General features: G+C 48.5%; 3 protein-coding genes across 7 annotated transcripts; 2 read left to right on the top strand and 1 right to left on the bottom strand.

The window, feature by feature from the left end:
• On the top strand, positions 26,335–36,370 carry PRELID3B (PRELI domain containing 3B). Of its 2 annotated transcripts, none has more exons than NM_001113697.1 (6): positions 26,335–26,564; positions 30,933–31,101; positions 32,212–32,301; positions 32,674–32,744; positions 32,864–32,966; positions 34,330–36,370. In NM_001113697.1, the coding sequence occupies exons 1-6, from the start codon at positions 26,533–26,535 to the stop codon at positions 34,447–34,449; spliced, it is 585 nt and encodes a 194-aa protein (NP_001107169.1). In that variant the 5' UTR covers positions 26,335–26,532; the 3' UTR covers positions 34,450–36,370. The 2 variants fall into 2 exon arrangements, with proteins under 2 accessions (NP_001107169.1, XP_013840970.1); XM_013985516.2 differs by having other exon boundaries at positions 26,430–26,564; positions 30,906–31,101; positions 34,330–36,366.
• On the top strand, positions 36,925–48,328 carry ATP5E (ATP synthase, H+ transporting, mitochondrial F1 complex, epsilon subunit). 4 transcript variants are annotated; one of them, XR_002339823.1, is made up of 4 exons: positions 36,925–37,079; positions 38,854–38,980; positions 43,407–43,521; positions 47,145–48,328. XR_002339823.1 is itself a non-coding variant. In XM_005673060.3 (3 exons), the coding sequence occupies exons 1-2, from the start codon at positions 37,048–37,050 to the stop codon at positions 38,975–38,977; spliced, it is 156 nt and encodes a 51-aa protein (XP_005673117.1). In that variant the 5' UTR covers positions 36,926–37,047; the 3' UTR covers positions 38,978–38,980; positions 40,622–40,773. The 4 variants fall into 4 exon arrangements, 2 of the variants coding, with proteins under 2 accessions (XP_005673117.1, NP_001106919.1); XR_308912.3 differs by lacking the exons at positions 43,407–43,521; positions 47,145–48,328 and adding exons at positions 39,743–39,876; positions 40,622–40,773; XM_005673060.3 differs by lacking the exons at positions 43,407–43,521; positions 47,145–48,328 and adding an exon at positions 40,622–40,773 and having other exon boundaries at positions 36,926–37,079.
• TUBB1 (tubulin beta 1 class VI) lies at positions 43,028–49,993 on the bottom strand. Its single transcript, NM_001113696.1, has 4 exons — positions 49,750–49,993; positions 46,332–46,440; positions 45,915–46,025; positions 43,028–45,804 (listed from the first exon to the last, which is right to left on the bottom strand). The coding sequence occupies exons 1-4, from the start codon at positions 49,804–49,806 to the stop codon at positions 44,732–44,734; spliced, it is 1,350 nt and encodes a 449-aa protein (NP_001107168.1). The 5' UTR covers positions 49,807–49,993; the 3' UTR covers positions 43,028–44,731.

Here is a 59,464-nt window from a genome sequence, read left to right as displayed (position 1 = left end):
GTGCTCCTTGCTCCACACAACATAGGCTGTGAATTACTAGCTCCCCCTCTTTCCCCCTGTGGACCCTGCTTCCTCCCCGACCCAGCGCTGTGCTTCCTAAGCTCCTCTCTCCTGCCCTTCCTTCTCCCACCCCCCTTCCCAAGAAAGAGACTTAGGAACTCCTAAGAGCAATTCCATGTACTCCAAAGATTGCTGTGAAATTCCATTTATGCCCTTGTTTCTTCAAGGCAGCAACATAAAGCAGGGGGGACAGTCAGGCTCCCTGCAACCAAACAATAGGACAGTCCTCAAAGCCGGAAACATCCTGTTTGGAAGAAGCTACTAAGTGAAATCAGAGGAGAAGACAGCATTCTTCATTTGGCCAGGAAGCACTTGGGAAGCATTGCTCTGGATCAGGAAGTGTGATGGCTTTGCCACTCCTGGACCAGTGAGGAGGCCTGTGCTGTCAGGAAAGAAGAGTGGGCTCTGGAGCCCTCGGGCTCTCCAACAACGAGCCAGCTGTGTGACCTTGGCTACATTGTTGTTAAAGTGGCTGCACTTGGACAGTGGCTGCAGCAGGGATGGTACTTGGATGTCAGAGTTTTGAACGGACCCGATGAAAGCGGGGGAAGGTGAGGGAGAGGAGGGCTCACGGGAACCCATGTCTCCAGTCTGGGTAACTGAGGGCAGGGTGGTTTGCAGGAGGAACAGCAGGACTTACCACCTTGGTTAGAAACCTAGGGCAAAGTAAAAGGTAACTTCAGAGCTGCACTTTGAATCAGTGCTTTGCATTGCCACCCCCGCCCCCCACACATGCCACCCATGGCCATCCTCCAGGCTGCTCCAGTCCCTGTTACCTGCCCTCTGCTTTATTCCGAAACTACCCCCAGGCAGTTCTTCTTGCTCAGTGGCACATGGCAGCCAGTCAAGAGAGGTGGTGTCTCTTGCTTTCACAGTGGAGGGGATCGAGTAGAAGCCCTGCCAGATCTTCATCTCACACCTCTAGCCTCCATGAGCACGAGCAGAGTTTCTGCTGTTTAAGCCACTCAGTAGGGGTACTTTCTCCGGGCAGCCCTAGCAAACTAAAACCCTCGCTCGCGGTCTGAGGACCCAACGTCATCCCCTGAAAGGTGCTCTGAAAAGGTTCTTGAGTGTCTGACTTCAGCAGTGCCACTGAGGCTGACCGAGCCTCCGTCTTGGTCCCGGGGCTCCTCGGGAGCCCTGCTCCCCTCCCCTCCGTGCACTCTCAAACTCCCCACATGTGACATACACCTGATTTTTCCCAATAACAAATGAATCAAGAACTGTCAGTTAAACTCCCACCTGAACCAACTTCTCCTAGCCTCCTATTCAAAAATTAAAATTTTTACAAAGAGGCTTTCTTTTAAAAGATAAAACAAAGATGACTGCATGTGATGTTCTTTCTGCCAGTATCTTCGAGAACATTCACCAGTGGAAGTGCCCCGTAGCATCCCAGGGCATTGGGAAACTTTCAGCTTTTCATCTTAACACCCCAGATAACAAAACGAGGAAATAAATGTTTGGGGCTCCTTTTAAAAACATTTTAAGGAACCATACCTGCTTTCAGAAGAGGTTTCAGTTAAAATACTTGATGACCACAAAACTACCATTGAGAATCAGTAATAAATTCTCCCCATCTATGTTCTACAATTAGTTACGGTTTTTTAAAATGTTTAAATCATTTTTGGAAGTCTTTCCACTACAGATATAAGCTGTTAGGGTAATACAGTATGAACCCTGAGATGTATGAAACAGATAAACTATTATTCATTTTAACCACAGGGCTTTAAGATTCTTTTGTAAATGATTTAGTTTATAAATGTTTGGTTTTACATTATTTTACAGCTCATCTATTGCAAAAAAAGAACTAAATCTCCAGTTCCTAATCAAACAAAAGGTTTACTGAGAAGGTTCTAGATGCCCAGTTCTAAATTTGGTGCTGGGGGGGTGGAATATACTGAGACATAAACTTTGACCTCAGTAAATTTGTGGAATTCCCCTTTAGTCTGCTTGTAAAGATTAGAAAATCTGTACAGTTCAAAGCTAAATAGATAGAAAGATTCCTACACGCAGTCGCTGATCCAAGAGGACCGAAGTCCTGGCAGCTGTGGCGAAACCACGGGGGAGGGAGGACGTGGACCTTTCTTTCAGCCGCACCTGGAGGGAGTGTGGTCTGGATTCCGGGAAGGCTCTTCTCTCCTCCGGCTGCCTGGGCTTCGCTGCCCCCTTTGGCTTCTTCAGCCCGAAGAAGCACTGCCCCTCCCCTGCCTTCCTCCTCACGTGGCCTTTTCCCCGTGTGTGGCTGTGTCTGGATCCAAATGCCCCGCTTTTATAAGGACACACTGGCCATCGGGCTCACCCTGATGACCTCGTCTTAACCTGGTCGTCTACAAAAATTCTGTTTCCGCAGAAGGTCTCCCTACGGATGGGGTTAGGGCTTCGGCATCCTTGGGAGTTGGGGGCATGATCTCATCTGTAACAGTGGTCGGTCTTTTCTGTAAGGGCCAAATAGTAGATACTTGAGGCCTTGCTGGCTGTGAGGCCTCTGCAGCACCTACTTCAGTCCGTGGCTTTGGCCTCACATGTGGGGTTGGCAGTATGCAAACGTGTGGGGGTGGCACCATTCCAGTAGAACTTTATCTGTGGACAGTGAAATTTGAATCTCATCATTTTTGTGTGTCACAAAGTACTATTTTAATTTTTTCCCCCAACCATTTTACAAATACAGTGATCTTTCGTTCCTGGGCTGTACAAAAGCAGGCGGCTAGCTAGATCTGACCCTCAGGCTGTGCTTTGTCCTCTCAGGCTTAAGATCATCTGCATACGTTCTTCCCCAGGATTTCTGTACCTGGAGGCATCCTGACTGCAGAATATGCCTGTGGCAAATCGGAAAGCAGTCATCTCATCCCTGTCTGTTGGGAGAAAGCAAATCAGTTTACAGAGAGTCAGTGTCCTAGAGCCGCAGCAGCCCTGACAGTCTTTTAAAAGGGAGGATCAGTAGACGCCTCAGACAACTGAAATGCTGGAGACTGCACTGAAAACGAGGAAATCTGCGCCCTGCTCGTGTTAAAACAACAGGCCATCAGGTTTCCCATCGGGTAGCTGAAAACGTTTGGGGCTGGGGGAGATGCCGCTCCCAGACAGCAGTGCTGGGACCAACAGGAAAGTGAAACAAGTGATGAAACGGCCATCAGGCATCTTTTACGTGAAATTTTTTGCCAAGTTTGACATCCTGTGTTTGAGTCTCTAATGAAAGCATAAGCAAAGAGTTTCATTGCTTCTTGGGTGACAAGGGTGAGAGATGAAGACACCCCTGTCAGGATTTGGGGCCATTTTTCTTCCCACGAGGTCAGGTTTGGGCCGAGAAAGAGAATGGAGATGGAGTCGGAGTGTCACTGAATGACACGGATAACACACTGAATGGTTAACTCTTACAGGGATTTGGCATCACAGTGAGACCCAAAATCAACTGCCAAATCTTGAAACAATAACACTGCAGTAAAAATATGTTGATCAGAATAACTTTACATCAGTTTTGAGGTTTCCAAGCAACTGTTTCCTGTATTATTTACAGCATGATGTCCCTGATCGTGTAACGGAAGAGAGACTAGATTAAGCATGTTCGTATTTTTAAATAAAAGGTAGAGGATATTTATTTTCCTTTTCTTTTTCATTGCGGGATAACTTAGAGACAGCACAGTGCCCAGATCTTAAGGGCGCTGCGTACGAAAGCTCTTCCGCTGCCATCACGCTCAAGGTCAGGAGCAAGAGCCAGATGGCAGTTATGACCCCGGCCAGTTGACATTGTGTGGGAGATCATAGCCAGTCTGGAAGCGTTTGGATATATTCTAATTCGTCTTAAAATACTTCACCTTCTCATCCGTCCACATTTGTCTCTAGTTGCTTTAGCATGTTCATAATTGTTAAGTACTTTTTTACTCACTCCAACATCTGGATAACCTCTGGGTCTGCTTCTGTTGATTCTTTGAGCTTCTTGTTTAACAGCCACCTCTCTTGTCTATTCCTAAATCAGCTAATTTCTTATTATATGCCAGACCTTGTGGACAATGCTTTGCATCCCTGGATTATGTTATATTCTTTGAAAAGGTGCCTTTTAAAATATTTGTGATCAGTATGTTGTGATCATGAAAGTAAAAGCATTCCTCTGTCATGAGGGAGAATATTTGTTATTTATTCTGAGCCAATATCCTTGTTATTTATCCTTCGGCAATATTAAAGGCTGAAAATTTTTATCCAATCTATAGAATCAATTGTTCAGAATAGCTTGGAAAAATGCAAGAGTGTTCTGAAACGTATTTCTTTTCTAAACCATTCTAAATCATTGCAGACTCCAAATTCTTTCAATATAATAGCTGCCTACTTATCATAAATGTGTTTCATGCTTCTGAATCCTTTTAGAAAAAAAAAAAAGCAACGACTGTCTCTTCTACAGTGTGACAGAGAATGTGGCTTCCCTCTGAAAAGTCCCAGGATTTCGTGTGAAGAAACAACTACCTTTATCACTTCCCTGGATCGTGATCCATTGTCTTGGTGGCAACTGGAGAATGAGAGTCATAGTGTCCAGTTCTGTAGTCAGGATCTTTGCCTTTCTTGGTATCCGTGTAATTTTCTTTAAACCTCTAATGCAGCCTGAAGGTTTTCGTTTTATACTCTTTTCATTTTGTAATCCCAGCTCAGGTTTCCATGGTGTATTTCTGCCTCTCTATAGATGTCCCTAGAGCTCGCTGCGCCATTTGTCGCTGGCCCCTATTGAGATAAATTATTAGAACCCTGCCCAGCAGCTCAAACGGATACTTGTAACAACTCATTGATGGTACTAAGTGCAAGAGGAGGGAGGGAAAGGTAAAATAAAACACCTTTACTTTCTGTCTTCTTTACTAGTATAATATTTAATTTTGCATTGATGTTTTATCATATGGATAAAATTACACAAAGCAGGAAAAATCCAGTGTGCCTCATTAAAACCACCGTTTCCCTCATTTCACAATTTATGGCAACAGCCTGATGGTCTATAAAGAGTAAACACAGAAACTGAAATTAGCATGTTTGTATTCCTTCCTAAATTGCTTCAGATGATTTAAGAATATTTAAGAAGGAGTTCCCGTTGTGGCGCAGTGGTTAACGAATCCGACTAGAAACCATGAGGTTGCGGGTTCGGTCCCTGCCCTTGCTCAGTGGGTTAAGGACCCGGCGTTGCCCTGGGCTGTGGTGTAGGTTGCAGACGCGGCTCGGATCCCGTGTTGCTGTGGCTCTCGTGTAGGCCAGTGGCTACAGCTCCAATTCGACCCCTAGCCTGGGAACCTCCATATGCTGTAGGAGCGGCCCAAGAAAAGGCAAAAAGACAAAAAAAAAAAAAAATTTAAGAAAAAGAAATATACTTTCTAGTCTCCTGTACTGTTCATTATTTTAAAAATTAGAACTAATTTTATAAAAAGACTGAAATTTTAAACTATACTTTAAACAACTACAGTGTTTAATTATCGGCCTTGGTCGGTTCTTATAAATAGAGCATTTTTTATTCGGTAGGTAAATCCTATTTTTGCACTTATTACCACAGGCTTGTGAATCACTAAAGGAAAACAAAAAAAATCTAATTCCCACAGGTGATTGTTTTTATTATTAATGTCACAGAATTGATTTTTAAATTTAGAACTATTGCTGTCGTCTGACTAGCCGTTTGGTATTTATTAAATGCCAGCTGTGTGTCAGGAATACTATTTTTGTGATGATATGCTTGTATAGCATTGTTCACTAAGGGATTGAACCACCCTGTCTTACCGAATTCACAAAGACTTTGCAGGCAGAGGGGCAATTTGGAATAGTTACTAATATATTTCTATTTTCCATTGAAAGAAGAAGATCAATACATTAATTACACTTGGCCCTGCCGAAGTCTGGTTGAATGTGGCATGCTAAGCATATACCAGTAAACAACCTGGGCTATTCAAGTCGGGGCAGGTTATGCAACCCTGAAACATACCTGGGGCCTTTCTGCCTTGGGGTTGTCTTGGGCAATGCAGGCTCTGTCACCCACGCCCATTGACACCCCGACCCTGAACTCTCTAGGGACCCACTGGAGACGTGTTATTGGTCCTAAAGGAGAAGCCAGTGGTCTCCCCTGCGCAGGTGACTGCAAGGGGAGAGGGCCAGCTCGTCAATGTTCCCGCATCCTGCGTTACTGCTGAGAACTTTCTGAGTGACTCCGACTCTGATCGAAGTTTCTGAACACTTAAAGCACGTGGGAGTCTCTTTTGATGTGTAACTTTTGCTTGTCCTGAGGTCGAGCGTAAATTACTTTTACGAAGCAGTAGAACCTTCCATCCCGCTTCGTTTCCTCCGCATGGAATCATTTTGATTCACAGGGCACTTTCCCTATTTTTAAAGCCCGGCTTCGGGCCTGACGTCACGGTGCCTGACCTGCGAGCATCTCCCGCGGCGCCAGAGCCTCTTCATTTGCACCCTCCTCCGCACTCTCCCCCTCACTCCCGGTGACTCACTCTGCCGTCACCTTCGTTCCGCGCCCACACGGACGCGGGGCCCTGCTCCGGCCGGCACAGAGCCCCGGGCCGGCTCCGCCTCCAGAGGGGTCAGGAGCTACCGGGGCACTTCGAGAAGGCGGCCCGGGGAGGGGCGGGCAGCAGAGCGCGGCCGGCGGCCCCGCAGATGCCTCGCCCCCCGCCCCCGGGGAAGAGCCTGCGATGCGGCGGGAGGCGTCCGTGTGCGGGGAGGGGGATGCGGCCACGAGCCCGCGTGTGGAAGGGCCGCAGGGGAAGGACGCGGGCGGAGAAAGGGAGCGGCCCGGGCTCCCGTCCCCGTCCCGAACTGGGGGGAGCGTTTGAAAGGCATACTTCCAGTCGGATTTTTCTCTGTGGCTCTGTTTATCCTGCTGGAAAGGAACACCGAGGTTATGCATCCTATTTTGGTGGTGTCGGATTTGTACTTATGCATATTATATGCAATCATTCTAAAGTGATTTTCCTCCATTTGGGCCTTTTAGTGCAAAAGGAAAGTCTGCTCCCATTGTTTGCCTCGGAAAATCTGTCAGCTTCTGAACGTCATCGAAAAACGGGCTTTGACTCTCCGCTGATTTTCACATTCTAACATTTTATCTTCTCATTAGTGACACAGCGATATCTTTGTGCAAAATAATACCGTCCCTTAGTTTTCTGTCCACCCCCACAGTATACACAAAAACTGTTTTCCCCTTTTAAAATCGGCCGCTTTTAATGTTCTGTAAACGACCTGGTTGGAGGTTAAGCAAGTGTATACGTATGTAAAAAAATATGTACATAAAAATACTTAAGGGTTCCCGGTGTGGCTCAGCGGATTAAGAACCCAACAGAGTGTCCATGAGGCTATGGGTTTGATCCCTGGCCTTGCTCAGGGGGTTAAAGATCTGGCATTGCCATAGGCCGTGGTAGGATGCAGGTGCTTCTTGGATCCTCTGTGGCCTAAGCCAGCAGTTGCAGCTCCAGTCTTACTCCCAGCCGGGCAATTTCCATATGCCTTAGGTGCAGCCATAAAAAGAACAAACAAACAAACAAAAAACGCTTAAATGCACTCTACTCTGTTGTCATACTTCAAAAACAAATAAAATCACCTATTTTTCTCTCTTCACGGCAGCCATTTTCTTTCTTGTTATTGTGCTGCTAAGATACTATTTTCATCTAATTAATGGAATTTAAAAAATTCACCGCAAATCTCCCTACTGTGATAACACTGTCTGTCTTTCAGTATCTGCTCTCGCTTTGGCCCTGTAGCTGTGACTGGGAAATGGCTGCCATTTTGTATTCTGCTTTTGTTCCCCTGTGATATTGTACCAGCTACTTTCCGGTCTTTCGTGATCCTCATAATTTTCCATTTTAATGGCTTCAAAGTCTTCTGCTAAGTGATTACGGCACCGCTTGCTTATCCACTCCTCTTGTATTGGACATTGAGGTGACTTCAGCTTATTCATTAAAATAAATTACCCTCCTGTAAACATTTATGCATGCATGCATGCATCCACCCAACGGATGGAATATTAATCTAAGCCCCTGTGCTATGCAGAGGGCACAAAAAATAAATGCAAATGTGCGGTCTCTCCTGAGGACCAGTGAGCGTGGTCTGCACGGCGCCATTGGACGGCTCCTTAATCATAGAGAGCTCACGTCTGTTGAGGCCTGCAGCATGATGGCCATAGACAGGCCCATCCCTGGACGCAGCTGCAGCTGGACACGGAATGGCCAGTGGGGCTTGCCTGCTTCACCCAGTGTGGCCAGCACTGGTCAGCACCCTGTAACTACTCAAGCATCATCTGATTTCACTGTCCCAACAAGCTTGTGAGACAGGCATTATCCCCAAGTTGCAGATAAGGAAACTAAGGCTCATGGACAAGGGTACAAAGTGTCACGGAAACACAGGGGCTTTTCCGTTGGCGTGCACAGTTGCATCTAACCCTTACCCAAACCCTCTGATGTACAAATGATAATCCCAACTTTGCCGATGGGGAAACTGAGGGTCAGAGAGGAATTAGACAGCTTTCCCAGGATCACTCAGGTTGGAAGTATTAGAACCAGTATTAAATCTAGACTCTCCAGATCCAAATTCCATATTCTCTTCGTATATTATGCTTTTTCTCAGGTGTGGGATTATGGAATAAAAAGGCAGAAACGTTTCTTAATTCTATTTTCAACATCGCCACTGTTCTTTTCATTTCTGTTATTACAAAATTATTACCTGTAACACACACAGTTATCAGTGTAACTACAGCTATGGTAGCTGTAGGTGTGTCTTTTAAAACCGTTTTTGCCCATGTAAACTCTTTGAGTGGTAGCTCTTGCCCGTTATTTAGCCTTTCTTTCATTCGCATGCAGCCCAGCACTTTTGCCTGTTAGGTTACTCTCTGTGTTTGCGTACACTGTCTAATTATTACCTTCGTCTCTTGCTTCATTGGACTCTTCATTTTACTGGTGTATACTGAAGTGGCATCTGTAGATATTAACCATTTGTGGTGTTTGATTCCCACATTTTTTCCCCAAATAGTTGTTTGTTGTTGTTGTCATTGTTGTTGATTTTCACTTTATAAGAGTGGTCCCCAGTCTTCATTGCCAAAGGCTTGGTTTCCTCTATTGCTTTATTCCTTAGAACGTTGTGTCACTCTTCCGACTATCTGCTGAGCATCAAATATATTTAATGTGCTGATTCATCTGGAGTTCAATATAGTATAGAACATGGATCTAAAGTGTATTTCCCAATTTCCTAATTTAAGCCAGGGCTGAGTTAAGTTCGCACCTACCTGCACTGCAGCACCTGGTGGGATGGCCAACATCTCTTCTCATACCTGTTCCATACTGTTGTTAATATTTTGAACATCACCTGGATTATTACCCAGTACCATATATTAAATTATTCATTCTTTTATCACTTTTTTGTGACATTTCTCATGTTGTTACATTTTACATATCAATGGATTTTTTTTTTCTGTTCTTATGATTTATTTTTCTACACCATTTGGGTATCCTGTTAATCATTGTAGATTTATAACATAATTTTGCATCTGGCATGGGAGAATCAAACACTGTGGTATCTGGAGCTTAAACAATTTTGGAGCAGGGGCTCATAAAGAAAATATATTTGTGGGTGTTCCCTTTGTGGCACAGCAGAAATGAATCTGAATCTGACTAGTATCCATGAGGATGCAGGTTTGATCCCCAGCCTTGCTCAGTGAATTGAGGATCCAACGTTGCCATGAGCTGCGTGTAGGTTGCAGATGTGGCTCAGATCAGGTGTTGCTGTGGGTGTGGTGTAGGCTGGCAGCTACAGCTCTGATTCCACCCCTAGCTTGGGAACTTCCATATGCCGCAGGTATGGCCCTGAAAAAAAGAAAAGAAAAAAAATATATTTTGGAGTTCCCATTGTGGCGCAGTGGTTAATGAATCCAACTAGGAACCATGAGGTTGTGGGTTCGATCCTTGGCCTTGCCATGAGCTGTGGTGTAGGTTGCAGATGCGGCTCGGATCCTGCATTGCTGTGGCTCTGGCATAGGCCAGCAGCTAGAGCTCCGATTGGAACCCTAGCCTGGGAACCTCCATATGCTGCAGGAGCAGCTCAAGAAATGCCAAAAAAGACCAAAAAAAAAAAAAAAAGAAAAAAAGAAAAAGAAAAATATATTTACTTTTTATGAAAGTAATAAAAGCAAATGACCATGAGACCACATTGCTAGAACACCTCCCGGGACACTGGGAAGGTCTGCACAGAGGAGGCGTAGGAGCTTAGGCTTCATTAGCCTCATGGTAAATCCACCTCTACCATCTGGGCTATGCTTCACTTATTGAAATTATTTATATTTTCTTATGGGCATTTTTTTCCTAATAAATTTTGTAATTATTCAGTTGTTTTCATTTGTTCTATTTAACATCTCCTAGGGATTTTAATTAGACTTGCAAAGAATTAGTCTTAATAAATGAATTTCTTTTCAAGAACACATTGCTCTAAATTCCATCATTTCCCTTTGGACCTAGTAAATTTTTCATTGTTTCCATACATCTATCACTTGTCAAGTTTATTCCTAAGTAATCAACATAATTAATTTTCTTGTTATAATTTATTTCTTATAGTTAAAGAGATGTTAATACTGGTACATAAGAATATTATTGATTTTACACATTTCTTCTATTTCTGGCACATTTTTGCAGGTTTATTTATACTTCCCATCACCTGAAATTGAATATTTTGTCTCTGTGGGTCCAAACTGTATTCTTCTCGTGTCTTAATTTTGGCTTCTAACTTACTGAAGCAAATACAACAATATTAAACTAGGCCAGCACCTTAATTTCATTCTGCTTTTAAAGAAATGTCTTTAAGATTGTCCATTGGTATAATTTTGTTACAATGTTATAATGTGTTGTTCTTTTAATAAAAATGTAGTTGGAATGTGTGTTGATTTTTTTAAATTACTTTTTAGCATCTGTGGAAATGACCATATGTGAACACTCATTTAACTCATTGATGTCCTAGAAGACTTTGCAATTGAACCATCCTTGAATTCCAGGGGTACATTTTACTTTCTGAGTAGGGCCCTTTTGAAGGGTTTTATTTACGATTTCTCCATCTGTAGTTAGAACATTGACTTTTTTTTTTTTTTTTTTTTGGAGTGCTTATATTATTCAGTACTGTATTAAGTGTTTCTAGTCAGGAACACTCTTTGTAACTTAGTATCATCTATTTCTTAATATACTTTTTAAAAGTATTTTAAAAGGCTCGTATTCAGAGCTTTTTTCTTGGAATCATAATAGTTCCTTGATGACTTTCTAATTTTTTTCTTCTCTTATCAATCTGTAGATATTATCTTTGTCTTGCACCAACTTAAAATTTTCTTATTTTGTATGACACACCATTGAGAATTACAAATACAGTAACGTATTTATAGGTATTTATTATAGTTTTTATTTCAATAGTGTTTCTGTTTCCTTTCTGATTTCTACTTTTAACTACTTTTTGTTTTTCTTGATTAGACTTATCAGAAGTTTTTTTCTATATTGTTAAAGTTTCAGGGAATCATCTCTTGCTTTTGTTGACTTTATTTTTTGCTTCTTTGCTTTCCAGTTTATGACTTTATCTTTTATTTCTTTCATTGTGTTTTTCTTCTCTGAGATATTAGGTTGAATGAATAAATTATACTTTCTCTTTTTTAATTTTAGCAATAAAACATTTATAACTCTTATTAATGTTTTCTCTAAGCACTGATTTTAGTATATAGGACAGTGTTGTTATTTTCTAAGTTGTCTTTTATTAAGTTCTTGATTTTCCCATTGTCCCCACTGCTGTTTAGGAGATTAGTTTCAAAATATCAGAGTAACTTGCAATTTTGTTTCTTTATTCTTAGGGATTCTAATTTTAAGTCTTAGTTGTATTTTGGTTAGACTATAGCCTATAACACCTCTGACGAAGTTTATTCATTTAATTTTATGTAAACTAGCAACAGATAAGATTGATAAGTGTTTTTTGAGTAATTCTAAAAAAATCAGATCTCATTTATAGGCTACAGAATTTTGCCTACTTGCTATGGTTTTGACTATAAAGAATTTAATTCTCCCCTAAATTGAATTTTTGTTTGTTTCTACATGAAATTCTTATATTTTTTGCTTTGTGTGTTTTGTTGCCATGTTATTTGGTGCATATGACTTCACAGTTATTATATCTTGCATAAGTACTACATTTATTTCATTTAATATGTTTTATCTTGAATTATTTGAACTTATTTCAACCTTTTCTTTCCTGAATTTATTATCATCGCTAGTTTCTTTGTAGAAACTTTTAATCTTAGGTTGTCTGTATGACTTTTTATAAGTATGTTATTCATGAGCAGCACAATGCTGAAATATTTTTTAGAACCCCTTTTGAGAATCTTTGCCTTTTACTGATGTTTTTATTTTTACTTTAGTCTCATTCTTTTTCCTTCTACAAAGTTTTAAAACTTTTGATTGAATTGGATTCGCCTGAGTGATCATTTTCATAGCTGACAGTTTCTTTTCTTTTAAGCCACTTTGTAAACACTTAGAGAAATTGATGGGGAGAAGATTTCCAAAGAGCACAGCATTGTCTCATGAAATGTAGGCATGTTCAACTTTCCAAACTGCCCACCTCCACAAATAGTTCTCTTTTCCTATTCAGGCTATGCTTTCTTGAATTCTGTAATTGTTCATTTGTCTTCCATCAAGTGCTGATTCCAGTTTCTTATGTTTTGATCCCAAGACTTAACTATTCTGGTTTAATAATCTTAGCTATAGTCTTCAAATTTTAAATATGCCATCCAGGTTCCTTTTTGTGCCAAAAATATAATATACAAACCTCACTATACTTTCTTCTCAATTCTTCTACACAACTCCACAGTTTCCTTTTTTCTGAAATTTAAGTAAATCATATATATCATTTTATTAATTCTGTTTCATGAAGAACGTTGAGAAGGTAATGTTTCAAAAGCCAATTCCTTCTTTTTAATGAACACTTTATGTAATATTCTTTCTCTAAAGGTCACTATTATTCTTGTTCCAATTATAGGATTAGTGTTCACATGGACTATTAAAATATCACCTTCATTTTTTCGTAGTGCTTTCTTACCTATTCTGATGGAAAAATGATAAGCATAGTTTAAACTCTTCTCCTTATAGCACTGGGTTTTTTTGCAAAGTCACATTTGCCTGTTATAATAAATAGCAGTATCAAATTAACTTTTTAAAACCCAGTTTTGTAACTGGTGGTTTTGAGGCATTATTATCTACTAGTAGTATGTGTGTGGTAGTGAGAAAAATTATGAGGGTAGAGAGTGGGAGAGGGGCACAGAGGAGACAGAGAGTAACCAGGCTAAAGAACCTTAGGATTAATACGTAAGCATTATTCTATATTAATATTAGAATTTCCAGATTTGGTGCACCCCCTACTGACTGAAGTCCAAATAAATTCATTTTAAAATATTGTTCAATGCATGTCATAAAAATGAATCAATAGAGTTTCTTCCTAAGAAACGTTATGAATTTTCTCCCTAAGAAACTTCACCGGAGAAAGAGTAACATCATAGCTCAACAACACAGAACTTAAAGTAGTCATGCATCATTTGAAAGAAATCTGCTTATTTATTAACCAACAAACGTTTACTAAGCACCTAATAGGAATCTGGGGGGCGATAAAGATGACCTACACAGACTCCCTACCTCTCGAATCTCGAGGGCAGCAGATGACTCCACTGGAGCTTCTGAGCCTCACCTCTTCCTACTCCCGCTAACCGCCCCACATCAGCCATGACAAGGCGCGTGACAGTCCCCAAGCCGGCCATGCAGGGAGCTTTCTCAGACCCTAAAACCGCCACGCTCTTCCGTTCCCCCTAGAATCCCCTCCTGCCTCTTCTCTCCCCTTGAAAGACTTCTGTTCCTTCCTGACCCAACCCGGGAATAATTTTTTGAACATTTGAAATTTTCCAGTTTCACGTTATTGCAAATAATTCTGTGATCTAGATCTTTGTCTAATTTCAGATTATTTCATTACAGTAGATTCCTGCACTAGGAATCTCTCTCTCACACACACACCACACACACACACACACACACACACACACACACACACACACACACACACACACACGGGTGGGGGTGGGGCACCCATAGAGAGTGTTTAAGGCTCTGAAGAGATGTGGCCAAATTGCTCTCCAGAAAGATAGTACCAATTTAAACTTTCAACAGAAATGTATAAAAGTGCCTATTTTACTTCACACTCACGAATTCTGACTAAGAGCTACAGTTTAATCATTGCTAATTTAGTAGGTCAAAAAATTGTATATTGTTTTAATTTCTATTTCTTGGTTCACCAGTATGATTGAGCATTTTTTCATATCTATAACCGTTTTCACTTTGTCCACCAATTGTCTGTCCGTGGCATTTTTATTTTCTAAAAGATTTTCATGGACTTTAATAGTTTATATGAGGGTTTTGTTTTTTTTTTGTTGTTGTTACGCTTTTTTAGGGCCACACCCATGTGGCATATGGAGGGTCCCAGGTTAGGGGTTGAATCAGAGCTGTAGCCACTGGCCTACCCCACAGCAACGCCAGCTCCTTAACCCACTGAGCGAGGCCAGGGATCAAACCTGCCACCGCATAGTTCCTAGTCAGATTCGTTTCCACCGCACCATGAAGGGAACTCCTATATGAGTTTTTTATGGATGGATGGATGTATTACATACGTATTATGATGTGGCACAGCGGGTTAAGGATCCGGCACTGCTCTGCAGCTGTGGCATAGGTCGCATCTGTGGCTCAGATTCAATCCCTAGCCTGGGAACTTCCAGAAAGAAAGCAAGAAAGAAAGGGGGGGTAGGGGGGGAGAGGAAGGAAGGAAGTTAACACTTAACCCACCGTATTTGTGGTAAATATTTTCATGTGGTATTTTCCCTTTAAGTTTGTTTTTTGATGGTTTTATTTTTGTGAGCCAGTCCTATTAGTGCAGTTGGATAATTAGATTTTTAATATTTATCTCTTTAGTTAATCTAGAATTGATTTAGATGTATAGCCTGAGATTATATAACTTACTGTTTTTTCCAGATACTAAATGGACGGTCCCAGCACCATTTTATTGACTAATCTATTTTTTCCCCAAGATTTGAAGTGCTGATTTAAATCAAATGCTAAAATGTCATACATACTAAGGTTAATTTTAGGCTATCCATTCCTTTTCACTAATTTCTGCCCAGCTGCACACTATTTTGGCTACTGTAAGTAGATAGTATATTGCAATACCTGGTACATCAAATTTTCCTATTTGCCTTTTCAAAACTTCCTTGGCAATTCTTACCTCTTTATTCTTCTAAATGAACATTAGAATCATTCTGTCAGTTTCCAAAAGCATACTGTTGGGGTTTTGACTGGAATTTCATTAAACTAGTTTGGAAAGAAATGACAACATCAAAACATTCAATCTTCCTTCCCAGAAGCATGGAAGCTCTTCCTTTATTCAAGTTTTTGCTTATATTCTAATGAAAAATGTTATGATTCTTTGTATGGGTCCTATACACCTCTTGTTAGGATCTCCTCCTGGGTATTTCATTTGGGGGATTATTTTTAATGGAAATTTTTCATTATTGCATATGGCTGATCATTGCTGGTATGAAAGAAAGCTATGGATTTGTGTATTAAAATTAATTTAAAATTAAAAATTTTTATATTAGCTTTTCAAATAAATCACAATTATGCAATGTATAATTTTAATAGATCTACAACCAGTTCTGTGTGCTGATTGATTCTGTTAAAAACATAAACATCCAGGAGTTCCCTTTGCACCTCAGCAGTAATGAACCTGACTATTGTCCTTGAAGACATGGGTTCAATCCCTGGCCCCCCTCAGTGAGTTAAGGATCTGAGGTTGCTGTGGGCTTTGGTGTAGGTTGCAGACGTGGCTCAAATCTGGCATTGCTGTGGCTCTGGTGTGAGCCAGCAGCTATAGCTCCCATTCAGCCCTAGTCTGGGAACTTCCACATGTCACAGATACAGCCCTAAAATAAATAAATAAATAAATATCCAGAGTTCCCTGGTGGCCCAGCAGGTTGGGGATCTGGCATTGTCGCTGCTGTGGCACAGGTTCCATCCCTAGCCTGGGAACTTCCACATGCCATGGGCATGGCCGGGGGGGGGGGGCGCGGGGGGGAACATGTCAATATCTGACGTGTGCGTGCTGAGCACCAGTTGGCTGATGGAAATAACTAAAGCTATGTGAGGCTTTCGTCTTATTCAGTCGATGCCATTTGAAGACCTGAGAAACCACTGAAATTCCTTCTTACGGCAGGCTTGTTACATGATTTAGTGAACAGACAAGGCAGAAGAGGACAAGGCGTGGGCGTGCCAGCACGGTCTTACTCCACTGCCTTCCAGGAGTCTCTGCCCAGGGTTCCGGTGCTCCTGTTTCCCCATCTGCCAGGTGTCTGAGGTTTTTGGAAGGAAGGTCTATGTGAATTTTAACTTCCATCACGACATAACAGCCTGCAAGAATTCATAAACATTTTCATCTTGTTTAATGTAACACAATCCATAAAAGGGCATGTTTCCTGTTAGAGCTGATGCTTTGCTTTGCCATCCTAACCCTTAAGAAAGTGCCTTACTCTCCTCTCTCCTCCAGTGGTTATAGTACATGCATTTGTCCAGTGTTTCTTTGTTGAAAAATGGAAGTGCACAGGGCCGGAGATTTTGATACATTTTGACGCTAAGCAAACTTGCAGCACAAAAGTAAAGCAATATGCAGGGCTGGCTGATTATTTTCTAATCAATCATTCAGGCACTTTTTCTAATAGGGCTTCGCACTAATTTCCTCAGGCCATCTGGCTCAGCATTTTTTTTAACCAACCTTAAGGCCCAAGCAAACAGCTGTTGTCTTCAGCGAAGGCAATTTGGGCTATGGGCACTTTCTTTGCTCCAGGCCTGCCCTGAGCCACCAGCCAGAGTCCTGGCCCCATCCCTGCTTCTCTCTGCCCTGGCCTCCAAGATCAGTCTCCCTAGGCTGACCCGTAGAGCTGTTGGGGGCACCACTCAGACTCAGGCACCTGCCAGTTCTCTCCCAGTTTCCTTGGGTTCTTTCTGGCTTCGAGACCTTCATGTTGTGCCTTGCAAGTTCCCAATTCTGATAATTATCCAGCTTCATAAATCTGTCCACACCGTTACTGACCCCCATCGACACCTGAAGCACAGTGTGGTCTAAGGCTCGCTTGGCCTGCTTTCCATTCGTTCTTGTATGCACTCAACAAACGCTCATTGGGCAGCTCCTATGTGCCTGGCACTGTGCTAGGTCACGGGTAGGCACTTGGGGCACAGCTGTGACCGAGACAGACCACCTCTCTGGACCGTTCCCTCTGTCCAGGTGGGGCACTCAGAACAGAAGATGAAAAGCCTGGTTTCTCACAGGCCTCCCCACTCCTCCAGCCTAAGTGCCGGGGTTTAGGTCTGCTTCGTGGTCTAGAGTGGTCTGAGTTTATACTTCATGGAAAAATCTCTTGGCAAGTCCCCCGCATTGCGTCGGAGCACTCAGAGGTGAATGGAGCTGTTTTCTCAGCCAAGAAGCTCGCACGAAGATAGAAAGGACGGGAGCTCCCGTCGTGGCTCAGCGGTAACGAACCCAACTGGTACCCGTGAGGACACGGTTTTGATCCCTGGCCTCGTCCAGTGGGTTAAGGATCCAGCATTGCCATGAGCTATAGGGTAGGTCGCAGATGCAGCTCGGATCCCCCGTGGCTGTGGCAGTGGTGTAGCTGGCAGCTGCAGCTCTGATTCGACCCCTAGCCTGGGAACTTCCTACGCCATGGGTGCAGGCCTAAAACGCAAAAAAAAATAAAAAAATAAGGACACGGTTACGTCTTGTTTTGTCTTGTTTGGGAAAGGGCCCAAGACCACACACTGGGAATGGAAGCTGACGTCTCTGTGTCACCTTTTGGCACATGTTTTCCAGCCTGACGGTCAAGTCATCAGGCTGAGCCCACACATTACCAACGAGGCTGGCCACCCAGTGTTCTGGTTTCCGTCTTGGATGCCAGTAATCCAGTGGAGTTTTTCTTTCATGAACTGATTGAATCACCTAGTTTAGGCATCATGGCCACATGAAAAGCAGCAGACTCCCAGGGAAGGGCTACCTGCCAGAGCCGCAGTCACCTGTTGTCAGTGTTCTTGAGTCCCTGGGCTTTGGAAACGAACCCGCAAATACTTCTCGTGGATCCACACTCAAGAACCTTCTACCCACAGCCTGTGAAGCTCCCCTGTGTGCTCCCCAGGATCAAGCCATCCTTCTGTGCTGTGGACAGAGACGATGAAATCACGCATCTTTTTAAAAATGATCCAGGTCTGTCACTACAAGACGTTTATGGCAAAACACTGACTTTCCTTCCACTCTTCCAACCTTTTGTGCTCGTTTTTAAGGCAATCTCTCGACTGTACATACAGTGTCCCCCTTCTGCAGAAGGGACCTCTTAAGAAGACATAATAAAGCAAACAGCTGACTCTACCCCAAATTCTGTGCAGAGAATGCAGCAAGTATTTCCTGGACTTTCACTCACGTTCAGAACATTGTAACATGCCCCCTTCTTGCGGAATGAGTGAGGGTAACCGGGCACATCAGACTCTGACTTCAAACATCCTAGCTCTGCTGTGGCCTGGCCACCTACAACCTGCCAGACGAGGCAAGTACACGATACAAGTTTTGCGTGGCTGTGTCGCGCCCCCTGCCCTGCTCTGGTACCCACACCATCTAGTGACGACAGAATAAGGCTGGGAAGTGAAGGCACCTGTGACAGCAGAGGCACAGCCATGTCTTTGCCTGCATTTTTTGGCTGTAAAGTAGGAATAACAGTCCCTTCCTCCTTTGTTTACAAATGTCACTCTGGACAATGAGAGGACGGTCTGATGTGCTCTGAGGGGGGCCGTGGAGAAGACAAGACATTGCTTAACCCCAGAATACCACCCGGGCATTATTTATTATTGAATTATTTGTTATTGAATGGGTTGGACCGCAGGAGGTTGAAAGAGGTGTGGGTTTGATCCTTTGAAGCCACAGTCAGCAGAAGTGCTTTCAGAAAGTGGATGGAGGCTGTAATTGTTCCCTCCCTCTGCATTCCCGCGGTCGGCCCCTGAGATGTTATATCCGAAAGGTCATCTAGACAAAGGCTGCGCACAAAGGACTGTCTGACTCCGTCTGAGGCCAGTGTGCGGCTGCATTTGTAATTCCCTCCTTCCAAGGTGCCCTGTGGGTCAGGCCCTTGGGAGGGGGCCCCATGCAGGGCCTGGCCTGCTGCTGGATCGGCCCATCCGCCTCCAGCGAATTGGAGAAGATGGCCAACCTCCACAGACAGCGAAGAGCCAGGCTCCGTGGGTCCTCTGTGTAAACCGAGTTCCACCTCTCACGAAGAGGGTGGGTCTCAGCCCCTCCGTCCACGGCACAGACCCCAGCCATGCTGGCCTTGGTCTTCCTGTGGAGGCCGGGCCTAGGCTGGATGACTTCGAATGAGAAATGTCCATGGAGGGCGTTCCCATCGTGGCTCAGCAGAAACGAACTTGGCTAGCATCCATGAGGACACAGGTTCGACCCCTGGCCTCCCTCACTGGGCTAAGGGTCTGGCATTGCCGTGAGCTCTGGTATAGGTCACAGACACGGCTCCAACCCAGCATTGCTGTGGCTGTGGGGTGTTGGTCAGCAGCTACAGGTCTGATTCGCCCCCTAGCCTGGGAACCTCCATATGCCACAGGTATGGCCCTAAAAAAAAAAGCAAAAAAAAACAAAAAACAAAAAAAAAAAAAATGTCCTTTACAAGACAAAAGAAAAAAGGACAATGCAGGTGAGGGCTGCCCTGAGCTTTCTCTGGTCTTCAGATGCTTGGTGGTTGGCCAGGTGCCTCCCTCCACCTTTTCACCTCCTAACAGGGTTGCAGGGGCCAAACAAAGTGCTCTAAATGGCACGGAGGAAAGGACTGCTGGGACGGTTCATCTCAGTGACGCAGGCAGCGATGACCTCAGCATCCCAGGCAGGAGCCCCGGCCAGGTCTGAGCCCCTCGTGTGAGGGAGGGTCCCCACGGTAGACACTCAGCCAGGATGGCAGTGACGCTCCCTTCAACGTGGACCGGCTGGTTATGGGAGGACGGCGCGTAAGACAAACGGATCTGGCTTCAAGAAATTATCCCTGATTTCTCAGGATGCGGAACGACTGGAAAAGTCAGAGTCCTCCCCGGGGAAGGGATTCATGTCTCAGGATGGGAACTGACGGGTGACTTGGTTAGACGCTTTGGCGAACAGCGAGCAGGGCGGGGAATCATGTAGATAGGAAGCTCTGGGCCATTACCCCAAGCCTTCCATCCCTAATGGGAACAAAATTGAATCTGACTCAAGATACTTGTTGAATCAGAAGTAATGTGAGACTCCTGAGATGGGGACACCCCCCTTTGTAGAGACAAGAGAGTGGGCCCAGGCAGGGCCCTGCAGGGCTCTGAGCCCCTCCTGCTTTCTGGTCTCCTTGCAGGCCACAGAAATTCCTTGGGGAGGCCAGGCCACAGGAGGCTGCAGTCTGGAGCTTGGCATGCAGGTCACTTCTCTCTGGCTCATCCCATGGCCACACAGATCCTGGCCCTCCATTTACAAAAGGGCCTTTACAAAGGCGAGTGGTAAAAATGCCCCCAGCACGCCCTCCCCTCCTTCCACCTCTGTCCTTGCCATTTCTCACCCTAAGCTGTACTTATTTGTGCATCTTCCTCCCAGGTGGTCTCCCTGGGTAGTCCCAGCACTTGGAGTTTAAGAAAGCCCCCACTGCCACTCCCTGGGGGCCCTGGCGAATTAAGGATCCAGTATTATTACTGCTGTGACTTGGGTCGCTGGTGTGGTGTGAGTTCCATCCTTGGCAAGAAAGAAGGGAAAAAGGAAGGAAGGAAGGAGGGAGGGAAGCCTTCATTTTCGTGTAGAGTTGATGCCCAATAAACTCACAGAATCTACTTACGACCAATACCAAAAATTCATAGTAAAATAGCAAAAAAAAAAAAAAAAAAAAAAGTGTAGCTAGAACTTTAGCCTGGCAAATGAAATACAAAATGACAATGGTAAGTTTATATGTACCCACAGGTGCATATACGCATATGCATGTGAGTTAGGAGACACCCCCCCACACACACACACACAATTTTGCAGGTCAAAATTGTAACTCTGGCAAATTATTTTACATAGGATGAAACAAGCCCTGGGTTTTGCCGTCATTTTCCCTACCAGCTGGAAAACGCACTACACAATATGTTGGAATTCCGCAGCCCAATCACCGCGATGGACATCTCTGCAGAAACAGTCAAGGCCTTGGCTAGCGTTCCCCGGGCCCGCCCACGCTTAGCGACTCAGGGCCCTGCCTCCTGACAGGCCTTCACCGTGGAAGCCATCTCTTGCCGATTTTCCCTTCTCGGTTGTCAGCGGCCTTCGCTGCACAGGAAGTCATCTCCTGGTGGCTTCCTGTGTGACGGAGGAGGACTCGAGGGTCCCCTGCTCAGCCAGACGAGATCCTGCGTCTTCTCCCGGTTTCCATTTCCCTTTCCAGCCCCTGGTGGTGTATCTCAGCCGCGGACAGCAAACGAGAGGCTAACTGGGAGACACCCGGGCTCAAGAGGTGAGAGGGCCAAGCAGAGAGTCTCCAGCAGGTGCCCAGTTTCTAAGCGTTTGGCTCCGTCGTAAGCATTTTCATGGTTTGATGATTCTCAGCATGGCCGCAATTACAGCAAGGACTCGAAAAAACTGGATCCTCTATCACAGAGGTTGCTATGGACTTAATGTGGTGTCGCCACGAAATTCATGAGATCCTAATGCCCAGTGTGACGCTATTAGAAGGAGGGGCCTTTGGGAGGCCCCCAAATGAATGACGTCAATGCTTCTTTTATAGACGAGGTCCCAGAGCACTCCCCTGTCCCTTCCACCACCAGAGGATGCAGCCAGAAGTCAGCAACCCAGCCATGTTGCACCCTGATCCTGGGCTTCCAGCCTCCAGAAATGTGAGAAATACATTTCTGTTGTTGACAAGCCACCCGGTCAGCGGCACTTTGTTATAGCAGTCCCGACAGACAAGACAGTCGTCGTCACTTTGTGCCTTGCACCGCAGTGTGGACACACACACTATGACCCAGGAGTCTATATAAAATGCCCACGGCCGAGGGCAGTAACGAAGCCTTGTGCCATGCTGGGGAGGCACTCGGGGGCAGGGAGTGTTTGCAGCCTCAAGATGTGAGCCCTTGACCTAAGTCTCTTTAGGGCAAATAAGGGGAGAGTGCTTTCTGGGCAGAGAACACTGTGTACCAAGTTCAAGGGTGTGGGACATGTGGCCTGTGAAGGGACAGCTAGCAATCCGTGTAGCTCGCTTGGCTCAGGCGAGCTAATGATGGAAGGTGGAAAAAGATGGGGTCCAGACAGAGACCCGTCTGACATAAGTCCGAATTATAGGAGCCTATCAGCCAAAGCCCAGTGTTTCTACACTGTGACACTGCTGACCCTTGGGGTCAGGCACGTTTTTTGATGTGGGGGGGACTGTCCCGCTCCTGTGCACTGCATCCTGGCCTCTGTCTGCCCCGTAGATGCCAGGAGCACCCCGCTCCCCAGCTGTGACCATCAAAAAGGTCTCCAGACACTGTCACATGTCCCCTGGAGGAAATCGCCCCTAATCGTGAACCGCTCGTGTAGTGCAAACTCCATGAGCGGCAGGGGGGCGGGGGGGGGGCGTTAAGAACAGGTGATCTGCGGCTACCTGGTGCATGAATGAATGAGAAGAGCGAAGGCCAAAGACCAGAAAGAGGAAAAAGTCTGTCCTCTGAGCCCAGAGGAGCGATGAGATCGCAAGACATTTTGAGGGAAGTTGAAGCAGCTCACAGTAAATTCAGAGACAAAGGTCACGGCCAGGAGGTTCAGAGGAAAAGGCGGCTTTGTGCTTTGAAGGGAATGAATAAGCCCAAAGAGCAGTTAGGAAGCTTGGAAACTGACTGCCCCCCAACCAGAGACACACCCCCTACTGGAGTCTAGGAACAGTGCTGGGGGGCCCACAGGCTCACTGTTTTGCTTTAATAGTAATGTAGTCAGTGAAATTCATGGGGGGAAATATCAAATTTTCTATTGACAGTAGTACCATAAAGTGTCATTTAAAGTTTGTTTGTAGGGAGTTCCCGTTGTGGCTCAGCAGTAATGAACCCAACTAGTTTCCACGAGGACGCGGGTTCAATCTCTGGCCTTGCTCAGTGGGTTAAGGAACGAGCCTTGCTGTGAGCTGCAGTGTAAGTCACAGACAAGGCTCGAACCTAGCATTGCTGTGGCTGAGTCCATAGGCCGGCAGCTGTGGCTCCAATTCGACCCCTAGCCTGGGAATTTCCATATGCCGAGGGTGCAGCCCTAAAAAGACAATAAATAAATAAATAAAATAAATAAAGTGTATTCATAGGTGTTCCTTGGTGACTCAGCAGGTTAAGGATCCAGCCTTGTCACTGCTGTGGCACAGGTTCAATCCCCAGCCCAGGAACTTCCGCATGCTAGGGGCGTGGCCACAAAAAATGTGTTTGCACAAAAGCTGATGTAAGAAACTTAAGTAATACGGAGCCGATGGTATGAAGATAGGGCAAACTGTGCGGACTGCAATAGAATAACTGAAGCTTGGGACTGGGAGGAGCTGGCGCCCCGCTGAAGTTGGGGCACCTGATGTCCACCGGCCAGGCCTGTCCGCGTGCCCACAGAACGAGGGCCGCCACAGGTGCTGCTGGCCTGCCTCTCCAGTGCCAACGAAGCCCGCCCTTCCACCAACCCTCCTCCGTAGTCTGAGAGGAGACCCGCCCACCAGCCCCGGGAAGGCGCTGCTTCTACGGGCCTGGGGACCTTCTGCTCTGAACACCTAACTGCTGCTCTAAACACCGTCTAGTTATTTCTGGACTTGTTTTGGATTCCGCAGCCAGAAGTGACGTTTCTCGCTGGGTAGGAATCCTATCTGTATACTCCGCCCCGCCCCCCTCCGCCGCCCCCAAGCACAGGGAAGGGCGCACTGGTGTGGGGGTTGTGTGTGTCACCCTGTACGTGCCAGGAGAACCAGTCGCCTACTTAATTTCAAGTCCAATTAATGACCTGCTAATAACTTCCCTGTTTCTGTGAGAAGCACAGTCAGTTACTGTTCAGGTATCTAAAACAGTTTAGCCTGTTTATTTAAGACTATTTAAGGCTTAGGTATCTAAAAACCATTCATTTGTTTCCTCTGTGTGTTTCTGAGTCTCCAGGAGATAATGGATATAAAGGTCCCGCTCTCCAAATCCAAGTATAAGGTCATACTACTTCCACACCGGAAAGATACTGCGGCCTGGGAGTTCCCGGCATGACTCAGTGGTGAACCAACCCGACCAGTATCCATCAGAATGCGGGTTTGGTCCCTGGCCCTGCTCAGTGGGTTGCTGTGAGCTGTGGTGTCTGTTGGTCCAAGACACGGCTGGGATCTGGCGTTGCTGTGCGTAGGCCGGCAGCTACAACTCTAACTGGACTCCTAGCCTGGGAACCTCCATGTGCCGCAGGTGCAGCGCTAAGAAGGCAAAAAAACAAAACAAAACAAAACAAAAAAAAAACCCCTCGGGCCTAGATCTCAGGCGTCCGTGCTCCCATTCCCAGCACTCAAGGTATAGGGAGTTAAGTCGATAGGCTGATGCAGTATGGTGGGGGTAGGTGTCATTCCGTTTTCACAACTTTACAAAACAGAAATCTTGAACTAGGGGGCAGAAAAACGTTCTCTAAAAGAAACAGAATAGAAATCCTGGGTGGCGAACAGCTTCAGGGTGCTCCAGGAATAGCAGGGACAGGCTGTTCCCTGCTGATGGTTCCTGAACCAGTGTTTTTAACAACCAGCAACATTAAATTCGCACCTTAATCACGGCTGAAGCACTCAGCAGCCCTTAAAGCATTAACTCCCCAAGAATTCACTCTAACTACTGTAGGATTTGGGTTTTTTTCAGTCCTAGGTACCACAAATTGCACTTAGCAACTACCTAACCATATTATTTCCTTCCTGTCTAATGTAATTTTTGTTTCTTTTTATAAAGGGCTTCGGCTATTTAAAAAAATTATCCTCCCTCCTAAATTAACCTGGCTTTTATTTGTTTTTAACAATCAAAGGAGCTAAGAACAAGAATGAGGCAATGCTTCTAACTAGCTTCTAAGTAGCCAAATGTAAAAATCTTCCTCCATAGCCATCGTTCAAAACAGCAAATTGTTTTCTTAGGGGGTACCGACCGTTTGTGGATTGTGGTGGGGACCGGGGGAGGGAGGGCTTATCCTGAAAGCTAGGCCGGTTTGTCCACTGATCAAGGCTCATTTGTGGATGAAGCCACGTGCCGTTCCTTCCTGCCCCTCACACCTTAGTCATTCACTCATTTATGCAACAAACATTATGTAGGTGCAGGGGATGGTTGGACAGGTCTGGCAGGGGCCTCAGCCTCAGGAGCTTACAGTCTAGTGGAAGCCAGACAGATAAAGAAGGTGACTCCATTAGTTCGTTCACTCTGCAAATAATTATTATTGCCTTTTTCAACAAATAGCCATTGAGCCCTTCCTGAGCATCATCTTTGACCACGACAGGCAAGATCCTTGTCCTCAAGGGCTTACATTTGAGTGGAAGTTAAACAAGGTGATCTCAGGGAGTGAGAAGTGCTAAGAAAAATGCAACAGGATGTTGTGACGGAGGCACTAAAGGCTGGGGGCGCTGCCGAGGAAGGGGACACCGAGCTGAGACCCATCCCCTAAACCCAGCGCCAGGGAGCTTTCCATCTGCACTGCTGAGCAACTGCTGAGCACTCGTGCTTCCTAACCACACCTCTGCCGGGCGCTAACCGCCGAGGGGCAACATCTGTGGGAGGATGGGTGAAAGGAGCAGAGGGCTGACCGCCTGGATGGTGGTTTGACTGGTTAGCTGATGAACTGGTTGACTCTGGTCCCTCCACTGCCTGGGTTGAGACAGGAGGTAGGAGGAATTTTCTAATGGGGCCCCGTGGACATCTGCTCAAAGGAACACCGAACACCGCAGGGACTGTCAGAGTAAGCGGGGCCGATTGGACCCGTCCACAGACCTCGCAACACAAGGCAAGCACCGGCCGGCCGAGCGAGGAGGTAGAGGCCAGCCGGGCCGGGACCAACTCCGCCCAGAGTTCAGCGCTCCCGCCGACGCCCGCGAGGGGGCGGGCCGCGCCTGCGCAGCACGGCGCCCGCGCTGGCGGCCCCGGACCCTGCCCTCGGAACTGCGCCGGCGCGGTGCGCCTGGCGCTAAGGGGCGGGGTTCCGTTGCGCCGCGCGCAAGGCTGGGGCAAAACCCGGGCCGGGATAGGGCGTGGGGCCGCGCGTCGGGACGTCCCTCGCGTCGGGCCCGAGGGCGCGTGCGCACTGGGCGGCCGGCGGGGCGGCTGAGGGGCGGGGCGGGGGCAAGAGTGGCCTCCTTGCCTCTTTGTGCCCTATCGCCGCCCGGACACCGCGCAGGCCGCCGGCACCATGAAGATCTGGACTTCCGAGCACGTCTTCGAGTAAGTTTGGGGCGGGAGTGGGTCGGCGAGGGCCACGGGGCCACTGCGGGGGGCAGGGCGGGGCGGGCCTGGAGCCGCAGCGGGGCCGGGGCGCCCCTCAGGAAGCTTCCCGGCGTCGGGCCCTCGGGGGGAGCTGGGCCCGAGCCTCGGAACCCTGGGGGGCGCGGGCTCAAGGTCACGTCTCCGGCGACGCCCGGGGCACGGCCCGCAGAGGAGACGGCCTGGGACAGGCTCCACTCCGGTGACGGGGGCGTCGCCGGGCACGAGGTCCTTACCTGCGCTCGGGGTGGGCGAGCCCCCTCGTCGTCGCCCCAGGCCTTCTTGCACAGCCCCGTGGGACGCGACCCCGAGGATCCCCGAGGAAGGCGTGGAGTGTCGAGGTCTGGCCGCCAGGTTTGGGTGGAGTTGCTCACCCGGAAAGTGGATCTAGGGTGAGCCCGGGCGACCAGGAAGCAGAACTTTTCCGGCAGCTCCTTGACCTGAGGATTGGAATTTGTGGCCTTGGAATTTGAGTCCAGGGTCCAGATTGGGCTCCAACAAGCTGTGTGACCTTGGGTTACCCGGTTTCGTCCGAGACGTGGAAGGTGGTGGTGTCCTCAGGGCCTGCCAGCGCTGAGATGCCTGCGAAGCCACGTTCGTTATCATCTTTTGGTTTCGGAGAAATACTTAGGAATGAAAGTAGGCCCTAAATCGGTCGAATGTTGGGAATTAAATTCCCTTCCAGGTCTCTGATGCTCCCTGCAGCAGAACCACACATTTAGATGGCTGGATCCTTTTCTGCCTAAGCACATGGTTGGTAATCTCACTACTTTTTATTGCCTAGTCTTTTTTCTTCTTGATTTGAAATGCCGCCTTTGTCCTAAACACTGTTGTGATTTATGTTTTAATTCATTTCTGAGCTAACTGCTCTATTCCACTGATGTTGCTATTGTTGCCACACTGTTCTAATTTTTATAGCTTGGTAGTTTGTTTTAGCTTAACCATTTGATTTTGTTTTAAACAGTGTTTCCAAGGACAGTTTTTCAACGAAGCTGTAGACTTTTTACATACTCAGTGACTCAGGCACAGGCCAGAGGTCACTGGGTCCTGGAAAGTATAGAATGTTGGAATCAGAGGGAAGAGTCCTTTTCTCCCTCATGTTTACAGGCTTTCTAGCGGGGAAGACCCTAAATTTGTAGTCTTTCTGATGTTCTTTGATGGGGTCACATTCTTCACTGCTGCAGTTCAGCCCTTGGGATCACGAGGGGTTTCTTCTTTACACGTCTCATCTGGGTTTAAATGCTTAGGAGTTTTTGGCACTGTGTCTCCTTAGGCTTTTCTTCCTTAGCACTTCTTCCCTTCTTGTTCCCCATCCTCTTCCCAAGCATTCTGCCCTTCTCTTGAATGCGTCCCTCTTTTCTTCACTTTCCTTATAAATGCTCAATGAGGAGAGTTCCCGTTGTAGCTCAGTGGTTAGTGAGTCCGACTAGGAACCGTGAGGTGGTGGGTTCGGTCCCTGGCCTTGCTCAGTGGGTTAAGGATCCGGCGTTGCCGTGAGCTGTGGTGTAGGTTCTGATTAGACCCCTAGCCTGGGAACCCCCATATGCTGTGGGAGCAGCCCTAGAAATGGCAAAAAGACCAAAAAAACTTTTTTTCAATGAAATTCTCTTGTTGGCCTTCTTTTTTTTGCATCTCATCAGGGATTCTTAATCTTCTTTTTCTCTTTCTGTCACAAACCTCTCTGAAATTGGATGAAAGCTCTGGGACTCCTCCCAAAAGATGGGCCGTATTCCTGTAACTGCTGTACATGTCCTGGAAGAAGAAGCCCTGATCCTGACTCTCCCCAGATAATCTAGGCTTTTGGATCAGAATCCCAGCCTATACACATTTATGACACCCAGATCTGTTGCTTGGGCTCCAGCCTCTCTTGAACTTCAGGTTTTTGTTGCCAGTGCTTAGCAGGTGTCTCTACTCATGTTCCTGCAGGTTCTTCAAACTCAGCTTACCTCTCTCCTCACAAATCTCACAGTTTCCTATGTTTCCCTTCTTCTGTGTCTTTCCATCTTTGATTTTTCCAACAGTTCCCTCTGAAGTGTAACGTGTAGCTGGTATCCAGTCAAAGTCATTCATTGATTTCTTCAGTAAGTGTGAAAGCCCCCTGTGTGCCAGGCACTGTTCTTTGGGTTGGTTACACTTTGGTCAATAAATCAAGACACCGTTGCTGCCTTGATGAGTTAGCAGCATTCCCCCATCTTGTTTTGTAGGTGGAAAAAACTGGGCAGCTCTCTAAGCCACCACAGGGTTCTACTGACGCCCCCTTTGCATGTCTTCCAGTGTGAAGTCTTTTCACATAACTCATGAATTCCATTAACATGAATCACCGGAAGATTGTTAATTGTCTGTGTGCATCCTTTGTAATTTTCGAGCTGGTTATGTTTTCATCCGTCTGTCTTGTCCAAGCTAGGTCAACAGCAGCATTTTCAGGTTGGCCCAGAGAGGAGAGGACTAAATTACAAATACCGCATAAGCACCCTGCAGTTAGGAATTTTTTCGAGGAGGTGGGGAAGAGCTAGGTGCGAGGAAGCCAGCTGCCATGGTGCATGGCTGGATGGAGACGGGGAGGGCTCCTCTGATTTTCCTTTTAGATCGTTTCCTTGGTAACAGTCAGAGTGCTTGGCCTGTATCACCTCTGTGGGGACAGTTGATGAAGTAGCTCTGCTTATACACCTGCACTGATTGCTGATGGGGCTTGAGACTAAAATTGAATGGGGTTCATTTGCATATAACATTATAGCAAAAATGAAACACTGCAGAGAACAATACTGGTAGTCCAGGGTTTTGCTACATGAGTGGGATTTAGATTTTCCTTCTGTCCACAAAAAAATTGTCAGGCTGAATTCTCTGGAAAGTTGAAATAGATTACTGCCTACCTGTTGTGCTTTTAGAAGAATAAAAGGTAGTGCCGTGGGGTTTATCAGTGTCGTTTGAACCAGTACCTCCAGATCTTGTCTTTCATGTAGAGGAGACCTGTAGAATCGGGCTGCAGGTGGACTAAATCACTTTTACTATTCACTGTCGTCAATTAGAGGCTCTTTCGAAAAGGAAAAGGATTATCTTTTACAAGCATCTTACTCAGATAAGTGGTGACGAGAACACGTGTACATCACATCTTGCATCACCCAAGTACGTGTGCTTTTTCACGACCGTAAAGATGCTGCAAGTTCCGTGATCTCGTTAGCATTTCAGTCCTAGGCAAGAAGCACAAGCTTGTCCCGGGGAATGTTAGAAAAGAGCACATTAGGAGCACCCTAAAAACACTGTGTTGTATTGAGTGACCTTCAAAACACATCAGAATCACTCCTCTTAGGAAAGCAGTGGTTGAGGACTGACTAGGGGGCCGCTGTTATTTAGTACATTAACAGAGGAAAATACTTTTTTAATATGGCTTTTAAGTCAGTCATGCTTTGGATCTTTTTGTAACCCCTCTAAAAATCTACGTGCCTATAATTTATTTTCCTCTAATTACTTCGTTATAGCTTCCCAGAATTGGGGTTAGACAGAAGAATAGATAGTATAATGGTAACATTTTTTACTGTTTGTTTCTGTAGAACATCTGTTTTTTAAGTATTGTTGATCCACAGTGCTGTGCCCGTGTCTGCTGTGCAGCAGAGTGACCCAGTCATACATAAATACACGTTCCCTTTCTTACAATATCTTCCATCACAGTCTATCCCAAGAGACTGGGTATAGCATAGAACATACTTTTTAAATACATTTTTTTTTTTTTTGTCTTTTTTTTGTCTTGTTGTTGTTGTTGTTGCTTTTTCTTGGGCCGCTCCCACGGCATATGGAGGTTCCCAGGCTAGGGGTTTAATTGGAGCTGTAGCCACCGGCCTACACCAGGGCCACAGCAACGTGGGATCTGAGCCGCGTCTGCAACCTACACCACAGCTCACGGCAACGCCGGATCGTTAACCCACTGAGCAAGGGCAGGGACCGAACCCACAACCTCATGGTTCCTAGTCGGATTCGTTAACCACTGCGCCACGACGGGAACTCCTTTAAATACATTTTTATGAATCAGTGATTCTTAGAAACAGAACTTCCACGTGGGAATGGCCACTGGTAAGCAGGAAGAAACCGGTAAGAAACCGCTGTCGTGCTCTCTAGGTTGTTTTAACCCTTAGGCATCAACTGTACCATGTGGCCTGTGTGCCGAGAAACTGCTGGAATCTGTACATGCTCACAACGTAGACTGGGCCCTCCCCCATTGTTCAGTGTGTCAGAACTTCATTTTCCCTGGGCAAATTAAAAATAACCTGATGGGTTATAAAATGGTTTAATTCGTATGCATATTTTAAGGGTTTGATTTTGGGTTCCTGTCGGCAGCCACCCATGGGAAACCGTCACAACAGCTGCAATGCAGAAATACCCCAACCCCATGAACCCCAGTGTGGTCGGAGTTGACGTCTTGGACAGACACATAGATGCCTCTGGAAAGCTGCACAGCCACAGGCTCCTCAGCACAGAGTGGGGACTGCCTTCCATAGTGAAATCTGTAAGTGTGTCTTTCTTCCCGAAGAAATGTGACTGCTGAAGAGAAGTTTTCTAAACCACATTATAATTTCAAATAGGTTGTGGGAGCTGATTCTGAATGTCATTTTTGCATCAGTTCAAATTGTATTATAATAAACTTGAGTTATGAGTGTATAATGAATTGGAAATATTATTACAGTCTTCATGAAGCCACCTGATAAAACCTGAAGGAAGCCAGCTAATGCTCTAATCTAAAAGTTTTATTCTGCTGTTCCTACTTTACCAGCAACTTGAGGCCAGCAGTAAGCTGGGGAGGCACTGGTGGTGGCTCACTGTCACGGACTGTGGCCGGGTCGTGAGGACCGCCTGCCCCCTTTGCCCCGTTTGTCCCAAGATCTGGCCCTGCGGCCTGTGTTGAGAACGTAGCTCTGTGTCCTTGGCAGGGAGCTGGCTTTAGTGAGCCTTTGTAGCCAGCAGGAAACTGAAGCCAGTTTGTCGTGATGGGAGAGAAGCCTGCTGTACATGCATCGAGTTGTCTGTGGGGATTCTTCCTAGAAGGTGGGCCCACTCCCGAAAGCAAAGGACGCGTTTTTCAGCCGGAATGTACTGATTGCGTCCTTGGTGCGACCCCTGCCCTGGATAGTGAGGACGCAGAAGAGAGCAGGACCGGGGCTGTGGCCTGGGCTCAGCCCGGGGGTGGCACGGGTGGGTCACGCTGCCTCCCTCCCGAGGGCTGCGCTTCTGTCTGGAGGCTGCAGCAAGCACCCTCTCCCTTGGGCCCCTCTCGCTAGACGCTGTGTTTCCCCGAATATTCTGACTTCCAGATTTGGGGCTCCTTGCTCCACTGTCGTACCTTGGCGGTTTCAGTGTCCTGCACGCATTCTCAGTGGGCAGGCTGCTGGTTGCCTCTGGGAAGGGTTTTTATGTCTGGCAGTCTCATCTTTCCATGGTGTGTGAATCCTTTTACCCTGAGATGGGCCTCCTTTCTGAACTTTGTCTGATTCCTCACATTTTTTCTGAAACAGATTTTTGGTTCAAGATATTAACACATTTTTACCTTCACATAAAATATTGATACACTTGTTAAGAAAGCCTTCCTCTTCTGATTACTAATTCTGAATGTTTTACTTAGATTATTGGTGCAGCAAGAACCAAAACATATGTGCAGGAACATTCTGTAGTGGATCCGGTAGCGAAAACAATGGAACTTAAATCTACTAATGTAAGTCAAACGGTTTGGCTTGGCTTTCTCTCTTGGGTGGTTGAGATGAGTGTGTGCGCCGGGAGGTCGGTGCTCACGAGCTGCCTCCTTGCTCTGCCTGCTTGCCTCCCTGCTCCCGTGCTCCTGCTTCACTGTTTCTAGGAGACGGCACCGGATAAAATGCATTTGGATCATGTGCATCTTATTACTGTTACAATATTTTTGTCAAATTTACTGTTTTTCTAATAAAAAGGAAGCAACAAATAGAGTTCTATTCACACAGTAAGATCTTTTGTATATTTAGCTAACAAGATTTTGGTTTGTGAATTAATTTTAGAAATGTTTTTAATCTTGATTTTCAAAATGATTGGACTTTTTTTTTTAATTCTGTAGATTTCATTTACAAATATGGTTTCAGTAGATGAGAGGCTTATATACAAACCACATCCTCAAGATTCAGAGAAGTGAGTGAAAAGTGTTTTTAAACTTATTTTACAGTGTGTTTTAATTTTTTTCATCAGACATGTCTTCAAAAAGTAGAAGTTAGGTCTTCCTGAAGTGCTGTGAATGTGCTTTGTTCCAGAACTGTGTTGACTCAAGAAGCCATAATTACCGTGAAAGGCGTCAGTCTGGGCAGTTACCTCGAAGGACTGATGGCAAGTACGATATCTTCCAATGCGAATAAGGTAAGTAGGGCTGCTCCGGGCGTGCTTTCATCTTGGTTTCCAGGATGCTGTGACTTTCTTGGAGGAGCTGTCCCTGTGGGCGGACTCCGAGCCAGCGCAGTTCCCAGCCACACGGGCAGCTCCCAGTGCAGGCTCGGGGCTCCCATCCCAGTACCACTCGGACCAGCTTTTCACCTCGGGCACCTCGGTGCGCCTGTCTCTGCCGCAGCCTGCTGCCCGTGAAGCGGAGGTTAATTACCCCCGTCACGGGGTTGGGCATGAAGAGTCCACGAGATGACGCGGAAAGCGTGTGGCCTCGGGCCTCGGGCGTGCGACGCGTAGCTGGTGTCATGGCGTCAACTCGCAGCCTTTTTTCGTGACCATCCCTCACCCCACATCCACTGTAGATACTTGTCCTCCGAGTAGCCCACCCTGTGACATTATCCCATACCACAGGTTGTCCCTGTTGATAGGGATGCGTGTGTGTCTGTGCTTTATGCATGAGGAGAGTGAGATTTCTCTACACCTTCCCCGACTAATTTTTGCCCCATTGAGAATAAATGACTTCTTAAGAAGTAAGTTTAGAGAAATAGATGCCTACTGCACTGTCTTATAGCACGTTTAATATAATCATTCAGCAGCAAAAGATATTCATAGATGCCTTCTCTGTGCCAGGCAGAGTGCTAGGCTAGACGGGGGATACAGCGGGGAGCAAAACAAACCTGGTCCCTGCCCTCGTGGAGCTAAGACGAAGGCGCCATTAATCACACAGCCCGTCATTAGGAAAGGAAAAGTACCGAAAGGTATGAGAGTGTTTAATGAGTGTTAGTAAGTGATGTTGCTGCGAGTCCTGAATGAGGGGTGGGTAGGCTGTGAGGGGGCAGCCAGGAAGCACTGCAGGCAGAGGGGCTGTGTGTGCAAAGGGCCTGGGGCCAGGAGCAGGAAAAGCTCCTCTTTCTGTTGCTCGGGAGCTCCAGAGTGCAGGAGAGGGGGCTTGAAGAGGAAGTCGGGGACCAGATCTCTCAGAGCCCTGTACGGGGTTTTGATTAAAATATGCACCTCAAAAGGGAGTTTGACCTCACCCCCGAAGGGGGGCCACTGTGATCATTAAGCAAGTAAAACATCGCTGTCGCTGAATTGTGGATTCCTTTGAGAACATGTGTTTCACACGAAATAGCCAGTTTATAGATAAAGCCAGTTGCTCAAGGCATGTGGTATTTGGTAGACAACGTTAAAGAAGAAAAAGCAGAGATAAAAACAGTCAGTCCTGGTGAGGTGTGGTTGCGCTTGGACTGCTCCTTGTTACTTCCCGATGGGACTTTTATTTGACATGTGCCGGTGCTCTCACTTGGTAGCAATGAGTGTATTGGATTTTTTTTTTAAGGGCCGAGAAGCAATGGAATGGGTAATACATAAATTAAATGCTGAAATTGAAGAATTGACGGCTTCAGCCAGAGGGAGCATCCGGACACCGATGGCAGCGGCAGCGTTTGTAGAGAAATGATCCTGAACGTGGGCGTGCGCACCCGGTCCCCCAGGTCTCTACACGCTGGCGGTGTATTTATTTGCTATTTAAAAAATTCAACTATATTTTAGGTAGGATTTTTTTTTAATAAGCTGAAGAGAGGCTGTGTGACTGGATCAAAACAAAGGTGCAGGATTTCTAAATAAAAGGGATTGTCTGAAATTAGTGTTGTTGGAAATGATGTCTACTTTTGAGGATTCTAGTATTTATGTGGAAATGTAACAATATTTGAAAAGTACTTGTAAATTGGTAGTGGCGGATTAAATCTCCTTAAGGTAGAATTTTAAAGCTTTCGTGCATTAGAACTCTGCCTGGCTTTGGACCAACCCCAAGACAAAGCAGAGCCACCTCTGACACACCCACAGTTGCCCTGCTGCAGTAAACTTCCAGAAGGCGCCTGCGAGGACTCACCTTGAAGGGAGGAATCGGATAGTTGTTGAAAGACAGTAATTTGCTCTGCTGTAAATCACCATCGAAGGCCCCAGTGGTTTAACTTGGTACTCAAATAACGTTTTTGGAGTAAAAATGATCACAAAAGTAATAAAGGACTCCAGCAAAAACACCCTTTTATTGTGTTAACCGGTACTGTACTGGTTTGCCAGAGCTGTGTAACTTAGTAAAGGTGTTGCCTTCCTTGGATCTGTACTCCATGACTTGGTATGCCGCATCGTGGGCTGGTTATATTAACTGAAGAAATCAAGTCACTACCGGAATCTTGCAACACTCGAAACTTAGAAGAACAGCTGTTCACATCTTTTAGCTTTTCACATTTGCCTAACTTATAAATTGCCATGTGTCAAAATCTTGGTTCTGTAATTGCTAAAGCATGATATGTCAGGTTATTTGAATATAATTACCTTTTGAAGTAATTGTGACCACAAAAACATCTTTTTACGTGAAGAGCTGTACATCATTTGAAATTACTCAGATGATGTCTTGATCCGAAGCATAAATCCCAGGGACTTAATGTTTTTAATAATACGGTGTCACTGCCAGTTCGGGGGCGGCATCGAAGAAGAAAGAATAACTGGGTAGAAAAAAAGCGTTGACCTAAACCAACCACTACATGAATCGCTTTGCAGCTTTTATTTATGGGAAATCCTTGCTTTGGATGCCAGAGGGCAGCTGCAATCTGAAAACCAGTCCAATAAATGCATTTTGTTTTGTATCTGGTAGCAGGCAGTTAATTATCAACCACTAAAAAAAGAGTATCTTTGATACCTGGAACAGTTGCATAAAGAGTATTTTTATTAAAAGGTGATTAGCTCTTGCCTTTATTTCCACAGTGCTTAATGTGATAAACTTCTAGTCAGGTTTCCTGTAAAACAAACCAATTAATATATGTACCTAAACCACAAAAACAGTATACCAAACTGTTTAAAAACTAGTGCTTTTCTACTTAAAATATTGTTAGCTTAAGACTTGGGATATTTGTAAAAGCCAGTAAGGTTTTTGGTTATCTTTTGTAACCGGAGATAATTTTTACAATTAAAATCACATTTCAGCTAAACATTGCTGAATACTGATATCATTACATTGCCTGTGTAATTTCTGAAAATTATACTTTTTCTGAAAAAGATGTGATAATACCCTAATGATAAAAAGACTTCTGAACAAAATTTTATCCTGTTTTTTTTTTTAATCTGATCTTAATGATAAAATTCTATAAATTTTCACTTTCCAGTGTAATAGCTTTAGTTAAGTAGCTGGTACTTATGGCTTTTACATGTTAAAATATAAATAACATAAGCATTTGAGAGGGCTAAACTGGAATAAAGTGTTCGTGGATTAGAATTAGACTTACGGATTGTGGGGCATATTATCCTATTTAATATGAAAAATGGATCTTATATGAATTAAGAAAAATCTTGTTAATAAAAACTTATTTTTTAACTATGTTTTTCTTGATTATAGTTTCCTTTTAATAACTGCAGAGAGCAAACGAATTCGCTCAATTGCCTCGGGCTGCAAGCGGCACCGCGCTGGACCGGAGCGGAGGGTTTACGCCCCTTGCTGCCCGGCCTGTCTCTCGGCACCCACCCAGGGTTGTCCAGAACCTCTGCGGCTTGTCATGGGGTCGGCTCGCCTCGGCCGAGGTTCATTTTTTTTAACTGTTAACCCGGGGTGGAGGCGCCCGAGTGCTGTCAAGGTCGGGACGCGGCTCCGAGTCTCGCGCCCCCGGAGCCACGCGGTCTCACATTCCCTCCAGTTCCCTCCCGCTCGGCTGTCGGCACCGCGCCCCGCCGGGGTACTACGGAAGCCCGCGGGGCACACAGGCGGGCCGCCCGCGGAGCCAATAGGCAGCCCGAGCTGGCCGGCCCGCCCGGCGATTGGCACCTGCGGCCCGGGCCGCGCGTCCTCATTGGCTCCCGGCGGGGGCGGGTGGGGGGAATTCTGCGACCCGGCCGCACAGGCCGACCGGGGGCGGGGCGGGGCAAGAGGCGGCGGGATTGGCAGGTCCGGAGCCCCGCCCCTTCCGCTTCTCAGACCTGACCTTCCGGCAGCTGGGCCGCGCGCTCTGAGCCGACATTGACGGGTCCTCGCGATTCGACCCGACGCGCCCACTCTAGCGACATCATGGTGGCCTACTGGCGACAGGCTGGACTCAGGTAGGCCCGGGCCTTGGGAGGCGCGGACAGGTGGGGCGCGGGGAGGCCCAGCGCGGCCTGGGGTCGGAGGTCACGCCGAGCGCGGCGGGGGTGGAGGTCGGGCCGGGCGAGTGCGGCCCCAAGATGGCGGCCTCCGAGAGGGGCGGGGGGCTGGAGCCGGGGTTGGGGGGCCCAGCGGGGAGGGGCGGGCGCAGAGCCCGTGGGCCGGCACCTGCCCGCACCTGCCGCCGCCATGATCGCCTTCGACCGGTGCCATGCCTTCCCGGAGACGGCACTGCCCACGTCCTGGCCTCCGTCCTTACTGGTTGCGCTCAGTTTACACCGTAGAGGTAACACAGTTACATCAAGTTGGAGAACCGAGGAGCGGAGAGACCTCTCTTGGTGTGACTTATGTCACCATACCTGGCCTTTCTTTCCAGCATCCGGGTGAGGCCTTGTACAGTGTCACGCACATCTTCTCGGTTGTCATTAGCCCCTGTTGCTCCCACACTTTTTCGTGGGTACAACGGGCGAGAGCCCCCTCCGAAGCATAAAGAGCACGAGGTGAGCGGCGCCTCCTGGGGAGCTCAGGTGTGGAGCCCATTGGAGGACATGGCTTCTGGCGAAGTGGTGGCACACTGATTCCTTACCCTGGGCACCCACTCGAGCGTCTCACCTGGCTGAGGCTAACGCACCTTGTTACTCGACCAGATTAAGTAGCACCTTCTAGTGGTGACCTTCTGGGAGCATGTGACCCAGGAGTTTCCTGACATTCAAGGTCAAGCCAGATCTAGAATTGGAAGGCTCTGGTCCCAGTCGCAGGTAGTGTTTATCAGGCACCTACGAGGAGACAAGTGCGGGCATCCCTGCTTTCCACGCTTTGCCTCTCCTCCTTCCTCCCACTAGTGGGGCCAAACTTGATCATCCTTCTGTTCTGTTTTGTTCTGTTGACTTGAATAGGTGAACAAATGAGCCAATTTTTTGAACAGCCTGAAGGTCACCAATTAGTAGGAGTGAAAGCAGGAATTAGAATTCCTACCTCTGGCCCAGAAAAACAAATCTGAAACATGAGAAAATAGTCAGCGGCCCCCTCCTCCCCCCCACCTTCCTGTTTTCAAAAAGTGTAAAAAGTGAGCTGACATCTTTTGGAAAATAAGATGTTGATGGGAGTCCATCTACCAAACAGGAAACAGGCTGTTGGATATTTTGCCAGAATTGATGAAGTTCTCTAAGGACTTCTCAGTTTCCTTTAGAAACCATGATTGGAAGGTGTTTTCGGTGGCAGACTTCTGAAACAGAATCCAATATCCTCGGGAAAACCTTTAAGTAATTAATTAGAAGTAGAACTGTTTTAAATCAAAACAGGTTTTTTCCCCTCTTAATTATATATACTTTGCCCTGTAAGAATAATAAAAGAAAGGAATTTTAAGTAGAGGGGGGGCACCTGCTCTTGTCAAAGTAGCCTCTGAAGATTTAGGACTCTTTCCTGTGCCAGAGGATTTTTTTAATACCTGTGCATCTTTTATGTTAATATGTATTAAAGAGAGAAAACAGTTCAAAGGAGAAAAGCCAAAAAGCCCCCATTCTAATACCGGTTACGATTTGGATACATTTCCTTCTGGTTTTTTTCTCTGTATAGATTCCTTGTGGCATTCGTCATTTTTTAAATTCACTTCTACAATGATGTGTAAATCAAACCCAAAGTAAGAGCCTAAGAAGAAAAAAACACAGTAACCTAGCCAGTTGGGTTGGCTCACTGGTAATTAGCTTTATATTGTCTGTCATTTTCCCTCAGCTACATCCGATACTCCCAGATCTGTGCAAAGGCAGTGAGAGATGCACTGAAGGCAGAATTCAAAGCGAATGCCGAGAAGACTTCTGGCAGCAACGTTAAAATCGTGAAAGTGAAGAAGGAATAATCTGTAAGTGACCGATTTATTTAGAAACAGTTTTTTGAGCACTTCTAAAAACCCAGGTAATTTTAAATTTAAGTTCTGTCCATTTTGGGTCATTCAGAACATTTAGAAGCTAGTTAGTGGGGGGAGTTCGCTTCATGGCTCAGTGGTTAATGAACCCGACTTGGAACCATGAAGATGTGGGTTCGATTCCCTGGCCTCACTCAGTGGGTTAGGGATCCGGCATTGCTGTGGCTCTGGTGTAGGCCGGCAGCTGTAACTCCAGTTAGCCCCCCCCTGGGAACTTCTATATGTCAGGGGTGTGGCCCTAAAAAGCAAAAAAAAAAAAAAGGTTAGCAGTTAGCAGGACAGTCATTTGAAGCCTGCAGGTCATAGGATTCCCAGGGCATAATCAAAGAATGTCATTTCAGGCCCCTGACAAGCAGAAGTAATTGCCACATTGATTTTAGGTAGAGAGCCATCTTATTTTAATTAAATCCGTTTCATTTGTCTGCACAAAATCCAGTAATTTGGAGGATAAGCTCCCCACTTTTGTAAGTGCCATTGGAATTGCATCAGAGTTGAGGAGCGTGAAGAATTGCTGCTCTCCAAGTTTTGTCTCCTCCACATGTACTAATGTTCTCACAACTTCCTGAACATAAAGGCCACGAGAACAGGCGAGGGTCCTGCTGTTTTATCAGGCAGTAAAATCAGCCAGACCCTGCGGAGAAGACTGCTTTGCTAAATTTATCATGTCTTCAGAGTTTGATTCATTTTATTTCTCCAAAGATGTTGGCAGTGCAAAGTTAAATTCTGAGCAATAAAAGACAGTTTCGTACAATTGATAAGTTCATACTTCTGTGCTCCAAACAACTAAAGCGATTTGATCTCTACACCGATTTCTTGACATTGTTATTTCAAAGGTAAGTAAAGCAAATTACCAGAGAGATGTTTTTCAGATTTAATTTTCTTGTTTTGCCTTAAAATAAGCCTCAGACCCACAGTAGCAAGGAAACGTGATACATATTAATCCTTTGGCAGCTTGTGGTTATGAGCAATTTTACTTATTGGAACTGTCTCCCCTAAGCACTTTTCATTTTCATTTTGAATTAGTAAATATTTTATTACAAGTCTGGAGATGCGAGGTTTTGAATTTAGCCCTTTTTCTCGGGCTCTCTGTCTAGTCTCATAATTCTGAGGTTGGGTTGTTTTAACAATGAGCTAACTGAGAAAAATCACTCGGCAGCCTCTGACTGTAGCATGGATGTGCCAAACTCTGCATCGAACTCCCTTGACCTTGCGTCGTCCTTGGGGCCGGGAAGTAGTGTCCAGCTCTGGTAAACAGAACACTGACCATTCTCTGTCTGCCTTGTAGTGGACAAAGTCCCCGCCACCTCAGTGCAAGGGATTTAGCATCTTTTAAAGGCAGAGCATTTCTGTATTGCCCGGGGGAGTGTTTGGTTTTTCTTAGCAGGGAGGGGCCCCTTCGGCTAAGACCGCGGCCGTCAACCAGCGCTTTTCGCAGCTGGAGCCAGGGTTTCTCACCCCCGGGCCCTGAAGCCACAGCTGTGCAGTGCAGTTCCTTAGGAGGGAGTCATTTCCCTCTTCAGGTGGGATTTTCAAGAAAAGACAAAGGACCAGCAACTGCATTTTCTCTTTTCCTCCTAGACCCTGACTACAGCTTGAAGTGCTGCGTGTTCAGTGAGGAGGTGTGGGCACGTGTCGTGGCGGATTGAAAAGGATGTCACCTGGGGAAACACACACATTCCCGTCTTGTGCATAGATTGACAATGCCAATAAAGTGAAGCATGGTCACTCTTGCTGCTGGTTTTTGGTTTCTTTCGGACTTTTTCTTCGTAGGAACTGGCTGCACAACTGCAGGATTATGACCATATGAAGTGGGGTTGTTTTGTTTTGTTTCGTTTTTTTGTCTTTTTGCCTTTTCTAGGGCCACTCCCGCGGCATATGGAGGTTCCCAGGCCAGGGGTCCAATCGGAGCTGGAGCCACCGGCCTACGCCAGAGCCACAGCAACGCAGGATCCGAGCCACGTCTGCAGCCTACACCACAGCTCACGGCAACGCCAGATCCTTAACCCACTGAGCAAGGGCAGGGACCAAACCTGCAACCTCATGGTTCCCGGTCGGATTTGTTAACCACTGCGCCACGACGGGAATTCCATGAAGTGGGGTTTTTTTTAAAAGGGGGAACAGAGGGCATTTTGAAAATGTCTCTGAATGGAAAGCTCTATTTTTCATGACATTAAGCGACAGGGTTAGGCTCTGTCACTGAGGCGCTCCGGCCCCTTATCTTTGAGCCGCAGAAGTCACGTCAGCAGCGGGCAGGGAGTTGTCCACTGGCCTCGGCCCGGGCAGGCAGCGGGAGCTGGGTGGTGCTGCTCGGCTGAAGGAAAATGATTACCCGAAGCCCAGATGAGGAGAAGCAGTCCTAAGTTGTTCTCACTGTTGCTGTGAGGTTAAAACCTGTGGAGAATAACGAGGAATGTTGGGATTCTCTCAGCACGGATGCATTTCATGTTGTTCCATAAGTCGGTCATTTCTCATAGGGAACGAGGCAAAACCGCTCAGTCGCTTGCTTACCAAGTGGATGGCTGAGCAGAGATGAATATCTAAGGTTCTTTTTTTTTTTTGCTGTTGTTGTTTTAAGGGGTTGAATCAGAGCTAGAGCCACCAGCCCATGCCACAGCAACGCGGGATCCCAGATCCACTGAGCGAGGCCTGGGATAGAACCCGCATCCTCATGGATACTAGTCGGATTTGTTTCTGCTGCACCGTAGTGGGAACTCCGAAAATCTAAGGTTCTTGACCGCAGGTCTCAGGTGTGATAATGACAGCAGCTAGATGTGATTCACTTACTCCTTAGATAGTCATGGGTGAGGAATTGTCGCAAATGCTGTTTTTCTCTCTTTGAAACTTGGAAGCACTTGGCTGAGTAAAACCACTGCGAAGTTCACTGCTTGATTCTTAACTGTTTCTGGAGTACGGAGAAAGACATCTGGACAGGAAATTCTGAAACACCGTTTAGCTTCTGCCCCAGGACCAGTTCTCACCTTGGCACGCGAGCTCCACAATAATGTATCAGGGCCACTCAGGCCCAAGATGTCTTTGTCCTCGGCTTCTGGAGGGCACTTTCTGCCCTGGGACACCTGGCCTGTAGGTGTGATCTGTTCTCAGCATAGCGCACTCAGGAGGGGCAGGGGTGCTAGACTGAAGCTGCTTACAGCCTCTTGCAAGGGCCCTGTGCCTCACACCCTGGGCTGGTTTTGAAGTCAAGGCCCTTCAGTAGTCAGTGCTTTGATCCCAAGGTTAAGGCACCAGGAGGCATCTTTCATTTACCGGGACAGGGCTAAATGAATCACAAGACTGTCAGGCCTTTTTGATAACAGATGCGTAGAGTAACTGATAAGCACAGGGCTAAATTATTTCCAGCCACGTTCGTTAGAGATTAGTCGTGTCTTAGGGAGGCAGATGGGATCCTCAGAGGTGAGACCTGGGGACAGGCCTTGAGAATAAGGGAAGGATTTGAGTGACGGACAAATTCACTGCTTGGTAAAGATGCTCTGAGGCTCTTTCTCTGTGATGAAAAGAATCCTAAACTGATAACTACAGTGTCCTGCCTCACGCCCTCCCGGGTAGCTGACCGGGCCGCTGTGCCCAAATTCCGGGGGAGGGGGGCAGGAAACCAAGTCCAGCGGTGGGTGTTTATCACGAACCACTGGAGGGATCTTTGAGGGGCTCCGCCTCTCCATTCACACAGTGCTCGTGTGTGTAACTGAAGGAATCGGACAGGTGCTGAGAGTCTGTCCTACTGTCTCAGCCTCCCAGAGACCCCTGTCGCCGTGGCAACCGTGTGGCTAAAGGAACAGGCTCCTCGCAATCAGAGGGGACAGATTTCTTTCTTTCCTTTTTTAATCTCTTTCTACCATACCAAAGAGTAGGATGGTGAGATGCATTTTGAAATATTTTTAACTACTCAAATTAATCAGTCTGGGTGGTTAGGCTCCAAGAAAAGGAATTTATTTGGTCTGAAATGAAGCAATTTGGCCATTTAAAACGGAATTTCTTTGTGCTTTAATGATTACTATTGAGCAAACAAAAATCTCTACAGTAATATAAATCAGCAGGGTTTTTTAAAATTGGATCTATATCCGTTCTTGCCTCTATTGAATTGCCTTTTTAGATCTGAGAAAATGAAAAAGGGCTCGAAGAAGCATGTGTATAAACTCTTCCATAACGACAGGTTCTGAGTCTTGTTAGCGTCTAAGGAAGTTAGGAACTTCCAGCAAAGAGTAGTTTAGATGCAGTTTCTTATTAAATCTGCTTTTGTTTTTAGTGCTTCTTGAATCGCAAGTAGAAAACTTTTTTTTTTTTTAATTATGTAAATAGAAGGCAGGTCATGATACCAACAACAAGACTTCATTTTCTCTTGGTGCAGATTTTAGTTATTCCGTCATAACACATGCGTGAAAAGAGTGATGTTTCTCAAAATGAGCTACCGTCGGCCGTCCACCAGCTACCTCCTTACTGCAGATTACAAAGCAAATCCAAAGGTGAGAACCTGGTTGCCTGCCCGTAAATATTTCTCGCAGCAAGGGTCCCTGCATCCTCCCATCCCCAGCTACCCATGGGTCAAATAGCGTAGCTCCATGGTAATTCTAGAAGGCCATTAACACCCTATGGCGCCGGAAGGGACGGCAGTGCTGCATGTCAGAAACAGGTAAACTGTAATTAAGAAGTTATGGGTGATTTGATTACGCTCTTGTGTATCTGGTCCTGTAGTAATGTGAGCAGATTAAAATCATGTTATGGTTAAAGCTATGGCATCATGCAGACATTGATGGCAACTTCTGCAATTAATTGAACTGTAAAAGTTCCCTAATGAGACAACGTCCTCCGTAACCACCAAGGACACGGCAGCCGCCACGGCTCAGTTCCGACATTTGAACGGTTGCCGGTTGTGCGTGTGCCCTTTGCATAGAGCAGAGCGGCCGTAGAGCCTTTTCAGGAGGTGATTTTACTGAGTGAAAGGGAAAAGGGCCTTTCCAGATAGCCTTTACCAGGAAAACCAAAGATGAGGATTAATGGATTCCCAGAATCAAGCATTAGTAAGAAACTGGAAGTATATATAAAAATCGAGCTATTCAGACATAAAGATGAGAGGATTGCATGTCATTTTGGTTTTTTATTTTCTGCCCAGGCTGTTTTGGGGGGAAGGACTGCCCCTCTTCTTCTCTCCCTTTTCCCCTTTGCAGTTAGTACTCTGAAGTGCACACAGGGCCCCCACAACTTACGTTTACCTTGGTAGCTCCCCCACACCAAGCAGGCACCTGGCCTTTTCCAGAGGCCGGCAGGTGTGAGCAGGTGGGATAGGAACAGAACTTGCAGGCCAGGGCTGCCGCGTGGACTCAGCGGCTCACCAGTGCAGCCGAGCGCCTACAGCCTAACCTCAACCCCTGTCCGCGCCCGCGGTCCTGAGGCCCAACGGCGCTGGGCTTACCTTAAGTACCCAATCCAGATCTCTGGACAAAGGGAGCGCTCTGGGAACAATTCACTTGGTTTTTAAAAACAAATGGCCAGCCGTAAAGCCCTCCTCCGTCCCCACCACCCCACCCCCGCCCCCTGCGTGCCCTGTGTCAAAGCTCCCCCGTGTGTGGTTTGCGGTGCTGCAGTGCCGGGTGGGCTTGGGGCTCCTGCGGGGATCCGCTCATCCTGAGTGACTCCTCGCAGCAGCCCCCCCAACACACACAGCTGCTCTCGCCGTTAATGTCCCAACGGGTCCACCTCGGCCTCCGCCGCCACCTCCTCGTTCTCCTCCAGATCCGCTTTGGCATCCTGAAACTGTTGGTACTCTGACACCAAATCGCGGATGTCACTTTCGGCTTCGACAAATTCGCTTACGTCCATCCCCTCGCCCGTGTACCAGTGCACGAAGGCCTTCCTCTTGAACATGGCCGAGAAGTGCTCAGACACCCTGCCGAACAGCTCCTGGATGGCCGTGCTGTTGCCGATGAAGGTGGCCGCCATGCTCAGCCCCCGGGGCGGGATGTCGCACACGGCCACCTTGAGGTTGTTGGGGATCCACTCCACGAAGCAGCTGCTGTTCCTGGTCTGCACGGTGAGCAGCTGCTCGTCCACTTCCTTGGTGGACATCTGCCCCCGGAAGATGCAGGCCACGGTCAGGTAGCGGCCGCGGCGGGGGTCGCAGGCGGTCATGGTGTTGCGGGCGTCGAACATCTGCTGGGTGAGCTCGGCCACGGTCAGCGCGCGGTACTGCTGGCTGCCCTGGGCGGTGAGCGGCGCGAAGCCGGGCATGAAGAAGTGCAGGCGCGGGAAGGGCACCATGTTCACGGCCAGCTTGCGCAGGTCGGCGTTGAGCTGGCCGGGGAAGCGCAGCGACGTGGTGACGCCGCTCATGGTCAGCGACACCAGGTGGTTGAGGTCGCCGTAGGTGGGCGTGGTCAGCCTCAGGGTGCGGCAGCAGATGTCGTAGAGCGCCTCGTTGTCGATGCAGAAGCAGGCGTCGGCGTTCTGCAGCAGCTGGTGGATGGACAGCACGGCGTTGTAGGGCTCCACCACCGTGTCCGACACCTTGGCCGAGGGCATGACGCTGAAGGAGTTGAGGATGCGGTCCGGGAACTCCTCGCGGATCTTGCCCATGAGCAGCGTGCCCATCCCGGACCCCGTGCCGCCGCCCAGCGAGTGCACCACCTGGAAGCCCTGCAGGCAGTCGCAGCCCTCGGCCTCGCTGCGCACGGCGTCCAGCACGCCCTCCACCAGCTCGGCCCCCTCCGTGTAGTGGCCCTTGGCCCAGTTGTTGCCGGCCCCAGAGTTCCCTGTGGCACAAGGGACTGGGTTACCTCCCGTGGGGCAGAGGAGGGGCGGGGCGGGGCCCACCAAGAGGCACGCCCATCTCCTCCTCATGGAACCTTCCAGAAAAACCCACCGTGGACAAAACTGTCGGGCCGGAAGAGGGCTCCCAGTCTGCTGGATCGGATGCTGTCCATGGTCCCAGGTTCCAAGTCCACCAGGACGGCTCGGGGCACGTATTTCTTACCTGAGGAGAGGAAGAGGAAGCAGTCAGTAACCGTGTTTTTCTGAAGGTTGATGTTTCGTCAAGATAGGACTTTGTGACCCCGGTCCGGAAAAAAAAAAAAAATAGAAAACTACGAGGTGTCTTGGGTAGAAAGCCTTGAAATGGTATCTTTGACCCCAGCAACAGTCACGCACATCTGTAAACTGCGTCACCAGTAACCTTCCCATCCTTGGTGTGTGTGCTGTCTTGCCCATGGCAGAGATTTTGTTCCTGTGGGAGATGGTTCTGCTTTTCACCGAAACACCAGGAGGGAAGACAGCAGCCTACCGTGGGCTTCGTTGTAATACACGCTGATCCTCTCCAGCTGCACGGAGCAGTCCCCGCGGTAGCTCCCAGCCCCGTCGATCCCGTGCTCCTCGCCAATCACCTCCCAGAACTGAAAGCAGAAGGAGAGGTCGGTGTCCGGAGGGCCCCTGTCCAAGGCCGCGGGGCTGCCAGGAGTGGAAACAGCTAGGGCCTGCTTCCCTCCGAAAGACGATCTGGGGGGGCCCTTTCCTAACCGCCCTCCCCAGGGCACAGTTTAGTCTGCCTCTGCTACCCACGAAGAGGAAGACTGCAGGGCTCCCGGCATGGCTCAGAGGAAACGAATCTGACTCGCATCCACGAGGACGAAGGTTCGAGCCCTGGCCTCGCTCAGTGGATTAAGGATCTGGCCTTTCTGTGAGCTGTGGTGTAGGTCTCAGACACGGCTTGGATCCCGCGTTGCTGGGGCTGTGGTGTGGGCTGGCGGCTATAGCTCCTGTTCAACCCCTAGCCTGGGAACCTGCATATGCTATGGTGAGGCCCCAAAAAGACAAAAAAGAAAAAGAAAAAGAAAAAAAAAGATGACGATTGCATTCTATATCTGCCTGAACTACTTCAGTAAACTGGCAACACAAAAAATATTAAATTGGATTTGGCTGCTAGTAAATTCAGGCCTTTGTATACGTTAATGCTGTTCTTTTAGAATTTCACGTCAGACAGTCTAGCTCTTGAGTTTCACCTTGTACTGCATCCAGCTAGCCAAGTATGGATCCCATGACATGAAAATAAACTGAATTCTTCTCTGATTTCACAGTAATATCTCATTTCACTTTGCAGGTTTATTCTCGTGCAGTTTTCCGGAAAGCCCATAACTGGGACACCTCTGCGCAGTTTTAAAGGGTGTGCGTTTTTGATGATCAGGTGTGCACACAAGGCAGAGCTGTTCTCTTGTAACGATTTGAAACACGTTACCCTTCCAACCACATGTACAGTGTCTGTTAACACAGATATGTGCCAAGCTCTTAATATGGAAGCAGTTACTGGAATGGCCCCTTTGCATTACCCTGGAGAAGCACTGTTAAAAGCACAATGAAGGGGTTCCCTGGTGGCCTCGCAGATTAAGGATCTGGCCTTATCATTGCTGTGGTTTGGGTCGCTGCTCTGGCAAGCGTTTGATCCCCAACTGGGGAACTTCTGCGGGCGCAGCCAAAACAAAACAGAACAAAGCGTAATGAAGACATACTCATTTACATTAAAATCCCTAATCGTGTTTTCCCAACCGCAACTTGTAAATGATGGCTCTGCTCTGGCCAGCGTCTTGCTAACAAGACTATTTTATAGTAAATCACCAGCACTGCTCAGGGTGTAAGAGAAGAAATTTAAATTCTATGCCATCACAGATTAACGTGTCTTAAAAGTTCGTACAGCCCCAAACAGTAAGTTGTTGCTGGGGCTCTAACTCCGAGACGCCACAGTTCTGGAGTAAGAGCTGGCACCCTGTCCAGCCCGCACTCCCTCAGGAGGTGCTCGGTCCATAGTATCTTCCGACCCCGGCCCAAGCCTCCCACTGCTCTGTGTGTTGTCGTTTTGAATGTCTCATCACTGCGGCAGAAGGCGGACAACGACTTCTTTTCAAGCGGCAATTTTCTGTGCCCCAGGTTTTAAACACCTGAATTAAAAGACTTTCCTTTTTTGTCAGAGCCGCATTGTTTTACAGTCGCCAAAAGGTGAAAACAATCCGAGTGTCCATTGACAGATGACTGGAGAAGCAAAACGAGTATCCCCACTGCAGACTTATTATTCTGACACAGGCTACAGCAGGGATGGACCCTGAGGAGATCATGCTACGTGGAAAAGGACGAATCCTGGGAGTTCCCTGCTGGTCTAGTGGTGAGGGCACGAATACCATGGCAGCCAGGGTTCAATCCCTGGTCTGGGAACTGAGGTCCCACACCAAGCCGCTGCACGCCACAGGCAAAAGTAAATAATAAACAAAAATAAAAGCAAAAATGAACGAGCAAGCGAAAAGGACAAATACTAACTGTTATGTGAAATCACGAGCGCTGTCAGACTCTTAGAGACAAGGGGGAATGGTGGTTGCTGGGGGTGGGGAGGGAAACGGGGCGTTGGTGGGTAAGGGGTGCGGAGCTTCAGTCTGGCAAAAAGAGCATTGTGGGGACTATGTGGCCCACAGAGCACATACCCTCCTGAGCTACACACCTAAACATGGCTATGACGGTGCATTTTTATGCTATGTTTTCCCAGTTTAATTTGTGTACGTTTTACTGTAATTAAATGTTCAGTGCAATTCATGCTGGTAAAAGTAACTTCAGATATAGCAGCGGGAACAATCAGACTTGGTGGAACTTGATTACAGGTGATCATCTTCACATTAGGATTGGCGACCCTGGGCTCTCTCATCTGGGTTTTGCTGTTGGCCAACAGAACGAGATAATTTATAGACAATTTCAGGGGGCAGGAGAAAAACGCATTTCTATTCCAAAGGGTACGTTTCCTTTTTTGTGTTTTTGTTTTTGCCCGAGCCCATGGCATGAGGAAGTTCCCAGGCTGGGGACTGTACCAAGCCACAGCAGTGATAACGCGACAGTGCTGGATCCTTAACCCGCTGAGCCACACGAGAACTCCCCAATATATTTCTTTTTTTTTATTTTTATTTTTCTCTCTTTTTTTTTTTTTTTTGGTCCTTTTTTTAGGGCCGCACCTGTGGCATATGGGAGTTCCCAGGCTAGGGGTCAAATTGCAGCTGCAGCCGCTGGCCTACACCACAGCCACAGCAACGCCAGAGCCAGTCTGCATCTGCGACCTACACCGCAGCTCGGTGCAACACCGGATCCTTAACCCACTGAGCGAGGCCAGGGGTCGAGGCTGAATCCTCATGGATACTTGTTGGATTCTTAACCCACTGAGCCACAATGGAAACTCCCTCCAAAGGATATATTTTCATTACTTTTGCTGCTAGACACAAAAAAACTTTTAGATTTACCTCGAAATTTCTGCTGCATTCTAAATAGAACAGTACTTGATCTTTTCTATAACTTTATAACATAAACACGGGAGAGGAGGGAAAGATAGCTGATACAACATACAAATTTTCCCAAGAAACTTGGAAAAACTGTTTTGAAATAAATTACGGTTTTTAGATATGAAAACATCATTGCTAAGGTGACAGAAAGTAAAAATGACGGACAGGAGTATTGCACACCTGTAACTGTCAACAAAGTGAACATGAATTAAACTAACCCTTTAAGCCTTCCCCATTCCCTGTGTCTCTTTAACCAAAGGCACTGTTTAAATAAGTCAGGTGCTCGGCGGGCGCTCCGGTCCGCTGGGCTCGTTGGCCCCGGGCTGACGGCGGGTATCCTAGTTGGCCAGCCTGTGGGCCGTGGAAGGCCAGCCCTAGTCGTGGAACGACTGTCCTTACCTTGGATCCGATCTGGTTACCACACTGGCCGATCTGAATGTGGACAATTTCACGCATCCTTGCTTTGTGTCTGAGTCTAAGATCTTCAGAGAGTGCTCAGCCTCTGAGAGACCCTTCACTGCTGGGAGCCCCACACAACTCTGGTCGTCGCTGGGATGGGACCCGGGACCCAGCTACCCTTCCAGTGAAACCCAAGGGTGTGTCCAGCCCGGAGGCCCGGCCCCAGCCCTTCTGTCATCCTTGCGGAGGGGGTGGGGGCTTTTCCTCTCCCGCACAGAATAGTGCCGGGTCATTTCCTAGAGTTCAAGGCCACAGCCTGCCTTTCTGCATGGGCGTCAGGGACCTGCTGGTGAGGCGCCTAGCTCCCTGGGGTGACCAGAAGCGCCTCCGAGACCTTGCCCTGTCCAAGCCAGCTGTGTTATAGGAAACCCTTCTGTCTAAACGTCTTTCTTGACAGATGAGGCCACGGTCTCAGAGCCTGAAGTGACTTCAGGACTGTCATACAACCAGTAAACCTTCTCCCCCCCTCCCTCAGGAACCCGCCATGGCTCCCTTGTCCTCAGCCGTGCTTCCTAAGCCATCTGAAAGCCACAGGTGGCACTGAGGTGACTTGGGGCCAGGGAGGGGGGAGGGGGTGCATAGGCGGACAGTTTTTATTCTTATGTTGTATACTGTAATACCCATAGAAAAAAGTTGACTGCAGTATTTATAATAGTAAGATAAGAAACATCTTTCTGAACTTAGCCAAATTGGACAGGGTAGTTCTTGACTTTGGGAAACTAGAGTCAAGATACTGGCTTGGGGTTCCTGTCGCGGCGCAGCAGAAATGAATCCCACTAGGATCCATGAGGTTGCGGGTTCGATCCCTGGCCTCGCTCAGTGGGTTAAGGATCCCACGTGGCTGTGGCTGTGGCATAGGCCGGCAGCTGTAGCTCAGATTAGACCCCTAACCTGGGAACCTCCATATGCCGCAGGTATGGCCTTAAAAAACAAAAACAAAAAACAAAAACAAAAAAACACAATTGAACTCTCTGGCTTGCTCCCCAGGCCCCAAACTTCCTTCCCAGTACAACCTCCGGACTTCCGTCCTGAGAGAGCCTGTGTGGTGAGGGTTCTAGAAGCCCCCACCACCATTCCATGCCATCAGGCCCTCGGACCACAGCCGCACACGCGTTGACACCAGCACTCAGGCCTCGCCTCCTGCCAAGGGCGAGCTGCCCGGCTGTCCCGCCTCCCCGGCTCTGTGCTCTGCTTCCCCTTCGTTGCACTCTCGTCACGGGGGGCTCGCTGTTTGCTGCTGGTCCCTTTGCCAGACGGTGAGGTCCCCCAGAGCCAAGAGGACGCGAAGCCACTTTCCCCCGATGCCCGGCCACACAGGAGGTGCTCGGTCCTGTGCTCCCAGTAAACAGCTCCCCAAGCCGGCCCAGGCCCGTCATCCTCGCCCTGCAGGCCCATCCCGTGCCTTCCTAGAGGCCTGGGGGGCCACAGTGTGAAGGCAGAGGGCAGGGAGGTTGCTAACAACGGACTTTCCAGGGGGGAACAGCTTCTCTCTCCCAGGACTTGAAGCAAAGAGCAAAGCCCGGATCGAACGCTGGGGGGGAACCCCGGGGTGGAGAAGCAGGACTGTCCCGAGGTGCCTGGACCGGGACCACGGCTGCCCGCCTTTGTCCGGTGACCTCACCAGCCACTTGCCCAGCACTAAGAGCTCGGCATGACCCTGGCCAGGTCCCGGAAGGGGGCCAGGAAAGCTGCTGTAAGGGTCACAACCAGGACAGTTGCGGACATTTTTATGCAGACTTTAGACCAGATTAATAACGCTGCCTCCAGGTTGTATTTCCTGCGCTTGATCATGACCCGGGGCCAGGCCAGCGCAAGCTCTGGTTTTCAGGAGATACTGCAAGGTATTTAAGGTCAGGAGTCACCACGCAACTTTCTCTGAAACAGCTGCGCAGCAAAAACAAAGTGATCACTGGAGAGAGAGGTCAAACAAACTTGGGGAAATATTAACAATTGGTGAATCTCTCCAAACTTAGAACAAGATCGAGCCTCTTGCAAAATCAAAGTTTGGAAATTTTTTCCTTCTCAAAGCTGAACAACCATACGATTCACCCCGCTTCTGGTCCAGACTCTGCCGCCGCTCAAGGCAGAGGAGACAGTGTCAGCTCAAGAGGAAGAAATCTGCCCAGCTGAGCATCTTTCACAAATTAAAAACGTACAGGGGAGCTCCCATCGTGGGGCAGCGGTTGACAAACCTGACCAGCATCCATGAGGTCGCAGGTTTGATCCCTGGCCTCACTCAGTGGGTTAAGGATCCAGTGTTGCCGTGATCTTCGGCCCAGGTCGCAGAGGCGGTTTGGATCCAAGTTGCCGTGGCTGGGGCATGGGCCGGCAGCTACAGCTCTGATTCGACCCCTCGCCTGGGAACTTCCATATGCCAGGGGTATTGCCCTAAAAAAAAGAAAAAAGAAAATAGAAATGCATACAACCTGCTGTACCTACCAAACGGGGGCATCCACCCGCAGTTCTCCGCTAACCTGTACGGGAGTGGCTGTGTGTTCCTGCCTGTATAATGGAGTCGCTCTGCGGTACAGCAGCAGTTAACACAACATTGTCAATCAGCTCTACTTCAATCAAATCTATTTTTATTTTTTGGCCGAATCCACAGCATATGGAAATTCCTAGGCCAGAGGTTGAAACCGAGCTGCAGCTGTGACCTACACCACAGCTATGGCAACACCAGCATCCACTGCACCAGGCCAGGGATTGAACCCAAGCCTCTGCAGCAATCTGAGCTACTGCAGTCAGATCCTTAACCCACTGTGCCACAGCAGGAACTCCTATTTATTTTTATTAAAAAAAATTTTTTTGGCGTTCCCATCATGGCACAGTGGAAACAGATCTGACTAGGAACCATGAGGTTGTGGGTTCAATCCCTGACCTTGCTCCGCAGATTAAGGATCTGGCGTTGCTGTGGCTGTGGCATAGGCCAGCAGCTGTAGCTCTGATTTGACCCCTAGCCTGGGAACCTCCATATGCCTCGGGTGCAGCCCTAAAAAGCAAAAAAAAAAAAAAAAAATTTAGCCAAGCCCACAGCACATGTAAGTTCCCGGCCAGGGATTGAACCCCTACCACAGAAGCGAGAATTGCTGGATCCTTAACCCAGTGCACCACCAGGGAACTCAATAAAAAAAATTTTTAATTTAAAAGCAAAAAAAAAACACAGAATGAAGATTTTCAGAGTTCCCACCATGCCTCAGTGGTTAATGAATCCGACTAGGAACCATGAGGTTGTGGGTTCGATCCCTGGCCTCGCTTGGTGGGTTAAGGATCTGGCATTGCTGTGAGCTGTGGTGTAGGTCCCAGACATGGCTCGGATCCCGCGTAGCTGTGGCTGTGGTGTAGGCCAGCAGCTACAGCTCCGATTCGACCCCTAGCCTGGGAACCTCCTTATGCCGCGGGTGCAGCCCTAAAAAGACAAAAAAAAAAGAAAGATTTTCCACCTCCACGGAAGTCACCCTGGTGCCCCTCCGTGACGCCTTGGCCTCTTTGGCTTCCCTCTGGGTCCCCTTCTCCGTGCCCAGCCTCCACCTGCCCAGCGGACCCCCGCAGCTTCCAGCCTGGAGCAGGTCGGCCCCTGGGGACACCCCAGGGACACGCCCGCCTCCGGTAGCCCCGGCACTTTGGTGACACTTCCCACACCCGGTCTGTTTGCTAATTACTCATACTCCTGGCTTATCTCCCCGCCAGCCTGCGAGCTACCGCTCCCGGTTCACCTCTGGGTCCCCGAAGTGCCCGATCCCCAGCAGGGCCTCGGCCAATATTTGCTCAGAGCAAACCAACAGCTGGGCAGGTCGAGCAGGGTTGCGCGGGCCGCTCAGAGGGGCCACTTTCTCAGCGCCGAGGATGTATTTATTCACGGCCGCGTCCTCCTGGGTGGGGCGGGCCGCGGTGCCCAGGGCTCTTTCTCTGTCCCCAGGAGGTGGTCCAGGCTGCAAGAGCAAGCTGTTCCCAGGAACCAGGACGTCGGGAGCGGGCATGGAGGCCCCACACGTGCGATCGGGGACAAGTCGGGACACGGGCCGGGCCGGCGGGGCCATCCCTGGCCTCGCGCTGCGCTGGGGGCCCCCCCGACCTGCGTCCCTCTCGGTCACGTCAGTTTGCTCAGGGAGGGAAGAGGCCAGCTTTCCAGATGAGCGCTTAAAAGGTTTTTCTGTTAATGGGGCAGCTGGCAAAAGGGGGGAAGAAGAGGAACCCTGTTTGCTTTGAATCCCGCCCGGCAGGCGGTGTTTACTCAGCCTGGGCGGCAGGCGCTGAGCTTTGGACGCTGCCAGGGGCCGGGGCTCGGGGTAGGGAGCTGGGGGTCCTGGGGCTGCTGCTCGCTGCACCCCCCCACCCCCAGATCTGAGGCGTCTGGGCTGGAAAGCAGGCTATGGGTCCCAAGGGCCAGGGCTTTTATGCTGTTGTTTTTACCCGAAATGTAGTTGACTTACGATGCTGTGTTCATGTCTGCTGCACAGCAAAGTGACTCTGTCACACGTGTATTCTTTTTCACATTCTTCTCCGCTATGGTTTCTCACCAGACCTTGGGTGGAGGGTCCTGTGCTGCGGTTCTCTCGCTGTTCATCCACCGTAGGTACGATAGTTTGCATCTGCTCACCCCAGACTCCCGGGTCCGTCCCCCGACCCCTGCACGGTCCATCCCTCCCCCACAGCGATCCCCCTTGGCAACCCCAAGTCTGTTCTCTCTGTCTGTGAAAAGGTTTCTACTTTGCAGATAAATTCATTTGTGTCTTTTGTTGCTGTTGTTCTTGTCTTTTTAGGGCCTCTCCCACAGCACATGGAGGTTCCCAGGCTAGTGGTCCAATCCGAGCTCCAGCTGCCGGCCTACACCACAGCCACAGCAGCTCCGGATCCGAGCCCTGTCTGCAACCTACACCATAGCTCACAGCAATGCTGGATCCTTAACCCACTGAGCACGGCCAGAGACTGAACCTGCGTCCTCGTGGATACTAGTCAGATTCATTTCTCCTGAGCCACAATGGGAACTCTGTGTCATATTTTGGATTCCACATATAAGTGATAACGGATGATACTTGTCTTTCCGTTTCTAACTTACTTCACTCAGTAAGATAATCTCCAGTTGCATCCATGTTGCTACAAACAGCATTATTTCATTCTTTTTTATGGCAGAGTAGTATTCTATTGAATATATGTACCACATCTTCTTTATCCATTCCTCTGTCGGAGGACATTTAAATGGTCTTGGCTACTGTGAGTAGTGCTGCTATGAACATAGCAGTGCACATATATTTTTAAATTATAGTTCTGTCCAGATATATGCCCGGGAGTGGGCTTGCTGGATCATAGGGTAGTTCTACTTCTTTTTTCTTCCTTTCTTTCTTTCTTTTTTTAATGGCCACAGCCACAGCTTATGGAAGTTCCTGAGCCAGGGATCAAATCCAAGCCACAGCTACAGCAACACCAGACTCTTTAACCCACTGCACCAGGCATCCAACGCCTGCCTCCACAGCAACCTGAGGCACTGCAGTCAGATTCTTAACCCACTGTGCCGCAGCGGGAACTCCTACTTTTGGTTTTCTTGAGGAACCTCCACATTGTTCTCCAGAGTGGCTCCGCCAACTCACGTTCCCACCAACAGTGTAGGAGGCTCCCTTTTCTCCACCCCCTCTCCAGCATTTGTTATTTGTAGGCTTACTAGTGATGGCCATTCTGACGGGTGTGGGGTGGTACCTCACAGTTTCGATTTGCACTTTTCTCTAATCACCAGTGGTGTGGAGCATCTTCTCAGGTGCCTGTTGACATCTGTGTTGCTTCTTCGGAGAAATGTCCATTTAGTGCTTTTGCTCATTTTTCCATTGGGTTTTTTGTTGTTGAGTTGCATGAGCTGTTTGTATATTTCGGAAATTAAGCCCTTGTTGGTTGCATTGCTTGCGATGATTTTCTCCTATGACATAGGCTGTCTTTTTGTTTAGTTTATGGTTTTCTTTGCTGGGGAAAAGCTTATTTGCTCCAAAAACTGAGCGGCCCTCTACCCCCTGGGCAGGCAGAGGTTTCAGCAGGATGGAAGGCAGCAAGTGACTGACTGTGTGGATGGCACCATTGCCCAGCACCTGGGTCTGAGCCCCTACCACGTGTCAGGCCTGTGTTCGTTGTGGGCACAGGTGGCTGCCCACCTGGACTGAACACGTCCCGGCAGCGCAGAGCGGCAGGACGTGCAGCAGGTCTGAAATCAGCCTGTCTCCAGCCCTTTGTCCTCCTTCACGAAGGACCCTGCTCCTGCCCGGGAACACGCGACCCTCTGGCTGCCAGGTGAGGGAAAGCCTGCCAGGTGGTGCATACACACTGCCTTTCCCAGCCCCCGGGAAGTGGCCCCTGCCCGTGACACGGGTGAACGGGGCCCTGGGGAGACCAAAGTCCTGCTCTCCTGCCAGGCTGCAAGTGACCCCGTGCCCTGAAGCGCAGCAAGTGACGAAGTCGCTGTGTCCCCGGAGAAGAGCTGCAGCAAAGGCAGGTGCAGGGGAGCAGAGCTTCCGGGGGCAGAGGGCAGGAGCGAGACGTCCCTGCGCCCCCGGGGTGACCCGGCACGGCAATGGTGCCTGCCGTGCCAGGACTCTGAGATGCTTAAGCCCTTCGTCAAAACGCCCCTCCTCCGGCCGGCTGTCGCAGGGAGAGTCCTCGAGGAGAGGCAGTGGGAGCGAGCCCCTTCCTGGATGACACTTGGGTCTATTATGGGAACAGAACCAAGACGATAAGGGAAACCCAATGTCATCCCGAAACCCCAAATCGGCTGCTTCCAGGCTTCCCCTGAGCTGTCCCCTGGGGGTCAGGTGGTGCTCCCCCCACCCTCCACTTGGCAAAGGAAACTTAATTAGGAGAAAAACAAAGTTCTCAAGAGAATTCATTGATTTCATCCGCCCCTGAGCTTCCACTGCTGAGTGCATTGAAGTTCCTTGAATAACTTAGAGAAGATTGTTGAATTATAGTGTTTGCTTGTGATTCAGAGGCAGAAATTTTTCCAAATGTCTTAGCAAGAAAATGACATCTGAGGGGCCATTATGAGTGACTCAGCGGGTGTGGGCAGCTCATCAGATGAACTGAGTTCCACTTCCTTGTACTCTGCTTCGTTGTGTGTTCTCTTACTGTCAGAGAAAGTTCTGGGAGGATGAATAAGTCACTGCAAGTGAAAACTAAAAAACTTGTTGCGGATTTTCATTGAGCCAGGCTGCCCAGCTCCTCGGAGGAGTTTGAGAGCTTCTCCCCTTTGGGGGCTCCGTGCTGACGGCTCTGTCCCTGCCCAGCTTCCACGCCATCGCAAGGGACATTGAGAATCAGCATCCTGGGCTGTGGCATCTCTGACGTGCAGGAGGAAACATGTGGACGTGTGCACACACACACACACTCTGCCATGAGCTGTCGTGATCCTGAGGGTGTAAGGAAACACGAACACGAACCTTCCAGCCGTGTCTCGCCTACCTCCCCAGGTGTGCCGCTCCGGATCAGCAGTGTTCAGGGGCAGAGAGAGAAGCATACAAGGGAGCAGCACCTGATGCTGAAATCAAACAGGAACATGTCCTCCTGCAAGCCCAGTGTTTGTCCAAGAAAGCATCCTTGTCCGCGTCGCTGAAATCCGCTCCCTGACCCACCAGATGTTGGCTGAGTGCTCTCTGGGGGCCTCGAGGGACCTCGGGAAGGGAGGAAGCCCAGGCCCTGCTTTCGCTGGTCTTTACCAAGTTCTCTGCCACCGTCTCCCCTGCCACCCCTGAGCAAGGGGCCATTCTCTCCATTGGCTAGAAGACACTGAGGATGACTCGGCAGAACCAGAGATGACTCCCAGGTCTTTGGACCCTCATCTGAGGGGGTGACTGGGGGTGACGAGGGGTGGGCCAGCCAGATGGCCTCCAGCTGGGCCTTCCTCCCCACATCTGGTTCACAGCTGGGTACTGCCGGGCCTGCCTCCCCGCAGGACCCACTCTCACCAGCTCTCCCCTCCACGGCCACTATGGCCTCTAGCAGACCTCTCTCCGCCCTCCCAGAGGGAGCTCATAAAGGATCCCGCCCACCGGCCTCCAGGAAACTAGCTGACAGGGGTTAAACCACCCCTCTTCCCACAGCCGGTGTGCTGCTCAGATCAATGGCTAAGCCCCGAGGGAGGGAGGGTTGGGTGGGAGTCCTGCTCCTCCAGGACAGTGGCCTTCAGGAGGTGGGCAGCGTGGCCTTTGATCCCAGAGTGTGACCGCTGAGGGTGACCGCTCTGGGACCTCACCCTGTCCCCCTCCTCCCCGACCGCCAGGCCACCTTCTTCCCCTTGGTCACCTACTAAGAGAGTTTGCGTTTCGAAGCCCTTGCACATCTCTCCTTCTGCTTGAAAATCGAGCACCTTCCACGGCTATGTCCTCATCAGTCTAAGGGAACTGCCCACAACAACGTTTCCCCACGTCCCCTTACCGGAAGGGCCCCCACCGCCCCCAGCAGGCAGGGACTGACAGGGCTGTGTCCCCGGGGCTGGGACAGTGGTTGGGCGCATGCTAGGTGCTCAACGATGTTTGCCAACCACCCTTTAGAGAGCCAGCAGCCCGGATGGAGCCAAGGACCGAGGCTGCTCCGGAGCAGGTTCCAGGGGCCGGGGGTGCTGCACGTGACCTGTGGGCAGTGGGCCACATGCTCTGAAGGTGCTCCTGACCCACCCACCTCATAAAGGGGAGCTTTAGGGCCAAGGTTCCCTCCCGACCAAGCCAGGAGCTGGTGCGGTGGTGATGGCATTTGGGGACGGTGGCAGGCTGGACCATGAATCTGGCCAACCTTCACCACAAAGGGTCCGGGGGAGCATGTGACCGCGTGGCCGCGTGGATGGAGAGGAGCCGGCAGCCGGCAAGGACACCCCGGTGGCCCACAAAGCCAGACTCGCCTACCGGTACTGTCAGCAGCCATCACAGCAAACGTGGTATCCAGGAAGTGGCTAAACTCAGGAATGTGGAATAAAAGGAAATGTCTGCAGCCTGCAGGGGGGTGGGGTGGGGGGGACAACATGGCAAGAAGGAAGGAGGAAGTCGAGGACCTGGAGGCAGCTCCACGGGACACGAACGTTCCCCCGCGGGCTGGGAGCCTGGCTCCGCCCCCGCCCACCTGTGAAGTATGTGGGCTCTTTCTCGGGCGAAGAGGAAAGAGCAAACTTACTTTTTTTTCTTTTTAAAACCTCTTTTTAGGGCTACGCCTGCAGCATATAGAGGTTCCTGGGCTAGGGGTCAAAGAGGAGCTGCGGCTGCCAGCCTACACCACAGCCACAGCAACATGGGATCCGAGCTGCAGCTGCGGCAACACTGGATCCTGAAGCCAAGGAGCGAGGCCAGGGATCGAACCTGCATCCCTCATGGACAGTATTTGGGTTCTTAATCTGCTGAGCCACACAGGAACGCCAAGCCCCTTTAGAAATGATTAGGCTTTTGCGTCCTGGCCTTGGATCTCGGGTTTGCCAGGAGACTTTATGGGGTATTGAGAAGAGGGAGGAGCAGGTTCAGACCCGCCACCCCCAAATCCCCAGGCTGAGTAGAATTCTCTGAACTTCTGGAGCCTCAGTCTTCCCACCTGTAAAGTGGTTGATCGCATCTGCTCCCACCTCACAGGATCACGTCGCGGGTCCAGTGAGAAAAGACTTTCCCAGACTGGAGCGTCTTTTAGAAAGTCGCTGAATCTGCCT

Source organism: Sus scrofa, chromosome 17, assembly GCF_000003025.6.
Source record: "Sus scrofa isolate TJ Tabasco breed Duroc chromosome 17, Sscrofa11.1, whole genome shotgun sequence".
NCBI classification, from domain to species: Eukaryota; Metazoa; Chordata; class Mammalia; order Artiodactyla; family Suidae; genus Sus; species Sus scrofa.
Note: the sequence above shows the minus strand (reverse complement) of the source record. Positions and strands in the feature narration are given on the sequence as shown.

What these genes read in the sequence shown, in the direction of transcription:
- ATP5E (XM_005673060.3), top strand. Translation starts at nt 37,048, where the DNA reads ATGGTGGCCTACTGGCGACAGGCTGGACTCAG. An exon ending in TGGCGACAGGCTGGACTCAG is followed by an intron (nt 37,080 to 38,853) that starts GTAGGCCCGGGC and finishes ATTTTCCCTCAG; the next exon opens with CTACATCCGATACTCCCAGA.
- PRELID3B (NM_001113697.1), top strand. Translation starts at nt 26,533, where the DNA reads ATGAAGATCTGGACTTCCGAGCACGTCTTCGA. An exon ending in TGCCTTCCATAGTGAAATCT is followed by an intron (nt 31,102 to 32,211) that starts GTAAGTGTGTCT and finishes TGTTTTACTTAG; the next exon opens with ATTATTGGTGCAGCAAGAAC. An exon ending in TATCTTCCAATGCGAATAAG is followed by an intron (nt 32,967 to 34,329) that starts GTAAGTAGGGCT and finishes TTTTTTTTTAAG; the next exon opens with GGCCGAGAAGCAATGGAATG.
- TUBB1 (NM_001113696.1), bottom strand. Translation starts at nt 49,806, where the DNA reads ATGCGTGAAATTGTCCACATTCAGATCGGCCAGTGTGGTAACCAGATC. An exon ending in GTAACCAGATCGGATCCAAG is followed by an intron (nt 46,441 to 49,749) that starts GTAAGGACAGTC and finishes TTCTGCTTTCAG; the next exon opens with TTCTGGGAGGTGATTGGCGA. An exon ending in GCCCGACAGTTTTGTCCACG is followed by an intron (nt 45,805 to 45,914) that starts GTGGGTTTTTCT and finishes CTTGTGCCACAG; the next exon opens with GGAACTCTGGGGCCGGCAAC.